Source organism: Physeter macrocephalus, chromosome 20 (genome assembly GCF_002837175.3).
Source record: "Physeter macrocephalus isolate SW-GA chromosome 20, ASM283717v5, whole genome shotgun sequence".
NCBI classification, from domain to species: domain Eukaryota; kingdom Metazoa; phylum Chordata; class Mammalia; order Artiodactyla; family Physeteridae; genus Physeter; species Physeter macrocephalus.
Genome location: NC_041233.1, coordinates 84,798,682 through 84,861,867, shown reverse-complemented (window position 1 = coordinate 84,861,867; position 63,186 = coordinate 84,798,682). Strand labels below are relative to the sequence as shown.

General features: G+C 47.5%; 4 protein-coding genes across 4 annotated transcripts; 1 reads left to right on the top strand and 3 right to left on the bottom strand.

The window, feature by feature from the left end:
• Window positions 1-6,627: 6,627 nt before the first annotated feature.
• SYCE1 (synaptonemal complex central element protein 1) lies at window positions 6,628-15,261 on the top strand. Its single transcript, XM_024121477.2, has 13 exons — window positions 6,628-6,713; window positions 10,109-10,171; window positions 10,809-10,868; window positions 11,209-11,283; window positions 11,934-11,981; window positions 12,231-12,285; window positions 12,992-13,081; window positions 13,327-13,390; window positions 14,194-14,260; window positions 14,337-14,460; window positions 14,525-14,635; window positions 14,787-14,874; window positions 15,119-15,261. Exons 1-13 carry the CDS (start codon window positions 6,644-6,646, stop codon window positions 15,194-15,196), a joined length of 993 nt encoding a protein of 330 aa, XP_023977245.1. The 5' UTR covers window positions 6,628-6,643; the 3' UTR covers window positions 15,197-15,261.
• A 3,206-nt stretch (window positions 15,262-18,467) lies between these two features.
• LOC102993722 (uncharacterized) lies at window positions 18,468-38,333 on the bottom strand. The gene is made up of 10 exons (XM_055081441.1): window positions 38,273-38,333; window positions 37,293-37,563; window positions 34,893-34,951; window positions 33,708-33,780; window positions 32,215-32,277; window positions 31,903-31,996; window positions 21,867-21,993; window positions 21,519-21,611; window positions 20,757-20,793; window positions 18,468-18,486 (listed from the first exon to the last, which is right to left on the bottom strand). Exons 2-10 carry the CDS (start codon window positions 37,523-37,525, stop codon window positions 18,468-18,470), a joined length of 798 nt encoding a protein of 265 aa, XP_054937416.1. The 5' UTR covers window positions 37,526-37,563; window positions 38,273-38,333.
• Window positions 38,334-42,668: 4,335 nt separating this feature from the next.
• Window positions 42,669-53,090, bottom strand: LOC102993260 (cytochrome P450 2E1). The gene is made up of 9 exons (XM_007101170.3): window positions 52,914-53,090; window positions 51,806-51,965; window positions 48,757-48,906; window positions 48,302-48,462; window positions 47,542-47,718; window positions 46,357-46,498; window positions 44,267-44,454; window positions 43,622-43,763; window positions 42,669-42,859 (listed from the first exon to the last, which is right to left on the bottom strand). The coding sequence occupies exons 1-9, from the start codon at window positions 53,088-53,090 to the stop codon at window positions 42,669-42,671; spliced, it is 1,488 nt and encodes a 495-aa protein (XP_007101232.2).
• A 1,344-nt stretch (window positions 53,091-54,434) lies between these two features.
• Window positions 54,435-60,326, bottom strand: LOC129391682 (cytochrome P450 2E1-like). The gene is made up of 5 exons (XM_055081440.1): window positions 60,150-60,326; window positions 59,041-59,200; window positions 55,994-56,143; window positions 55,539-55,699; window positions 54,435-54,467 (listed from the first exon to the last, which is right to left on the bottom strand). The coding sequence occupies exons 1-5, from the start codon at window positions 60,324-60,326 to the stop codon at window positions 54,435-54,437; spliced, it is 681 nt and encodes a 226-aa protein (XP_054937415.1).
• Between the last annotated feature and the right edge of the window lie 2,860 nt (window positions 60,327-63,186).

Genomic DNA, 63,186 nt, shown 5'->3' with positions numbered 1-63,186 from the left:
GAAAACTGGATCACAATGGGAAAAGACATTTCCATACAGTTGGGGAAACGATGAATGTTGAAGTGGGCCAGTGGGTAGGATTATAAGGTGGAACCCTAAAATTTCCTCTTTGGGGCTTTATGTGCTGGTTCCCTGGGAGAGGAGCCCAGTATTGGGTAAAACACAACGGAGTATTTTATGGGAGGTGGTGTGTGTTGTACTGCTACTCACAGTTTTTTTATACACTTGAAATTACTGGGAAGTAAATTACTTTTCAAATGAATCATGTCAAAACTATGCCCCCCAAAAAAGCAGAGAAGACATCAAACTTCATTATAGAGGCCAAGCCTTAACCAGATGCGATTCACCTAAAGTGGTGACGCTCATCGTTCTTGTAGGCGTCCACACGTTATTAAGAGGCACAGTGGGAGGATTATATTAGGAGCCACTATGTCTTGCGTGCCGTGGGTGACCTGGTTGTAGTAGAAACAGTGGGATATCTGAATTCTAGTTTTCCACATCAAACCACCAAAAAACTGTTAGAACTAATAAATGAATTCAGTAAAGCTGAAATCAATACACAGGGTACAAAATACAAAGGGTACAAAATCAATACACAAAAATCAGCTGTCTTTCTATACACTAATAATGTGCCATCAGAAAGAGAAATTAAGAAACAATCCCATTTACAATTGCATCCAAAAAATACCTAGGAATAAATTTAACTGAGAAGGTGAAAGCACACCTGAAAACTGTAAGACACTGATGAAAGAAACTGAACAAACACAAATAAATGGAAAGATATCCAGTGCTCATGTTTGCAAAGAATAGTCTTAAAATGTCCATTCTACCCAAAGCAATGTTCAAATGCAAAGTAAGCCTGGTCAAAACTCCAACGGCATTTTTCACAGAAACAGAACAAACATTCCTAACACTGGTGTGGAAACACAAAGGCCCCTTAATAGCCAAAGGGATTCTGAGAAAGGAAAACAGGCTGGAGGCATCTCGCTCCCTGACTTCACACTACATTATGAAGCTATTACAGTGTAATATGTATTACATATTATATATTACAGTCACCAAAAAAGTGTGTAATTGGCACAAAAACACACTCACACGCCAGAGGAACAGAATAGAGAGCCCAGAAATAAACCTACAGTGTGTGCTCAGTTGATCCACAAGAAAGGAGCCAAGAACATACACCAGGGAAAGGACAGTCCCATCAATAAACGGTGCTGGGAAAACTGGACACCACACACCAGACAGCAACACTGCACTCTGTCTACACCATACACATAAACTGGCTAAAAAGCCAGTTTTCCACATCAAGCCCTTCCTCTCCTGGGTCCTCTAAAGACAGACACCCTCAGCGGTCAGCCACGCACAGGAACCTTCTCCCCACTTTTCCTCACCTTTTCCCTCAGGAGCATCACCTCCCAGCAGGTCCTGAGGAGACCAGGCTTCCGTTACTGTGGCCTCGACGCCTGTCCTCCTGGAGCTGGGGCCGTCAGCATGGCCTCGGCCCCGCGTGTTCCAGAAGCCAAGGCTCCAGTGGGTCCTGAGGAGACCCAGCTCTTCTCAGCTGCTCCGGCAGAGCCAGGTCCGCAGTCAGAGCGGGTGTTCCCGCGGAGGGTCAGGGAGGCGGGCTGGCGTCCCCGCCAGCCAATGCGAATGTGCCGACCAAGCCTCCTTCACAGTTCAGCAGAGGCCTCGCCCCCTGAGAGCGGTTCTGCTGAATCCATTAAACTGCAGAAATTCAAACTGAAATACAGCCAAATATCCCATGACTTCTCCAAAATAGTTAAGGAACAATTAACTGGAAACCATATGAAATGAAATGACTGCAGATACAAACTTTAAAACTTACACCAAATTCATTCAAATTTATTCACAGACATTCAAAATGCAAAACTATCAAAATTATAGAGAAACATAGAAGAAAATCTACATGACCTTGGGTTTGGTCTGTAGATCATGAACTTTGAGATTTGACCCACGACACAAAAACCCAATCCACAACACAAAATAAATAATATTGTGGACTTTATAAAATTAAAGATTTCTACTCTGAAAGACCTTATTCAGAAAGTCAAGACAAGCCACAAACTGGGAGAAAAATATTTGCAAACCTCATATCCAATAAAGGATTTGGACTCAAAATAGACAAAGACCTCTGAAACAACCGTATAAAAACGTGGGTAAGGATCTGAACACACACACAGCCAAAAAAGATATACAAATAGTAAACATCAAACAAAAATATACTCAACATTATATACCATTAGGGAATTACAAATTAAAATCATGAGATATCACACCACACCTATTAGGAATGCTAAACTCCAAAAATATGACAATACCAATTGCTAGAGGGTGAGGAACAACAGGAACTCTCCCTCCTTGCTTTTGGGATGCCTGTACAGCCACTTTGTAAGACAGTTTGGCAGTTTTCCTTTCCAAAGCTAAGCAAGTCTCACCTTGGGATCCAACAATCATGCTTTGAAAATCTATGTCCAAATGCAAACAAGGATGCAATTATGCACAGCAGCACTATTCAAAAATGGCTAAAAACGTGAAGAAATCAGGATATGCTTCAATAGGTGAATGCATAAACAAATTGGGGTACATCTATGTCAAGGCGAGTAGAATATGCCACCCCAAAATATGTCTCTCTGACATAAGGATTATTTCAGTCTGCTTAACAAAAAAAGGAATCTGAATCCCTGTTTGTGAGTTATAGGAACCTCAGGAACTGAGGATGGGGTCCCTGAGGATAGGCACAAGATACAAGATTATAGTCATAACATGACTGCATTCTTCTGTATTTTATTTTATTTTATTTTATTTTTGGCTGCACTGGGTCTTCGTTGCTATGTTCAGGCTTTCTCTAGTTGCGGCGAGCGGGGGCTACTCTTCGTTGCGGTGCACGGGCTTCTCACTGCGGTGGCTTCTCTTGTTGCAGAGCATGGGCTCTAGGCGCGCAGGCTTCAGTAGTTGTGGCTCGTGGGCTCTAGAGCGCAGGCTCAGTAGTTGTGGCGCACGGGCTTAGCTGCTCCGCGACATGTGGGATCTTCCTGGACCAGGGATCGAACCCGCGTCCCCTGCATTGGCAGGCGGATTCTTAACCACTGCGCCACCAGGGAAGCCCGATTGCATTCTTCTTAAACGAGCATGACCTACACTCACACGAGATGGTTTTCTCTTGTATGCACACTGACATAGGCACCTACAGTCTGAACTGCAGACCTTTGGCTTCACCACCTCCACTGACAGCATTAGCTTCACCTGCTGTGAACCACCTCCTATACGATTTCCAGAACCAGAAAGCATCGAAGAGCTCATGCTCACGTATAATCACGTTTCACAGGCCCAGAGACTGTGCACTAGCGTCTGGGCAACTCTTGCTGTCCTCCCTTGATGGCAAGAAGCTCTTCCACTTGCTAAAACAGCAACTGTGCTGTTGGTGGTAAATGCAAGGCTCTGGCTTTGGGCATCAGGTCCTCACAACAGAGACTGGCCCTGATTGCCCGTGTGCCTCAAAAGGCACACAGACTTCATTTGTGACTCTGGGGCTGGGAGCCCAGGAGTCACACCTGGCCCCTGGCCACATTAATCACCCATCCTTGAAGAATAAAATTGCTCATTTTCCAGTCTTTTCTCTCTCCTTTACAAAGAGCAGAGACCGAACGCTGGGTGGTAAGGAAACTCTTGCTCAGTGAAGCAGTAGGAGATTCAAGGGTTATTCCATGCCACACAATCCACAGTTGGCAAGCTTTCTGGAGGACACAGGGCTGAGCCCTAAGCTCACATGGCTCACTGAGACCATGCGGCCGCAGTGAGAAACTGCCCGTTGGGAGGCCCAGCGGCCCCCATATCCTTGCGTCTTAACGAGCATGAGTGTCAAAAGTTTATTACAACTGGAAGGCCAAAGAACTGTAGGGTAACAGTCTGCTGTTTGGATGTTGTGGCCAGGGCCACACTCAGTGTTTGGAGGGTTATTACTTCTCTTGGCAGGTTACGAGGCTGTGAGGGAAGAGACACTTCTCTCAATCACATGGATGTCGGGAATTGAACCACCCAGGGGGCTGTCTATGCTGCCCACGTAGCTATTCAATTGCACAGTAACATGGTCAGCTCAGTGACTGGCAACAGGGCTTGCCAGGGCCCAGGCTGGCCTGAGCTAGAGGACTGCAAATGCCTGCCTGGATGGTTGAAGGGCAAGGGCTGTCCTGGCTAAGACCTGTCTACTGCTGGCCACTTGAATAGGACAAAGAATCCATTCAGTCCCAGGAGGGCCCAACCAGCCTTCAAGTATGCAGCACGTGGGGGCTGGCAGGTCGCTACCCCCAGTCCTATATAAATCCACACATGTCTTCTGAGTGCTCTGTGTGTCAGGGCTGTGCTGGAACCTGGGGCTGCCCAGACAGAGGGGGCAGACAGAGGGTGGGAGGACAGATGGACACCCTGTGGGACTTCTGGGGCCCTCCACAACACTTGACTGAGTAGAGTTAGATTTGAAACAATCAGTGACCAGAGTAGACATTTCATTCTCCTATCAGAGCCCAGTACTGGGGTACAAAAAATCAATGGTTCAGCTTAACTTCCTGACTCATGTGTGACGCTGGGCCACTCCTACCCTTCCTGGAGGCCTCACAAAGATGGAGAGTGAGGAGGGGGAAGAGGACCAGTTATGCTTAAACCTAACTCTAACCCTAATCCTCTGATTCTAACACCCTAACCTATAACCCTAATCCCCTGATATATAACCCTAAACTGAAACAACCCTAGCCCCAGACCCCTAGACTATGGACCCTGACCCCCTAAGCTCTAAATCTTAACCATCCAAACCTGACTCTCTAATCCTGACCCATAACCCTCAACTCTGACCCCGACCCCAGCCCTAAACCCTAGCCTAGCACTGACCCTGATCCCCAACGCTGACACTGACCCTGGATTTTGAGCCAGAGCCCAACCCTAACCCTAGGGGTTAGGGTCCTTAACCCTGACCCTAACCCCTAACCCCAGGCAGTCTGTACAAGACGGGCTCTGGCTTCAAGGGTCATTTGAACCTTTGGTCTGTCCACATCTTGCATATGTCAGTTCATTCCCAAAGAAGTAGCCCCAGTAGCAAGGAGATCATGGTCCATTCTGCCATAGTTTGGGTCAGTAGTCCCTGACTTGAACCATGATCTTGGGCGGGAATGGCCATGGTCTCGAGTCTCTAATTCCTATCCCTGTCCCTGACCTTGATGCTGATCCTAACAATGAACAGTGACTCTGAATCTGGCCTCTGACATTGACTCTTGACCCTTTCCCTGACCCTGGTCCCCAATCAGACTCTTGCTTGGACCCTGAATCCTAATTCTTACTCTGTGACTTTTCATAACCTTATCCATATCATGAGAGCTATGGATTTTTAGACAGTATACTCACATTGATGTGACAGTTCAAGCTTTGAAAACTTCAGAAGGGTGCATGTGGTAGCAGTGACAGCCTTTGTAAAGGCTTAAGGTGGGTTTGAGCCTATTTATCTTGAGGAAGGAGGCTGGTGGCTTGAGCAGAGTGAGTGAGGGGGAGCCCAGCCAGGTTGTCCTTTGACAGCATTACATGAAATAATCTCATACCATGACGAGAATAGGAACTGTTCCGGCACAGGAAGCCCTCCTTACATCTTAGTTCTTGTTTGCGATTACTATTCCCAGACTATAGATGAGGAAAACTGACGGCAGCTCTTAGAGCAAGGTTTTGCGCAGGTAGTGCTCAAAACTGCTCCTCATGCTTCGTTGTTACTGTCGTGATTTGATCCCGGTCAACAGGTGAGGAAGACGAGAGGTGGGATGTCTTGGAACAGGATTTGTGCACAGTGAACACTCAGATGCCCGGACTCAGGCTGGTAACTGTCACCTGCACCGCCTGCAACCAGGTCCACCGGCCTCCCCCAAAACGTGAATTCTGCCCCATCCAGCGCCGGCAGGGAGCCTGGCTGAACCTCCCCTCCAGATGCAGCCCTGAGGTCCACCACGGTCCTTCCAGACCCACAGAGGAACGCGGCAGTTCTGCACCCCTAGCCCGCCCTACAGACCCGACATCGTCCACCCTTCGGCCCCGCCTCCCTTGAGAATGTGTCACGCAAGGCAGGGCCAGCCTCGGGATCACGCTGGGAAGAATCAGGGCCTCGCTGCACCCTTGCGCTCTCCTCCGCGTCCAGCCGAGAAGAGCGGCCAAGATGAGTCAGGTGGGGCCAACTCACGGCCTCGGTCCAGAACGCCCACACGGAGGTTTCGGGTAAACCGGAAACCTCGTCTAAGCGTACAAAGACGGAAATCAAACTCGGCTCCCCACAGCCAGATTCTGGCCCACTCGCCGCAACGCGGGTGACGTCACGTGGGGCGGGCTCTAGGAAGGCCTCTACACTCTCGCAGGTCACCGGCTCCTCAACCGGCCAATCGCAAGCCTGGAAGACCAGAAGCGGCCCTCGCCTGCTCTGCGCTGAATCTACACCGGGGGGTCTCAAGCATGCGCACTGGCGCTTGCCCAACTGTCTACTCCGCGGCCCGCTCTCGAAGGGATCCGGCGCGGGGCGGACTGCGCAGGCGTGCTGAGGGAGCCCCGCCCCCGGCGCGGGTTCCGTCCAATCCAAGCGGAGGCGCCAGACTGAGAGGAAATGGCGGGGCGCTCGGGGCCTTCGAACGCGGAGCAGGCGGGAGCCGTGGGCCGGGCTGAAGAGGGCCGAGGTAGAGCCGAGCGATAGAGGGCTGGGCGGGCAGGGAGCGCACGCGGGCGCCGCTTCGAGTCAGGGCGGACGTGGGGAAAAACGACTTTCGTCCCCTCCGGAAGGGTCTCGGCGGCTCTGCCGGCAGCCGCGAGGACTCACCCACAGGCCCGCGTTCTACATTCACTCACCTCCCGCTAGCCTCGTTTGCCCCATCTGCTCCGCTTAAGTAGCTAAAAGTAGGCAGAGGACATACTTTCGACTTGATATCACACTCAGATAACAGAAAGACTAGTGGGTAAAGGCTTTGCAGTAGCCCATCCGGCACAAATTTTAACATTTGAATTATTTTTCCCCCTTTTTGGTCACCTTCCTAGAGGATGACACAAAACATAGATGCATGGACTGGATAGTCCCTGTAGCCTAGATGGTGGTGCGGAAACGTGGGGAGGGAACAGCTAAACCCCATGCACAGTTCTGTGCTGATGGGCGTTCACGTTTTTTTCCCGCTTTTGACATAAATATTGCTTCAGTGTCATTTAACATACCTTTTGCATATTTAACCAAGCATATCTGATGGATAAATTCCTAGAAGTGGAATTTTGTCTTCAAAACGTTGATGTAGCCAGACTGGCCTCCAAAAGGTTGCATCAGTTTCCACAGTCTGTCAGTTAGTGCCTGTTTCCCTACATCATCACAAACACTGAGCCTTATCAGACTTACTAATCTTTACCAACCTGCTAGATGCAACATGTTATTTTCATCTCTTTAATTATGACTGAAGGTAGTATGTCTTTTCAAATATTATTAGCCCTTTGTGTAGTTTTTGGTTAATTGTTCTCTCCCTTCTTATGCAGAAATGATTATTTACCTTCTCTATATTGTTTGATTGGTTGGTTGCTTTATTTTTTAAAAACTTTATTATGGATAAATTTAAGCATATACAAAAAAATATACAGGCACATGAAAAGATACTCAACATTGCTAATTATTAGAGAAATGCAAATCAAAACTACGATGAGGCATCACCTCACACTGGTCAAAATGGCCACCATCAAAATGTCTACAAATAATAAATGCTGGAGAGGGTGTGGAGACAAGGGGACCCTCCTACACGGTTGGTGGGAATATAAACTGGTGCAGCCACTATGGAGAACAGTATGGAGGTTCCTCAAAAAAAAAACACTAAAAATAGAGTTACCGTATTATCCAGCAATCCCATTCCTGGGCATATATCTGGCAAAGACGAAAGCTCTAATTCGAAGAGATACGTGCACCCCAGTGTCATAGCAGCACTGTTCACAGTAGCCAAGACGTGGAAGCGACTTAAATGTCTATTGACAGATGAATGGATAAAGATGTGGTACATATATACAATGGATTATTACTAAGACATAAAAAGTAATGAAATAATGCCATTTGTAGCAACATGGATGGACCTAGAGATTATCATACTAAGTGAAGTAAATCAGACAGAGAAATATATGATATCACTTATATGTGGAATCTAAAACTGGTACAAATGAACTTATTTACAAAACAGAAATAGACTCACAGACACAGAAGAGAAATTTATGGTTGCCAAAGGGGAAAGGGGTGGGGGAGAGATAAGTTAGGATTGGGATTAACAGATACACACTACTAAATAGAAACAAGGACCTACTCTATAGCACAGGGAACTATATTCAATATCTTGTAATCTATAATGGAAAAGAATCTGAAAAGTATATATATAATATAACCAAATCACTTTGCTGTACACCTGAAACTAAAAACACCATTGTAAATCAACTATACTTCAATTAAAAAACATTTTTTTAAATATTTATTTATTTATTTATTTGGCTGTGCTGGGTCTTAGCTGCAGCACACGGGATCTTCATTGCAGCATGTGGGCTCTTTAGTTGTGGCATATGGGATCACGTTCCCTGACCAGGGATCGAACCCGGGTTTCCTGCATTGGGAGTGCAGAGTCTTAACCACTGGACCACCAAGGAAGTCCTAAAAAAAATTTTTTAAGTCAAGAACAAAGTATAATTACCCCATGAACTCATCTTTCAGTTTTAACAATTATCAGCTTTTGGCCAATCTTGTTTCCTCGTTATCCTCACCCACTCCCTACCACCTACTCCACTGTTTCATTTCGAAGTATCCCAGGCATCATAACATATCATCCATAGATATTGGGTTGGCCAAAAAGTTCATTCGGGTTTTTCCGTAAGATGGTATGGAAAAACCCAAACGAACTTTTTGGCCACCCCAATATTTGCATATATCTCTCTAAAAAATAAGCACTCTTTGCAGAAAAGTAACCACAATAGCATTGTCACATCTGAATAATGGCTACAGTAATTCCTTTGTTTCATCAACTGTCTAGTCAGTTTTCAAATTTCCTTGATTGTGTCATCACTTTTAAAAAGTGCTTTCAACTGAATCGAAATCCAAGTGTGGTCCTTTATTGAGATTGGTTGATATGTTTCTTTAATCTCTTTTTGTCTGTAAGGGTCTTCCTTTCTCCCTTTTCCCCCAAAATGTATTTAAATTAAAGAAACTGGGTTGTTTTTCCTGTGACGTTTCCCAGTGTGGATGTTACTAATTGCATGCCCATGTGCCACTTAAAATGTTCCTCTCTCCCTGTATTTCCTCTGAATTGGTTATTTAGATTGAGAGGCTTAACAAGTATTAGTGTCATTTTTTCACGAGAATCCTGCATTGAATTTTTACATTACATAGCTCATAATATGCAGTTATTTTTACTGTGATGTTAATGCCGTTAATAATAATTGCCTAGATCTACTAATTCATCAAGGCGTTAAAAATAAGTGCCTATATTGATTATAAGCAAGTTAATATGAAATATTTTACTTGGAGGCTGCAGAATAACAATTGTATATAGGAAAGCTATTTGTATTTATATATATTTAAATGAGACATCTTATTAGATTTTCTCACTATTCCTTGTAAGGTTTTTTTGGGTAATAGTCTCTAGAAATTTCTAGTTCATTATGCCACCTACTAGTTACAGTGATTTCTGACTCCTTGTTTCCAGTTTTTAATACCGCTTCCTTTTTTTTCTTTCATTATTACATCCTGAGCTTTGGCCAAGCCTTGAACAGTATCAGCAGTAAGAGTGTACGCCTTTCCTTGCCCTGAGTTTTATTAAGGGGAAATCTGTGGTGTCATTTCACCCTTTAGGAAAATCTGCCCATGAAGGGCCATTCACCCCTCGTGCAGTGTCTCCCTCAGGGCAAAGGAGAAGGCTCGCCGCTCTGGCTGCAGACCTGCCCTCAGCCCACCTCCGTCCCAGCCCAGTGTTAACACACCCTTCCTCAGGCTTCTCACTCCTACATAATTCTTTTTTTAAAAATCTTTATTGGGGCCTACATAATTCTTAAATGTTTGGTTTTCTCTCCACAGGGCAGGCCAAGTCCTCACAGAAAATTGAAGACTTGATGGAAATGGTGAAGAAGTTGCAGAAAGGTCACATGTCTCCTCTGTAACTGAGGCTCAGCCTGAGATTTGGGGTCAGGCAGAAGTGGAATCAATTCCAAGGCCCAAAATTCACCACCTTGGGAAATTAACTCATTTGTTCTCTCTTACTTTTAAAACAATTTTTTGAAGTAAAAATATGAACCCATGATTCAAAATTCAAGTGTAAGGGGATAAAGTACAAACGTTTTCCCAAAACTCAGCTGCAGTCCCCTTGCTGGCCATCCATTTGGTTCCCATGCACTCTGCTGGATCCAGGGTTTCACCTTCCCTCCGCCTCACCTCTGCCCCTCTCGCTTGCTCACCAGGCACCTTCCACCCGTGTTTCCACCTTAGGGCAGGCCTTGGTACTGACTGTCTCCCACCCACACCCAGGGAACAGCAAGGTCTGCCCGCCTCACTTGATTTGGGGCCCTCAAGGGGTCTTGCCATATCTGAAGAAGCACGTCCCACTCCACTTTTTAATCTGTTGCCCCTCCTCTGTTTCTCTTGACTGCACTTAACCACAACCTGACTCAGGTTCTTTATCTGTTCCTGTCTCCCCTCCCCAAAATGTGAGCCCTTGGAGGGCATCCACCTCCCTTCACCTGCCCTGTCATCTTCACTCAACCTCCTTGTTTCCCTGCAGCTGGAAGCCTAGAGCCCAGGATTGAGGTCCTGATTAACCGTATTAATGAGGTTCAGCAAGGTGAGCTCAGGACCTTGGCTTGTCTGCCAGGTGCGGTTACATGATTTGCAGGGCCCAGTGCAAAATGAAAATGTAGGGTCCCTTGTTCAAAATTACTGTGTTTTGAAACAGCAGAGCATTAAACTTAGCATGGGTTGGTCGGGCCCATCTAAATTCAGGTGCTATACTCACATGTTTATTAACCTGTCCTGCTGTCAACTGAGCCCAACAAGAAGGGCTTGGGCTCTGGAAGCCTTATTTCCTGCTCTGTAAAATCTGGGCCCCTCTAGGTTTGCTTAAAGACAAATGTGAAATGTTTGCAAGGACAGACACTTACACAATGTCCTGCGGTTTGGCACAGCAAAAAAGAAAGCCAGTGAGGAGCTAGGAGAGGCCCGGACAGTCTGGGAGACCCTGCAGAAGGAACTGGACTCATGTAAGCTTGTGGGGGATGACCCAGAGGTCCCCACAATGTCATGCATCCTTGAACCCAATATTCCAGTCAGCATCCTTGCCGTGGCCAAGGGCTCCTGCCCCCTCTCCAACCTCAGGTCCTACCAATCTTCCCCCTCCAAATCTGTGGGTGGGAGTGTTCCGGAAACACCCTCCAAGCATCCTCCTACCTTAGGGGCTTTGCTAGGAAGTTCCTCCAGATAGTACAGGTTCCTATTGCCTCACATCATCATTTAGTTCTCAGCTCAAATGTCCCCTTCTCAGAGAGGCCTTCCCCAGTTACCCCACCCAAAGACAGCACTCTGCCCACACCTAGTCACATGCCTCTTACTGCTTGATGTGTTTCTTCACAGCCCTTATCCAACTTCATGCAATGTGTTTATTGCCTCTTCCCTCCATGTAAACGCACTGCCATTCCACAGGGTCCTCACAAACACCCTTTATCAACTTGAGGGCCCTTTGATACTTACAGGGAGTATGGGCCCAAGAGGGGAAGGGGCTTACCTCGAGGGGTCTACATTTGGGGTTGGGGGTAGGGCTGTACCAAACCACGCATGTGAGCATGGGCAAGCCCAGTCCCTGAAGGTTCAGTGTGTGGACTTTGATGCCTGAACATGTTACTGCTTTTTCCAGTGAGTGGAGAGAAAGTACGCCTGAAAGAGATCTTGAGCAAAAAGCAAGGTAATTGCAGCTACTCTATCTCCAGGTTTTTGCCTTTGCCACCCTGCAGAAGCCCACTCTCTCTATAGAAGTAGAAGCCTTTTGAAACCTGAATCACCTTGCATCCCTCCTGTGGCTTCCACCAAACATGCAGTAAATGACAAAGTCCCATCAACTCCAGGAGACCCCACATGATCTGGCACTTTTACCTCTGCCCAAACCTCATGCCTTGATGGGTTCTCACGGGGCCCTCACTTCCTCTCCCTGCAGAGACCCTGAGGATCCTCCGGCTCCACTGCCAGGAGAAGGAAAGTGAGACACAGAGGTAAGAGCTTCCACCTGGCCCCTGCTCAGCTCTGTCCCTTCATTCTGGTAGAGAGAGAAAGCAGAGGAAATCGGTCTTAGACCCACAGCTCTCATCTTCTCCCTAAAACGAGGAGGCCAAGTGACTGTCTTCGCACCTTGACTCCAACAGTAGGCAGTAGTGTTAGGAGTATTCATTCACTGGGATGAGCATTCATTTGCTAGACTGGCAATTAAATTCCTTCGGCTGGTTTTTATTCTATACCCTCATACTTTCTGCAGGCTGTCTTGGCTGTCTACTCATCTGTCCCTTCATTTAGGCGTCAAGCCAACCATCTGTGCACCAGTCTCTCTCCATTCATCCATTATCCCTCCATCCACCCAACTACTTGTGCATCCGTGTCTCTACCTCCTGAATCTTTATTTTGCTCATTTTGTGACCGAGGCCCCAAGCCCCTAGCATACCAACTTTAAAACTGGTTGAGAAATTTACATGAGACTAATGTGTGTGTGCCTGTACTTGTGACCGTGCCCACATTGATCTCCCCAGTCTTCATGGTGACCTTTCCAGAGGGCATGAGCTCATGCCCCCCTCCCACAAAGTTACAGAGAAGGACCTCAATCTAGAAGATTAGAACAGACCTCAAGAGAAGGACGCGGAAGCCCCACCCCAGGCCCCTCCTAGGGAGACATTCAGAAAACATGACGGCTGCCTTGCCTCTTGCCAGGAAGCATACCATGCTGCAGGAGTGCAAGGAGCGAATTTCTGCCCTGAACTCCCAGATTGAGCAGGAAAAGAACAAACAGAGGCAGTTGAGGTAAAGCCCATTGCACAAGGCCTGGGGGGCTGGATGCATTGTAAGTGGGGGGATACTAAGAATGGGGGTTAGAAGAGGAGCTGGCTGAGCTGAAGCTTGGAGGGTCAAGGAGGCGAAGGTGCTCCCAGCAGAGTGAAGAGCATGGGCGAGCTCCCCCATGTCTCTGCATGAAGACCCCAGCCTGAGCCAGGTTGAGGAGGGGTGTCTCAGCCCACGGCCCCTCATCCTGTGTGATTGGTCCCCAGGTTGGATTTTGAGGAGCAACTGGAGGATCTGATGGGCCAGCATAAGGACCTCTGGGAATTCCACGTGAGTCACTCAGAGCCACTCCTTCCACCTTCCATGTCTTCTCTGGCAGCACTGGCCCCAAACTCACGTCATCCTCCAGGCCTCCTGCCTCTCAATTGCCGCACCCAGTTCCTGAGCAAAAGCCCTGGCAGCCGTAGGTCAGAAGCACGCTCAGTCCAGTTCCTCATCACCCTCACTGCCACCCGGTGTTGTCCTCTTCACTGGCCCTGCCCCCCCCTCCCTGATGCCCTCCCAGGGGCCTCAAGTGGTCAGGAGGGACCCTGATGAACCGAGGAGGGGTTATCCATCAGGGAGATCCATGGGTGTGTTTGGGGCCATCACAGACACAGGGCAGACAGTGGGGAACCAAGCAGGCCAGTGTTTGCCACCTGGGGATCCCAAACAAGAAAACAGAACGAAGGCAGGACGGCAGGGCTCAGTGTGGTCACGGAGTGGGAAGGGGAGGAGCTGCAGTGCTGGGCTAGTAACTGACTCTCCAGAGAACAGCCTTGATTTGTGGTGTTTGCAGGATGCCCCGTAGCGAATACCCCAGGGCTGATTTCAAGCCTCGCAGAATTCCTGAACACTAACCCTCATGAGCCTCTCCAGCATAGCACCCCAGGTATCTGGGGTGAAACGGCTCCAGGTAGGTGGACAGAATGGCCGCTGGAAAGGCCCTGAGGCTGGACCATGCCTGGCGTGCACGGAGGGCCAGAGTAGCAGGAAGTAAGGCATGCAGAGTAAAGACCAGATCCAGATCGGCTTCTCTGAGGCACATGGGAGGAAGCCAGGAGATGTGGACAGGCCGCCTTTCTACCCCTCAGAAGCCGGAGCAGCTGGCCCTGGAGATTGGCGCCCTGGACAGCAGCAAGGAGCAGCTGCTCAAGGAAGGTGAGGCCTGGAGAATGGGGATGCCCTGCCCTGCCCTGCCCTGCCCTGCCCTGCCATCTGTCCCTTCCTGCTGCAGAAAAGCTGGTGGAGGCAAAGCTGGAGGATGTGAAGCATCGTCTGTGCTCCCAGTTGGGAGCCAAGGGCTGCCCAGCAATCACTGAGGGGCTCTTCCTGCGCAGCCAGGAAGCAGCAGCTGTGGTGTAAGAGAGGGATGGGGAGGGGCGACGAGGGGGAGGAGCGGCCAGCACTGATGCCCCACCTCAGGCGTCTGTTTGAGGAGGAGAGCAAGAAGGCCCAGGAGTTGCTGGAGGCAGCCGCCCAGCGCCAGGAGCGGCTGCGGCAGAAGTGCCAGCAGCTGCAGCAGAAGAGGCAGAGGTGGGCACGGGCCCTTCCCTGCCCCGGCCCCAAGGGGAAGGTGGCTGAGGGAGTCTCTGCTCCCTCCTAGACTCTGTCACTTGGTCTCTTTACAACCCTACCCTTCTCCCTCCCCACCCTCTTGCCCTACCCCCCCCCACCTTTTGTCCAGGCTGAAGGAGGAGCTGGAAAAGCTTGGAGCGCAGGTCCCTGCTCAAGACCAGAGCAAGCAAGAGGAAGGAGCTGGCCCAGGAGAGGCTGTGAGTCCTGGAATCCGGGTCAGGGAGCAGAGACGGCTTATGAGAGGGGCTCTGGGTGGGAAGGCAAGGAGGGGGTCCGCAGAACGCTCAGAGGAGGGTCTTCAGGGAAGGGCATTCCCAAAGGGACACAGCCAGGGCAGAGGTGCAGAGCTGGCAGCGGTGGGATGAGGAAGGGCAGCACCCAGGGAGGGTGTGGGCACGAGGACGTGAGGAGACTCCCACGTCACACCCTGACCTCCCGCAGGCCAGTCCCACGCCCCCTGGGGCCAGTGAGGAGAAAGACCCAGAGCCGCCCACCAAGCAGAGCCTGATGCCCTCCTAGGCAAGGAGAGCCCACCCTGAACTGGAGCTTATGGGCTTCAGGAAATAAAGGCACTATGTCAACACAACTGCCTCAGCTGAGTCTGTGCTAGGTGAGGGGGTGTCCATCCCAAGACCCCTGGCACCGGGGACTGAGTGAAGCCTTGGCCACACTCTACCTCTTTGGCTTCAGCCAGTCCCACAGCAGGCACTCAGTAGATGCTTCCCTAACCTCACAGTCTCTGGTCTGCTCATCTCTAGGACTTGACATGTTCGGGGTCCCCAGGCAGAGGGATGCGAGACTGAGAGCCTCTCACCGTAGGCCCAGGGGTTCTGCAAACTGGTGTGTCCTGCTAGACTTGGCCAGTGATGGCGAAGTACCTCCCCGCCCCACTGCCCCGTGAATGGACCTGCTGTTGGTCTCCCGTCTCTGGGTTACCATTGCCTGTTGAGTGTTTGCAGGGCAGGTGACTGGTCACTTCAGGTCACACATCTTCAGATTCAGAGCAACCATGAACATGGAACTGTGCCCAAAGAGCCTATGTGTACCTAGACCTGATACAGACGACAAGATCCTAGAGTTCTGAGCCAACGGCTTTATAAAATGAGATTTGGGGGAGACTTAGTAGAATATGAGTATTTTTTGTATGTGGAAGCTATGTGAACTCTGTGGCCATACAGTGGACAGTTATCATACTACATTTTCCAAAGATGCTCGCATTAACATGTCCCATCCTGCACACTCTTCTGCAATGTGCCCTTGCAACATTTCCATCAAAGACGGAGAGTCTATTTTCTCCACTCCTCAGAACTTCCAAGGCCTTGCACCTTCTCTAAATATGAAAAGGCAGAAGTGGCACTGTGCTGGTACCAGGAGTAGCACTGCCAAATGTCCCTTTGGAGGCAAAATCATCCCCATTAGAGAACGATTCGTCTACAGTCTTAAAATTTTTTTTCAATACATTAATATTTCTATCTGAAAATTTTCATTCACATTACCTAAGCTGATAGTTTTCTTTTCATTAGAAATTCTCTGATGTACATAAAGTTGTTTCATTGAAAACTCTGACACACCAAAGATATTTATAAGGCTTTACTTTATTCTCAGTGTTCAATGAGCTGTCTCTGCCTGATAAAGGCATTCCTACATTTCTTGCATTCTTTGTCTCTTCATATGACTTGATTTTTCCATCAACTGACTGGGGATGAAAGATGACACCACAAGGAATTGTGCTGAATTTTCTACACAATTTGTGTGAATTTTCTACACAAGGACAGGTAACTTCTCACAGAAATCTGTCTCAAATTCATAAAATGAACTGGCCACAATGGACTGGTAGTGTTGTAAATAGATTACACATGGGAGGGCCCAACAGTGAATATTTATTTCTCACTCAAGTAAAGCACAAATGGACATTTTTTTGGGTAGAGTTGGGAAAATTTCTGCTCTCCATAATCATAATCAATTTTTTCTGTCTTAAGTCATGGTTTCCATCTCCACCCAGTGGCTCCCAAGGCAAACTGGGGTGGGGATGTGGGGAGTAGATTTGTGCTTCAGAACCACAGGGCATAAAAAGTCAGCAGGAATGCATGGAAGGTTTTTGTTTGTTTTTTTTTCTTCTGGCCTGGCCTGGAATTAATGTTTATTGCTTGTGTTCAAATTCTCCTGGCCACAGCTCAGTTATATGGTCCCACCCACAGTAAAGGAAGGCTGAGAAATGCAGGCTAACTGCGTGCCCCAAAGAAAAAGAAAGTGACTTTGGGTGTACATACAGCCAGTCTCTGCCATACATGATTTCTCCTCTGTGTGAGTCCTCTGATGTTTGCTGAGGTGTGATTTCTGGCAAAAGGTTTTTCCACATTCATTACACTCATAGGGCTTCTCTCCTGTGTGAGTTCTTTGATGTACAGTGAGGGCTGACTTCTGGAAGAAAGTTTTCCTACATTCTTTACATCCATAGGGCTTCTCTCCTGTGTGTGTTCTCTGATGTCTATTGAGGGCTGACTTTTCACAAAAGGTTTTCTGACATTCGTCACATTTATAAGGTTTCTCACCTGTGTGAGTTCTCTGGTGTACAGTGAGTTTTGACTTCTGGTAGAAAGTTTTACCACATTCTTTACATTCATAGGGTTTCTCACCTGTGTGAAGTCTCAGATGTACAGTGAGTTTTGGCTTCACACAGAAGGATTTCCCACATTCATTACACTTATAAGGTTTGTCTCTTGTGTGAGTTCTCTGATGTACAGTGAGCGCTGGCCGGTGGCCAAAGGATTTCCCACATTCTTTACATGCATAAGGTCTCTCTCCTGTGTGAGTTCTCTGATGTGCAGTGAGTACTGACTTCTTATGGAAGGTTTTACCACAATCACTGCATTCATGAGGTGTCTCCCTATTGTGAATCCTTTGATGAACAGTGAGGGATGACTTCTGGCTTAAGGATTTCCCAAATTCACTACATTCATAGGGCTTTCCCCCAGTGTGGATTCTCTGATGAACAGTATGGTCTGATTTATGGCAGAAGGATTTCTCACATTCATCACGTGCACAGGGTTTCTCTCCTGTGTGTATTTTCTGATGTTTCGTGAGATTAGACTTTTTATAGAAAGTTTTACCGCATACATCACATTCAAACGTTTTCTCTCCTAACTGAATTCTCTGAAGCTGAGTGGGATGTAATTTCTGGCAGAAATTATTCCCACTTTGATTACATTTATGCTGTTGCTCCTGGAGATGAGCTCTGTGAAGATTCAACTGTGTTGGTTTCTTACAAAAGGTATTCCCCCATTTGTTACATCTATGGTGATTCTCCCCTATGTGAGTTCTCTCTTGGGCAATGAGAGCTGACTTACCACAGGCCTTCCAATATTTCTTATATTTGTAAGCCATCTCACCCATACGAACCCTCCTATGTGTAAAGAATATTGCTTCCTTGATGAAGTCTCTCCCTTGTCTGTTACATTCAAAAGGTTGCTGCAGAGTTTGATTCTTCTTCTGATGCCTAGGGTACTCAGCATGTCTGAGGGATTTCCCAGTTCTAGTACTATCCTCCAGTTTCTCTCCAGCATGCATCTCATCAGGCTCACTAGGGAGAAACGTGTTCTTACACATATTCAACATTTCTGGCTTCATTTCTGAATAGTTACCATCATTTATCATCAGTTTTGAAATAGGAATTGGGCTCAAATTAAATGTTTTTCTTAAGTCAGTTGTCCCCTTAGTTGATGTTTCGTTGCTGGTGATTACAACTTGCCACAAACGCCTACCGTGATTTTCCTGGCTGGTCTCAATCAGGTCATCCACAATCTGGACATCTAAAAGGAGATAAAAATAATTACAGGTCACACCTTTGAATCACATATAAATATTTCCTATGGAATGGTTTGTAAAGGTAAAGAAGTTTCTTTTCATCCTAGCAGGATATGATTCTTTAAAAAAATCAATAACAGGGGACTTCCCTGGTGGTGCAATGGTTAAGAATAAGCCTGCCGATGCAGGCGATACGGGGTTCAAGCCCTGGTCCTGGAAGATCCCACATGCTGTGCACCCCAACTACTGAGCCTGTGTTCTAGAGCCTGTGAGCCACAGGGTTCAAGCCCTGGTCCTGGAAGATCCCATGTGCCCCAGAGCAACTAAGATCCCACATGCTGTGCACCCCAACTACTGAGCCTGTGTTCTAGAGCCTGTGAGCCACAACTACCGAGCCTGCGTGCCACAGCTACGAAGCCCACATGCCTAAAGCCCGTGCTCTACAACAAAGAGAAGCCACCACAATGAGAAGCCCACACACCACAACGATGAGTAGCCCCTGCTCGCCACAACTAGAGAAAGCCCGCGCTCAGCAACAAAGACCCAACGCAGCCAAAAATAAATAAATAAATATTTTTAAAAATCAATAATGGGTACTGATTTTATAAGTATGTGATTTTTCTCCCTAATGAATTAATGTAAGAAACTTCATTGATAGGTTTTCTAATGTCAAATCATTGGGTTTTTTGTTTTTGTTTGGTGTTGCTTAAGTTTTTTTCTTTTCTTTTAAATTCTTTTCAATGAGGAAGTATTAGGTCAAAATATTTACTTACTGTCTAAATGTAGATTTCAGCTGACAGCTTTTCATCTACCATTGGTTTTCCATTCGTTATCTCTACCTTTCTTCTTATAATTGTGGGTAACTTGTGCTAGCCCTTTTCTGATCGCTCAGCTTTGAAGTTGGCATGATTTTCCTGGATAAGCTACTTACAGGATATGGGAGAGGGCCACTTGTCTGTCACCTAAACAAGAATACTGCTTAGAGACTAGAACTTTACACCTATGTTTGTTTAATTTTTACTTCTCCCTGGGGAACAGCTATAGGTACCTGTGGGTTTTTCAAAGGCTTAATCTTTTTTTCCATGCTAGACAAGGGAGCTTTCTGCAAATTCCTAACTTAACACTATACCGTTGGCTTCTCAGAACCCTAACAAGTTCACGAAACTCTAATTCATCACTTTGTGCAACTCCTCCCTGCTGGTCTGAAGGATTTGCGTTCTGCAACCCAGCCTGTGCCCACCATCTTCGAAAAGCTTTTTCTGGGTGCTTGTGAGACCAACAGCCTAGGCATTTTCACCTCACTTCATGGTGCGAGTGACTCTACTTGATAATTCACTGCTTCTGAAGATATTAACTTTACTGTACTTTACAGTTTCATCTGTCCCTTAGTTGTATTGAAACTGGAGTCCCATGTATACTTCTAATTCTTTTTTTTTTTTTTTTGAAACAATGATCTTCACAAGAGAAAGCTAAAAATGTTAATTTCAAACTCCACTCCCAAAGTAGAAATTCTTGGTTTCACTGGCCTTGGACCCACAGTCTCTAGTTTATCCTCCCATGTCACAGGCCACCTCTTTCCATGGTGAACAGTTTTCTGGGTCCTTCTCAGCCTCATGGTTTCTGGTGTAGTGATTCATGAGACCTGTACCTAGACCACTTCTCTCATGGTCTTCATAGGTCTGTAGGTCACCTCCTCTACTCCTACCAGTCTTGAGTTAATGATTTCCTAATTTGCATCTCCAGCAGTGATGTCCATCTTCTACTCCAGATTTTACATGCATGCATATGTTCCACGTCAAAATGGAATACATTCATCTCAAACGTAAGCTCTACTAACATAAACACTTAATCTCCCCTAAATGTGCCTTCTTAACACCCTTCTGGAAACACTATACTCAAATTTTCCTCTCTCTCATCCTTGTTTAACACTTTTGTGGCTCTGATTTCACTACTAAGCATGTATATTTGTTTCATTTTTCTCTTTCAACAAAATATAAGCTCTATATAAAAAGGACATTTTGGGACTTCCCTGGTGGCACAGTGGTTAAGAATCTGCCTGCCAATGCAGGGGACATGGGTTCAATCCCTGGTCCAGGAAGATCCCACATGCCGCAGAGCAACTAAGCCCACGTGCCACAGTTACTGAGCCCGTACTCTAGAGCCTGTGAGCCACAACTACTGAAGCCTGCGTGCCTAGAGCCTGTGCTCCGCAACAAGAGAAGCCATAGCAATGAGAAGCCCGTGCACCACAACGAAAAGTAGCCCCTGCTCACAACTAGAGAAAGCCCGCGTGCAGCAACAAAGACCCAATGCTGCCAGAAATAAAAATAAATTAATTAATTTTAAAAAGGACATTTCTTTGATTACTGCTGTTATCCACACATTTACAAAATTTACCAGTGTGTAAAACTTTCCAATTAACATGTTGAAAGAATAAATGAATGTATGACTAAATGCCCAGAAGAAAACAGTCTCTGAGAATGAACAAAAAGGAGGCCTACTGGGACTTCCCTGGTGGTCCAGTGGTTAAGAATCCTTCTTGCAATGCAGGGGATGCCGGTTCAATCCCTGGTCGGGGAACTAAGATCCCACATGCTGTGGGGCAACTAAGCCTGTGCGCCTCACCTAGAGAGAAGCCCGTGCACCACAACAAATCGAAGATCCCACGTGGTGCAACTAAGATCCGACGCAACGAAAAAATAAATAAATAAATAAATATTGTTTTAAAAACCAAAAAAGGCGGCCTACTGAGAATCTAGGAACAGTGACTAACCAAGAAAAAATTCCAAGAGGAGGCAGGTGGACACCGGTTTTTGGTAAGTCTAAGAAAATATTCAGCAATTAACAAAAAGGGGGAGGTTTACATGTGAGAGCCATATTTGGAGACTGAATAATGCATGAGTCTGATACATGCAGACTAAAGTCTGTCCCAAGGTATGAACTTGGAGAAAATCACTGGTGAAAAATAGCTCAGCATGGCCAACATCTGCTGGGCTCTCCTCTTCCCAGCCTCCCTGCTCAGTATGCACTGACTGACCTGGGGAACCCTGGTCTGGGGTTTCTTTTACAGTCCACGGTGCTGCTCCTTGCTCCAACTTGATGATCACCTCAGGTTTGGTAATGCAATGCCCTGTTGATGAGAAACAATGTAGGACTTTTGCCAAACTGTTTAAGTTTCATGGGCTCTTGAAGAATGCCAACAGCACAGCTTCAAGAGTCGTGCAATGAAGGGCCAATCTGAACCTCTGACTGGAGGGGAGAACACACGTTCTTCCTGGCCCGGAATCTTAAACCTAAGTAGCATTTCATTTCACAAACAACTGTACATTTACCAATGAAGAAAAAAGTGCTTGCACTTGGCAGTTACTAGGGGAGTTTTGCTCACCCAGTGACACCAGGCTACTGTAGTTCTCCAGCATGACATCCCTGTATAGGGTCCTCTGAGCAGCATCCAGGTCCTGCCACTCCTCCCAGGTGAAGTTCACAGCCACATCCTCAAATGACACCAACCCCTGTAATGGTACATTTTTCTTCAATTCAAGGCATCAGCTTGGGTCAAAAGAACAGGAAGTCTAGGAATTAATTCTTATGTGTGTGTTTTATCTTACACAGGATATACCATACCATGCTTTGTACTCTACATTGTGGGATAAGGAGAAATCATAGTAGAAGTACCCTACGTCTGTGTTAATTTAGTAGTTCTTCAAAGTGCTATCATAGTTTCCCTTATAAATCTGGAATGGTCCTCATTGCCAAAGATACAAGGAACATATGAGCTAGTATGGAGACATAAGTACAAATACTTACCTGGAATAATGTGTTAGATGAACCAGGTTACCCACATGTTTAAGGTAGCCGGGGGTATCAAGGGAGAAAAAGAATAGTTGTACTTTGTACTGTCAGTTGCACTTCACTGAAGAGCTAAACATGTCAGCTGCTCAGTGTGAACCACATGTTCTCATGAATATGAGGCAAGAGCAGAAGTCAAGCTGAGAGGGCATAAAGAACAGATGTCACTTTAATAGAAGTACAAGCAGCACCACATCCAGGTGGGTGCTCCGGGGCTGAGATAAGAGATAAAGACAGTAAAGGTATTCAAGGAACTGATTATAAAGTTACCCTGCATTTAAATATATGACCTAACTCCATCAATAAAAAACCTTACGTTCTCACCATTTTTTTAAAAAAGTATGTACACATGCATCCTAGAATTTTCTTCTTATTACCTAAGGAATGGCTTATGTCTACCCGAGAGTGAACATGACCCACTTCCTAAACAACAGGGAGTGAATAATGAGGGGCTGATAATGAGAGGTAAGCTACATAACCAGATGTGCCCTTTACCAGTCATCGTCCAGCAGGAGAATGGAGAAGGGCTTAAGGGAGAATCAGAGGAGAAAAAAACAGAGGGAGAAATGACCAACTATACTAGGTAACAGAGGTAACAGAGGAAGATGAATACAGAACAGGGGACTAATTCCAAAACAGAAAAAAAGAAAAAGAAAAAGAATTTGGTACTCATTTGCTCTGAGAAGGTGAAGGGAAAGCTTTACTACCAGGCTGTCTGCATGACAAGCTGGTAGGCACTAGCGCTATAAACTGATATTGGAATAAGGACAAAGAATAGGATTTGCAGAACAGACACAGATCTTGGACATAGCATGTTTGAAGTCTGAAATTTCTGTGGTCAAATATGTGAAGATGTGCAACTGGCAAATGGATATATGCTCTTGAGCTCAGGAGAGAGATACAAGATGAAGAAAAGGATTTAGGAAACAGCAATATTTTTAGTGGTAGCTGAAGCCATCAGAGTGAATAAAATTGCTCAGAGAGAACCTAAGAGATTGAAAGGAGAAAATGAACAACTATAGTGTTGTAAGAAACACTGATATTTACTGACAGAAAGAAAAACAGACCGTGACAATGGAGAAGAAATTTTTAATTATTCTAGGAATAGAGAAAGCCTCAATATTAAGAAATCTATTAATACAATTCATCACATTTGTAGTTCGGTGGAGAAAATTCTAGATCATCCACACACATGCTAAGTAGACATCTATAAAAATACCCTCTCATTTGTAATAAAAAAACTTAAAAGAGGATTCACAGGATTTTTCCTTAACATGATGTGTATGTCTTAGCCACAAGTGAAAGCCAGCATCACACTTATGGGGAAACATGCAGAGCAAGGATGCTTTATCACCATAGTTATTAACACTGTACTAGTAGTGTCAGTCAACAAAATTAAAGAGAGAAAAACAGCACTGAAAATGATGATGTTTCCATATAATTCATACTTGGAAAACTGAAGAGAATCACATGACATCCAAATACATCCAAGTACTCCACATAGGAAGATTTAATAAACTAGTAGCTTATATAACTAACATAAGGCTTTTATATAAACCTTCATATACATGAGGATACTCACACAACCACAATAACAAGAAGACAAAACACCTAGCAATCATTTAACAAAATAATGTACAAAATTTATGAGGGGGGGGGAACCCTGAAGGATACAAAAAAGAACTAAACAAATGAAAAGACATACCATGTTCACGGATGGGAATGAGTAGTACACATCATGGCAAGCTGATTTAAAAGTTCATGTGGAAAATTAAGAATAAACATGTGGTAGGTTATATTTCTGTCCAGCTAAATTCAGTGCCATAGACTGGGTGGCTTAAACAACAGAAAACTCTTTTCTTACAATTCTAGAGGCAGGGAAGTCTAAGATCAAGGTGCCAGCCAATTCATTTCCTAGTAAGGGCTCCATTCCTAACTTGCAGATGGCTGCGTTTCTGCTGAGTCCATATATGGCAGGGAGGGAGAGAGAAGGAAGGAAAAGATCTCTCTCTTCCTTTTCTTATAGGGCCACCAATTTTATTGGAGTAACGGCCCCACCCTACGACCTCGTTCAAACTTGATTAAATGCATTGGGAGTTAAGGCTACAGCATATATATTTGGGGGGAATATAATTCAGTTCATAGCACTCCTTGCAGTGCCTTTCTCTGTAAAAGGATGTATATATCCCCTTGCACTGGAACTCACATAAACAGATTTGTGAGGATGGTGTTATACTGGACCATGGTGTTACTTAAGATAACTGGTAGTTATATACTTACTGTTACTTAAGCCACATGAGTCATACTTCTTAAATCAAATAATGTTTACCTCATGGACTTAAAATCTTAGAAAAAGAGGCAGGAAATCAAAATGTTAATAGTAAATCTCAACTACTAGTCACCGCTTCTGATAAAGCAATATAGGAAAATGATGAGCTAAGGGGAGGGAAAAAAAACAGATTGCAAGGAAGGATGAAAGAAAATAAGCAGAAGCTAGAAATTTGGGGTCTTGTAGAGTAGGAAAACTCTCAAAACATTTCTTTAGCTTTTACTGTGTTAAGGCAGAAAAAGTTGCCTCTTTCAGTTCTTACAGAAAAAAATACAATGAGAAATACTTTAGGAATCAAAAGTAATTATACTGAACTGTATGGCAAGTAACAAATGAAGAATATAACTATGATAGTCACTGTTAAAACTTAAGAATGGCTTGAGCTGGCCCACAATAAATCCCTTCTGTTGCACAAAATGGCACAGACTAAGGATGAAATACTTAAAAAAAAACAAAAACTTACAGTCTAAAAAATATATAGATATACGAATACCAAAAAAAAAAAAAAAAGATAGAAAGGTATGTCTCAAAAAGCTCAAAACTGGCTGAAATCAAAGATATAAATCCAACTACATTTTTTTAGGGTTGTACTGTCAAAAACCAACCAAACTGAACTAAAAAGTACTGACAGTTTAAGATTTAAAGAGGCTGCTTGAGACTATCGACAAGAAGCATATCAAAAAAAGCAGCCTAGCCACTGAGGAAGGCATATTTATTTTTTATTTTATTCGTTTTTAATTTTATACCTAATCTTACATTATTCCATTTTTACTGAAGTATAATTGACAAAAAAATTATATATATTTAAAGTGTATAACCTGCTGATTTGATAAATGTATGCATTATGACCTGATTACTACAATCAAGTTACTTAACACACCCATCACCTCACAGTTACCCTCTGTGTGTGTATGTGTGAGAACACTTAAGATCAATTCTCATGGCAAATTGCAACTAAACAATAAAGCATTATAAACTATGGTCTTATAGTCACCATACTGTACATTAGTTCCTCATAATTTATTCATCTTATAATTAGAAGTTTGTACCCTTTCACCAACCTTTACCATTTCCCCCATCCCGACAACCACCATTCTACTGTTTTCATGAACTCAACTTTTTTTATTTTTCCTTCCACAGTTAAGTGATACCATAAAGTAGCCTTTGACTGTTTGGCTTATTTCACTTGGCATAATGCCCTCAGGTTCATCTATGTTGTTGCAAATGGCAGAATATCTTTCTTTTTAATGGATAAATAACATTCCCCTAGATATATATACCACATTTGCTTTATCCATTCATCTGATGACTGACACTTAGGTTATTTCTGTATCTTGGCTGTTGTAACACTGCAAGGAACATGGGTGTTAAGATATTTCTTTGAGATACTGATTTCATCTCCGTCAGAAATATTCCCAAAAGCAGATTTCCTGGATCACACAGTAGCTCTATTTTTAAGGTTTCTTATTGTTTCTTTCTTCCTATCTATCTATCTAGCACCTATTTGGCTGTGCTGGGTCTTAGCTGCAGCACGCAGGATCTTCGTTGCCGTGTGCGGGATCTTCACTGTGGCACGCGGGATCTTTAGTTGTGGCATGTGGGATCCAGTTCCCTGACCAGGGATTGAACCTGGGCCCCCTGCATTGAGAGCACAGAGTATGAGCCACTGGACTACTAGGGAAGTCCCTATTTTTAAGTTTTGAGAAAATCTCATACTGTCTTCTAAAATGGCTGTGTAAATTCCCACCCTAGCGTAAAAGGTTTCCTTTTAACTACATCCTCACCAACACTTGTGATCTCTTGTCTTTTTGATACTAGCATTAAACAGGGGTGAGGTGATAGCTCATTGTGGTTTTGATTTGCATTTTCCCAATGATTAGTGACATTGAGCACCTTTTCATGTACATGTTGGCTATCTGTATGTTTCCTTTGGAAAAATGTTTATTCAGGTCCTTTGCCCATTTTTGACTTGGTTATTTATTTTTTCCTATGAGTTGTAATAAATTCCTTATATTTTGGATATTAACCTCTTATCACATATGACTTGCAAATTTTTCTCATCCCACGGGTTCCCTTCTCATTTGGTCGAGTATTTGCTGTACAAAAGCTTTTTAGTATGATGTAGTCCTACTTGTTTATTTTTGCTTTTCTTTCTTGTGCATCTGGTGCCATATCCAAAAAAATATTGCCAAGTCTAATGTAGAAGCTTTTTTCTGTTAGGAGTTTTATGGTTTCAGGTTTTACATATAAGCCCTGAAGTGTCTTGACTGATACAAATATCTTTGTTTAACTTGATAGCTTTGGGTCACACAGATATCCTATGCTAAAAATGTGATTAATGGTGGGAGGCCTTGTTATCAGCACATTTTATGAGCTCAATCTATGGAGGGACTAGAGATTAAGGTCAGCCACACAGATGGTCAACCATGTCTACATGACAGAGCCCCAATACAAGCTGGATATCAAGGCTCAAGTAAGCTTCCCTACTTCTCAACATTCCATGCACACCGTCAAATCTTGCTGCTGGGAGAAAAAGGCACTGTCCACATGGCTCCACTGGCAGGTTTTTGGAACCTTGCACATGAAGACTCCTGGACCCTGCTTTATGTGCCTGATCCCTTAACTGATTTTAATCTGCATTTAATCTGCATTTTATTCTGCATCACTGTACAAAACCATAAACATGAGTATAACAGCTTTTTTTTTTTAATTTATTTACTCATTTATTTAATTTTTGGCTGCACTGGGTCTTCGCTGCTGCACGGGGGTTTTCTCTAGTTGCTGAGAGCGGGGGCTACTCTTTGTTGCAGTGCACGGGCTTCTCATTGCAGTGGCTTCTCTTGTTGTGGAGCACAGGCTTCAGTAGTTGTGGCTCGTGGGCTTAGTTGCTCGGCGGCATGTGGGATCTTCCCGGGCCAGGGCTCGAACCCGTGTTCCCTGCATTGGCAGGTGGACTCTTACCCACTGCACCACCAGGGAAGCCCACAACGGCTTTTCTGAGTTCTGCTGAGTCCTGCTAGTGAATTACTGAATCTGAGGGTGATCATGGGGACTCCCAAAGTTGCACCTGGTAAAGGGCATGAGGGCACTCTGGGGACCACCAAAGTTTGTACAAGCAAGAAACATCAGGTAACTAACTATAACAAGGACCACTATAATCAAATTGCCTAAAATCCGAAGAAAAATGGTATCAGATAGAAATCTGGGTATATATAAAGGAATAAAGAGCACTCGAAATGGTAAATATATTAATAAATATATAATATATACTGTAATATGTAATATTTGTTGTAACATAATTACATTGTAATTATATTGTAATAATTATACTGTAATTATACTGTAATGTTGTGATATGATATATATGTAATATGTAATATAATATGATATGATATAATATAATATTATATTGGTTTTATGTTCAAACTCCTTTAAAGGTAATTGACCATATGAAGCAAAATAAGAATGCATGTGGGGGACTTCCCTAGTGGCGCAGTACTTAAAAATCTGCCTGCCAGTCAGGGGACATGGGTTCGATTCCTGGTCCAGGAAGATCCCACATGCCATGGAACAGCTAAGCCCATGCACCACAACTACTGAGCCTGTGCTCTAGAGCCCGCAAGCCACAACTACTAAGGCCGTGGGCCACAACTACTGAAGCCCGCATGCCCTAGGGCCTGCGTGCTGCAACTACTGAGCCCGTGTGCTGCAACTACTGAAGCCCGCGCGCCTAGAGCCCAGGCTCTGCAACAAGAGAAGCCACTGTAATGAGAAGCCAGTGCACCACAACGAAGAGCAGAACCCGCTCACTGCAACTAGAGAAAGCCGGTGTGCAGCAACGAAGACCCAACGCAGTCAAAGCAAAAGAATACATGTGGGAGTAAAAGGTGTGCCAACGATATCACAGAAGCTGGGAGGAGAACACTTTTGAAGTATACTGTTTTAAGGTTCTTATATAAATTGTATCTTATTTTAAAAGAGACTATGATAAATTAAAGATGAATAGCACAAACCTTACAGTAACTGCTTAAAAAAGGTGTAATAAGCCAAACAATGAGCTCATAGGTCACACAAAAATAGGTAGTAGCCACATCTGACCTGTATGCCATAATTTACTGACCCTCATCTTGGATGAATTATTCCCATGGAAGAAAGAACTGAGTTGGGATAGTAATAAGATTGGGAGACTTAAGAGAGCTGAACAATATAGTCCAGTGGAGAGAAAATGACCCTATGATAAAGACAGGCCAGATAAACTAGTGAAGATAGATTTAAAAATATAAACATCATACATGTAGCATGGCTTGTATGTTAATGGCAAAGTAGCTTGACCAGACTAACAATGTGCAGGAAACTATTATAAAAGCTGGACAAAATTTATAACACAATCACCTAAAGGCACTGAAGAACAACTAAAAGTAGGCAGAAACTAGATTTGAATAATCCATTAAAGGACAAACTACTTTGCAAGTTTATGGCATTTTACCAGAGGGCAATCTTCAATCTGCAAATAGATCAAGAAACTGAAAGCTGAAGCTTTACTGGCTTAGGTGTCAGAGGGCAAAGTTCAGGGCTGCCAACAAAACTGGAAAACTCAGTGGGGGGCGGGGGGGTAGCCCTGGGAGAGAAGCAGCAAAAGAATATAATGTACCAAATTTCCACACAAAACCAACCACAGTTGTTGGCTGACTGCTAAACCACACATATGTGGAAGACCTCAGAGGGCCCAACAAGAAAGCAGCCTCTCAAAGCTGAAGGAAATGAATGAAGAGTCAGCTGCTGGTCACTATAAGAAATGAAGTTTAGAATTTGAATCCAGCCAAGTGAACTGCCTTGTAGAACAAAATCACTCTTCAGAGAAATATAACAGGATCCAAAAACTCTTGCAACATATGATTTACAATGTTTAGTACATAATTCAGAATCTCAACACATGTAAAGTAAGAGGAAAATGTGATTCATACTCAAGAAGAAAAACAAAAAACGACAAAAAACAATCACTAGAAACTAATCCCAAGGTATCCCAGATGCTGCACGTAGTAGAAACATTGTTAACCCATCCATAAATACATTAAAGTACTTAAAGGAAGATAAAAAATAAGGTATTGGCGGGGCGGCGGGGGGGGGCAATATCAGTACAGAAAAACAAACTAGAAAAACAATTAAATGGAAATTGCAGAGCGACATACTACAGTAACAAAAATGAAAAACTTTCTGATGAGCTGAACATAGGATTGGAAACAGCAAAAGAAAGCCAATGAACTTAAAGATAGATCAGTAAAAAAAAAAAAAAAAAAAAAAAAAGATAGATCAGTAGATATTTTTTTATCTTTTTAAGACAGAAAGAAATGAAGAAAAATGAAAAGAGGCTAAGAAACAATTTAGAAAACAGTCTAACATATATGTAATTGTAGCACCAGACAGAAAGGAGAGAGGAAGAATGGAACATAATATGTATTTTTAGAAACAGTGGCTAAAACCTTCCCAAATTTTGTGAAAGACACGAATTTACAGATTGAAGCAGCTCAATGACCCATGATCAGCTTAGATTCAAAGAAAACTACTCTAGGGACTTCCCTGGTGGCGCAGTGGTTAAGAATCTGCCTGCCAACGGAGGGGACACGGGTTCGAGCCCTGGTCCAGGAAGATCCCACATGCCACAGAGCAACTAAGCCCGTGCGCACAACTACTGAGTCCGTGTGCCACAACTACGGAAGCCCACACGCCTAGAGCCCATGCTCCGCAACAAGAGAAGCCACTGCAATGAGAAGCCCACGCACAACAAAGAGCAGCCCCCGCTCGCCGCAACTAGAGAAAGCCCACACACAGCAACAAAGACCCTACGCCGCCAAAAATAAATAAATAAATAAATTTATAAAAAAAGAAAAGAAAACTACTCTAGGCACACCAGTCACACTGCCAGTATCCAAAGGTAAAGAGAAGATCTCAAAAGCAGCCAAAGGAAAAGATCACATTCAGGTACATCTGCACATAAATGATAGATGACTTCTCATCAGAAACCGTGGGAAACGTCTTTAATATGCTGAATGGAAACATCCTTCAAGCTGTAATTCTATCCAGTGAAACTATGCTAAAAATAGAGATGAAATAAAGACATTTTCAGATAAAGAAAAACTAAGCTAATTCATCAACAGAAGATAGCACTAAAAATGATAACGGACATTCTCCAGGATGAAAGAAAAAGATACCAGATGTTAACCTGAATCCATAGGAAAGAATCAGGATCACCGGAAATGGTAAATGTGTGGGTAAATATAAAGGATTATATATATATATTTCTCCTCTTAATTCCTTTAAAACAGATATGATTGTTTAAAGAAAAATTATAATAACATACAGGAGACCCATAATGTATGTAGACTCAATATGTAAATACACATGTATAAGAACAAAAGTACAAATGATAGGGGTTGTAAATGGAATAATACTACTCAAAGGTCTCTACATTTTATGTGAAGTAATGCACTGCTCCTCTAGAATATTCTGATAAAGACTCATATTGTAAGCCTTAGAGTAACCAATAAAAAAGCAGTGGAATGAAGTACAGTGTATTAATTTGATAGGGCTGCCATAACAAAGTACCAAAATGGTAGAGCCACTCTAGAAGACAGTTTGGTACTGTCTTCAAAATTAAACACACACTTTTAACACATGATCCAGCAACTGCGCTTCTGGTATTTATCCAAAGGAACTGAAAACATATGTCTACATAAAACCAGTACACGGATGTTTGTAATAGCTTTATTCATCAATTGCCAAACTTGGAAGCAACCAAAATGTCCTTTCGTAGATGAGTGGATAAACTGTGGTACATCCAGGAAATGTAATATTATTCAGTGCTAAAAATAAGTGAGCTATCAAGCCATGAAAAGACACAGAGGAAACTTAAAAGCATGTTAACAAGTGAAAGAAGCCAATCTAAAAAACCTACATAACATGATTCTAACTATAGGACATTCTATAATAGGCAAAACTATGCAGACAGTAAAAATACCAGTGGTTGCCAAGGGCTATGGATTACAGAAGGATGAACAGAAGGGGCACAGAGGATTCTTAGGGCAATAAAACCACGCTGCGTGACTATAATGGTGAATACATGTCATTACACATCTGTCCAAACCCATAAAAAGTACAGCACCAAGAGTGAATTATAATGTAAACCAAGGACTTTGGGTAATAATGATATGTTTGTGTAGGTTCATGAACTGTAACAAATGAATACCTGATACTGATAACAGGGAGGCAGCGTCTGGGGGCAGAGAGTATACTGGAAATCACTGTATCTTCTGCTCAATTTTGCTGGGAACCTAAAACTGCTATAAAAAATAAAGGTCTATTTTTAAAATGTGCGAAGAGGATATACAAATGGCCCATACACACATAAAAACATGCTCAACATCGCTAGTCATTAGAGAAAAGCAAATCAAAAGCACAATGAGATATCATCTTATGCCCATTAGGATGGCTATTATTTAAAAAACAAAACAAAACAGGAAAGAACAAGTGTTGGCAAGAATATGAAGAAACTGGAAACCTTGTGCACTGCTGGTGGGAATGTAAAATAGTGCAGCCGCCATGGAAGACAACATGGTGATTCCTGAAAAAATTAAATACAGAATTACAATGTGATCCTACAACTTTACTTCTGGGTGTATAAGAAACAAAGTAAAAGCGGGAACTAGAAAAGATATGTGTACACACATGGTCATAACAGCATTATCCTTTAGAGCCTAAAGGTCGAAGTAACCCATGAAACCATTGATGGATTAATGGATAAATAAAACGTGGACATATATATAATGGTAATATTATTGATACTTTATAAGGAAGTGAATTTTGACATGCTACAATATGGATAAACCTTGAAGACACTACACTAGGTGAAATAAGTCAGTCACTTAAGAACAGATACTGCATGATTCCACTTATATGAGGTTCTTAGAGTCATCAACTTCATAGAGACAGAGATCAGAGTGATTGCTGCCAGGGGCTGGGGGAGGGGAGAATAGGGAGTTAGGGTTTAATGAGTAAAGTTTTTTTGGTTTTTTTTGTTTTTGGCTGCGTTGGGTCTTCAGTGCTGCGTGCGGGCTTTCTCTAGTTGCGGTGAGTGGTGGCTACTCTCTGCTGCAGTACACGGGCTTCTCACTGCAGTGGCTTATCTTGTTGCAGAGCACGGGAGAAGGCGCTCAGGCTTCAGTAGTTGCGGCATGCGGGCTTCAGTAGTTATGGCGCATGGGCTTAATTGCTCCGTGGCATGTGGGATCTTCCTGGACCAGGGATTGAACCTGTGTCTCCTGCATTGGCAAGCAGATTCTTAACCACTGCGCCACCAGGGAAGTCCCGAGTAAAGTTTTATTTGGGGAGGATGAATCTGGATATTGTTAGTGGTGATGATTACACAACAGTGTGAATAAACTAAATGTACTACGAGTACTGAATTGTACTCTTAAAAATGGTGAAATTGCCAATATTAGCTTATGTACATTTTATCACAATAAAAAAATTAACCAACAATTAGGAGAGTTCTGCTCCATAGTCATAGTTATGAATAATGCACACATTCACTTCTGCCTATTCATTTTTAAGTGAGTAATTGAGATAGCAGAAGAATTAAATAGTCTTTAACAGGGTTTGCAAAAAGGTCGTTTTTGAACTGGCAATACACAATTATATCATAATAAAAGCGATAGAATCACTGACAAATTTATACAAATGAAAGTTAAAAATTACAAAAATCTGTAACCCTTGTTTTTAGACTTTGTGTAACTTTGTCTTGACCCTTGTTCAAAATACGTCTGAATAACTCCTGAATTCTTTCTCCCACTGGACTCCTAAGGCTGTCACCACACATGTTGGCCAGTAGCACAGCTTGAGGGGAATCTAACCACATCACAGCAAACACATCCTTCAGGTTTTGCCAAGGACGACAATTCCAACGTAAAAAAGAAAGTTACTGCATTTGTTAGTGAGCAACAATGCAGACATCAGATGAAATTACAGGAACAAACAGAAGAGGCAGGACGTTACCTTAGATGAGATTCAAGCTGAGAGGGAGGGAGGGGTCCAGGAGAAATCCCATTCTGGTGGTTTGAGTCACTGGCTGGATGAAAGTAGTATCATATGTAAGGGAAGAAAGAAGAATGTGGTTTTCATTTGGATTTGCTGAGCGTGAGGTACCTTCTGGATAGCTACAAGAAAGCATTCCACAAGGAGCTGAACCTATGGTCTAAAGGTAGGGAAGAGGTCCAAGCTGGAGAGAAACAGGACTGTCAAATCACAGAGGGCCAAACAGGTCAAGGAGAACTGCAGAGTGTGAAGAATGGGGCCCAGGTTTGAACACTTGGATGAGCAACATTCAGGAGCCGAAGAAAAAGACGGAAGAATCCGGAAATATATCATCAGAGAGGCCACAACAGAAGCTAATGGACAAGAATTTCCAGGAGATCATGGACAGTAGCTTCAATATGGCAGAAGGTTCAAGTAAGGCAAAGACTACAACATATTCATTGAACCTAACTATCATTTAGGCTATTGGTGAGCTTGAGAAGAAATGAATTAAGACCATGCTGAGTAGGTTAAGCTGCAAAAGAGCAGTGGAAACATTTGCCAGAAAATATAACCTTGAACAGTCTTCTATACAACCTGCATACATAGACTAGCTGAGAGAAATGAGTTATTTAAAGGACCTGCAGTCAATTCAATCCTCCCGACATTCCACGTTTTATCCATGCATCAAGTAGGGCCTTCCCAAAGCTGTCTGGGACCACACTCTTTTAGCAACTCCAGAAAAACCTTATTAAGCAAGTTCTGCTTCAGCACTAGGTAAGTGTCACCACTGCAGCATGCATGAAGTGTTTACTTCCAGACTGGCAGTGAAACACTGTCCACTCCATCATCTATGTGACCAATTAAGACACTGTTCAGACTTCTGTGCAGGCAAGTTCTCATGTCTCAAGGGAATGTAGCATGCTTTCTTCTAAGGGTTCATTCTGATCAGAGAACAGTTGTATCTGTGTTTTTGCCATTGCACTCACCTTGGACGACTCTAAGGTCATATTACCTGCCTATATCCACATGCCACCTTTATCTTGTTTATGTATATTGCCCTGAAGCTGAATCTTACTTATTTTTGCTTTTCCATTTTACTTTAAGGACCCTCATAAAGCTCATATAGTAAAATATAAAACAAGTTGAGGAAAAAAAACAACTCACCAGAGATGTAATCATTTCCTGCTGTTCTTAGAAACACACAGAGGACTCTGGAAATACAGCTGGGAGAGAAGGTGAATGGAGGGGCATCAATTTAAATTTTTTAAAATGCTTATTTAAATAATGGTTGTTACTTTATTTCAACAATGGCTGCTTCTCCGTATTTATTTCCCTGTGAAGTTCCCTACAACTGATGTGGACTCTGCCATTTGACTTGCTTTGGTTAAAAGGACATAGGATACAGCAGAAACTAACACAACATTGTAAAGCAATTATACTCCGAAAAAGATACTAAAAAAAAAAATAAGGACATATGATACAAACACAGATGAGAAGCACTTTTCCACTACAGCTTGCCTTCTGGGGCTAGCCTGTTAGGGACACGTGGTTTAGCCAACAGCTAGCACAAACCACCAAAAAAGTAAACGAAGTCATCTTAAATCAAATAGCCTCAGCCAGGGCACCAGATGACTACAGCTTCATTTGTGAACCAGACAACACTAACATAGGAACTGACCAACTAAACCTAGCCCCAAAATGCTGAACCACAGACCTAGAGATTGTCATACTGAGTGCAGGAAGTCAGACAAAGACAAACATCATATGATATTGCTTATTTGTAGAATCTTTAAAAATGGTACAAATGAATCTATTTACAATACAGAAATAGAGTCACAGATGTAGAAAACAGACTTATGGTTACCAAGGGGAAAAGGAGGGGGGGAGGAATAAATTGGGAGATTGGGATTGACATATACACACTACTATATATAAAAGAGATAACTAATAAGAACCTACTGAAAGCACAGGGAACTCTACTCAATACTCTGTAATGACCTATACAGGCATAGAATCTAAAAAAGAGTGGATATATGTATAACTGATTCACTTTGCTGTACAGCAGAAACTAACACAACATTGTAAATCAACTATGCGTCAATAAAATTTTAAAAAGTAAAAACAAAACAAACATTTTTAAAAACCCAAAATGCTAAACTTTGAGCGCTTTTTTTTTTTTTTTGGCCGCATTGGGTCTTTGTTGCTGTGCACAGGCTTTCTCTAGTTGCAGTGAGCGGGAGCTACGCTTCGTTGCAGTGTGCGGGCTTCTCATCGCGGTGGCTTCTCTTTGTTGTGGAGCACGGGCTCTAGGCGCACGGGCTTCAGTAGTTGTGACACGTGGGCTCAGTAGTTGTGGCTCACAGGCTCAGTAGTTGTGGCGCATGGGCTTAGCTGCTCCACGGCATGTGGGATCTTCCTGGACCAGGGCTCGAATCCGTGTCCCCTGCACTGGCAGGCGGATTCTCAACCACTGTGCCACCAGGGAAGCCCCCAATGTTTTTTTACTATTTTTTATTTTTTAAGTCAGTAAATTTGGGTTGGTTCATTACTGAGCAAATGCTAAATGATATGTCTAAGTCCCCAAACTCAATGTTTTTAACAAAATTACCTGGGGAAAAATGTCTTACATCACATGCTGAAATACAATCAATAGAACTTCACAACCACATGTAGAACTTCTGAAAGGAAAACAAATGTCACCTGGATGGACCTCAGTAAGGTTGTTGCAACTAAGAGACCGCGTGAATTTTAAAAAGCAATTGTGTGCAGACCAGAAAACTATGTTTTAACTTTCTTACACCATAACATGAGTCTGTTAATTTTATGGGGGCATATACTGTGTTTCATTTACATTTTTTAAAAATCAGTTTGGAGCCAATTAGAGTGAAGTGTGATTCACTCTAATTGTCCTATTTTAAACATTGGAAAATAGGCTTCTGTTATTGTGCTGTGGAATTTATGATTATCAAGAACAGATTTCTGATGGTAAGTGGGAAACACTTGTATTATTAGTCCCTGGAGCTCACTTAGTCCACAGAAAGAATTAGGGAAAATAAGATAGGCATGTTTAAGTCAAGGTCTTCTAAAAATTATTTGTTCTTAAGTTGACTGCATTTCTCAAAAATGGTGTCAAAAGTAAACGTGTTTGACTTAATGGTGGCAGAGTGGATAATATTATCCAAAAGTCAGGATGCCTGATGTATACAAAAAAGTCTGTGAGCCTGGCACATCACTCATGTCCTCAAATCCTTTTTCCTCTCCTCCAGCCACACCCCACTCACTCCCCAACCTTTCTCATGAGGCAGACATACCCTGACAAACGCTTCCGGAACTAACAGAAAGAACTGCTAGGAAGAGCATCAGCATACACCTCCAGATACCAAACCTGACGGTGTAACAGGCTTGAGAGAGTCAGATAACAGAGACAGTGGGAGTAGAACGAAGGAATGGGAATATTTAGGGAGCACCACAGGCAGATCCTTTCAGCTGTGACAGGTTATCCCTCCGTCCCAGGCAACAAACACCCTCGGGACCTCCAATAAGTAACATTTCTTTTGCCCTCACCCCTCTCGGCCTAGCTCAGGTCTCCTCCTGAAAGTCGATCCGGACCTTCCATTATCACCCAGTCTTTGACAACTCCGGGAGGAAGCAGGGTCGCCCATATCTCGTTCACTGTGGTAAGAAGCATCAATAACTGCTTGGCCATGCAAAGCCAGAATCTCCTCCTCTCTGTGACTCTTCTGCCTCTGATCTGAAGCGCTTATAAGCGGGTTCAGGTTCCAGGGGCGGTCCTTCATTCATAGGGCGCCTCCCCTTCATGCTTCATAATAACTACCTTGTTCCAAAGAAAAGGGGTCAGTCATTCAGAGCCCAACGATCCCCCATGGCACTCACGGTCCCTAGAAACTAGGTCTTGTGTAAACCGTAAACGAAACCTGGTGCTCAGCAGGCTACACAGCGCAGGAGGGGACCTGACACTTCACCTGCTGAAAAGACTCCGAGAGACCCCACTAACTACCACATAGTAAGACTCCTCATGCACTCCACACTGATTTCTCCGGGGATCGGGGGCAACTCGCTAGTCCTTAAGGCGCTCGCGTCACAGGTGAGCAAACCGAATGTCACAGAGGTTAATGACATCGCCCGGGAGGCTTGCTTCGGCGGCACAGCTGGACAGTGCACGCAGCCCGCAGCCCACCCACGCTCGCTCGCGTGGTCTGCAGACCCGCCCCGGCCTCACAGTCACCTTGGACTCCACCCCCAGGTCGCGAAGCCTCCGGAGGCGGGCGCCCGGCTGTCCGCAATGCACCGTCTTCTGACCAAGCAACACTCGAAGCACGGCCCGAGCCGGCCCTTTCCAGCCCTGGACCAGCGGGTCCTAAGGCCACAGTCGCCTCCCGGCCCCTGCCCAGGCCGCGGCTCGCACCTGCGCCTCAGGCCGCGCCGCTCACACCAGCCGACCTTTACGCTGCCACCGAGTGGAGCAGCATCCCCGCCCCGCCCTGCGTCCCCGCGCCGCGGCCGCCTTCTTCCCTTGCACCCACCTTCAGGGACCCAGAATCCCAGCCAGCGAGCGGGAACAGCCGCCGTAGCGCGGTGGGGCCCGGAAGTTCCGGACGGAAGAGGGTGAGGTGGGCGGAGCCGCACACGCGCAGGAGAAACCGGGACGACTCCCTCCCAGGGGCTCCCGCGGGAACGCGTCCTTGCGTGGCGAGAGTGCGTGTCCCACACGCGTCTCCGTCCCGTAGGCGCCGTCGGGGGACGTTTTGTGTATCTAGGGATAATGGGTCTTGCTGCCCTGAGCCCCGGATGTGATGGATGAGACTGTGTCTCGACCCACGTGCAACCACGTGGAATTCTGGTTTGTTATTAAGTCCTAGTTTAAGAAGCTGAAAGAGATGTTGTGAGACGAATGGGGATATTCTTATGGGGGCCGAGAATCCGATGATACTATAAGTTAGCTTTAATGTTTTTGTTTCCTATAATGGCATTGCGGTTATGGAACCCTCGTCCTTTTTTTTTTTTTTTTTTAACAGTTGCATACTACAGCATGAATCGTGAAATATCACAACGTCTGTCCTTATTAAAGTACTTTAACCAATATTGCGACTGTTGTGACTTTGTTAAATTAACAGTTTAAATACCTCGTCCTTTCTTTTTTTTTTTTTTTTTAACAGTTGCATACTACAGCATGAATCGTGAAATATCACAACGTCTGTCCTTATTAAAGTACTTTAACCAATATTGCGACTGTTGTGACTTTGTTAAATTAACAGTTTAAATGTATATCCTGTGTGCGCGATGGTGAACCACTGTCAACAAAGACCACAAGGAAACGTGAAATAGAAAATTTTATTACACATAGGTCTATGCGTGCCTGTATGTGCCACAAGAGGATTTCAAGGCAGGCGGTGTGGATGGGAAAGGGACAGGGCATGCTGCTTGGGAGGGCTCTGGGATATTGCAATGGTCGCAGTGTGACAGAGTGATAAGAGTCCTGTAACTCTTTGTTCTGGCAACGCTAGCCCTTTGAGTTTATCTTGTTCTCTCTCCTTGGAGCGCCAGATTTCCCCCTCTCTTTATTTATAGGGCCAATCCTTTTGCCCTGTTGGACACCCTGCTCATGTCTACCTATCTGCCTAGCTCCTTCTCAGGCGTTCGGGAACCCTTTTTGTTAGGAGAAGAGGCAGAGGCGTCGTAGGGGCCCTGGGTTCCTGATGCCTGCTCTCTGTCAGAGTATTCCTAGAGAGGGGGTGGGGGCTCCATGGAATGTGATGGAGGCTTGTTCAAGTGTTGTCTGGGTGTTGACTGGCCGGTATTCTTGTCACCTTACCATCTGGAGGTTCATTTGTTGTATTCTAGAAGAGACAAACTTAACAAGGAAGTTAAAAATGCATGGCCCGAAGATCAGTAGAAGTAGGAAGGCTGCTATAGGACCTAGAAAAGGAGTTAGCCAAGAGAACCAGGACCAGATATTAGTCTTGAAATCCCACCAGTCGAATCCCTCTGAGGCTCCCTTCATATAAAACCCTTTAGCTCTTTCGATAATATTCCGAAGTTTAGTTTGAATTTTGCCCAATTGGTTGACAAAAAAAAAACAGCAATCCTCCTTTAACATTGCACAGGTCCCACCTTGTTTAGCCGTTGGTAAGTATAAAGCTCTCCTATTCTGTAAAACCACTCCTGCTAGAGAATTTATTTGTTCTTGTAGAGTGTTAATTTGAGCTGCTGGGTAGGCAGTCTGTTGTGTAAGTTCAAGAAAGAGCTGTCGGGCAGTGAAAATAAAGTTTAACAGTCCAGATGAGCGTGTGTCTCTCCCAATGATAATCTCTAGGACTGATATAACAGTGGGGGCTGCCCGCTTTTGTTTACGTGACTGAGTATAAGGGGAGTGGGACGCTGTCATTTATCAGGGGAAGATTAGGAATAACGCATGCGAGGGTGCAGGTCCCTGTCCAGTTGGCTGGAAGGCATAAATAGGCATTGGATCCGCAAAGGAAATAGGTGCGATTTGTAGGGGCTAGGCAGATGTCTAAAGTGATGTTGAAGTAGGGTTTTCCTAAATGGGTGCGGGAATGTTCTATGCCCTCACAGGTAGTAGCTAAAGTCATTCCAGCTAAAGGAGAGAGGCAAGCAACCTTTGAGGGATGAGAGGAAAAGTTATAAGCCCAGATGAAAGAAGGAATAGCAAGGTTCCACCCTATGTCATAATCCTCAGGTGTCTTGAGTTTTTGCAGTCTTGTTGCTTAATATTTGAGGGTTGGAACCAAAGATTGTGGTTCTGTTAGGGACAACTTGGGGATGGGGTGGGTCTTTAGCTAGAGTAGTCTTCGTGGTGGCCATTAAGGCCATATTTACTGGTGTAAATGATAAAGTAGCTTTAAGTTTTGTTTGAAGGTCCCAGCCTAACAGAGGTGTAGGACAGGCCAAGAGGACTAGGAAAGAGTGTGTGAATGAAGTATTTCAAGAGACAGGGTAAGGGAGGTGTAAAATGGCCATAAGAGGGTTGTCCGTCTATCCCTGTTAGGAGGATCGAGGAACGGCGAGTGGGGCCAGAGAAGGAGGTCAGAGCTGAATAAGTAGCCCCAGTGTCAATCAGACACTGATAGTAGCCCCTGCCGCATCCAGGGTTACCCAGGGCTCCTCCGGTCTTATGGGGAACACAGGGTCCCGGAGGTTGAGCCCCAGGCACCTTCAGTCATCCGCATCCAGGAGCCCCAGATCCAGAGCACAATCCGCTTCTTGCTTTTGATGGTCACTTACCACTGACAGGGGAAACTGGCCTTGACTTTGGCCCAGGGGGCCGGGACCCGAAATGCCCTGGATGTTGGGTGGTCATGGTGTTGGCCTACCCGCTTGAGGACGGGAGGGACAACTCCTTTTCCAGTGGCCCTTTTGGGGACAGTAAGGGCAGGGGTATGGGGTGGCAGGGTGCAGCATTTCCTGACAGTGTGCCCCTGCTGACTGCACTGGCAGCAGGTCAGCGGTGGTCTCTGAGAAGGAGAGGGGATTCCTGTAGGTCCCTGTCGTGGAGGACTGAGCATCGGCAACGGCCATGTGTTGAGCGTGTCGCTTAAATTTTTCCTCCTCTCTTAGTTCTCGCCTGTTCCTGGAAACTTCCTCCCGGTCGCTGAAGATCTTAAAGGCCGTGCCAAGTAGGACAGAGAGTGGAGTTTGTGGGCCCTGTTCTAGTTTTTGTAATTTTTGTCTGATGTCAGGGGATGCTTGGCTTATGAAATGAACTGCAAGTATGGCCTGACTTTCAATGATCCAAAGAGGATCATTCTCAGGCTTTAAGGTCTTGTCATTTACTCTGTTAGGTTTTGGATTTGCTTGGGACCTAACACCCCTTCCTTCTTTCTAATCTGTGAATATGTTACCTAACATGGTAGATGGGACTTTGACTATGTGATAGCGTAAGGATCCTGAGAAGGGGAGGGATTCCAGGGTTACCTGGGTGAGCTCGATGTTATCACAGGACCTTATAAGTGAGAAGCAGGAGGGTCAGTGAGAGCTGGAAGATGCTGCACTGCCGGCTGTGAAAACGTACTCACTTTACTAAGGAACATGGGGCTTATATGCTGCACAGTGTTCCACAGCTCTGCATCTTACCCGTTCAGCCCTCACACTCTATGCTGTGGAGAGGGGCTGCTGACATGCCCATTTTACTGACGGGGAAGTCAAAGCAGGAAGTCTGGGCATACAGTGGGTGTCCTGGTGTGTGCCCTCTGGGTGGGAACAGGGTTCTCGTCCCAAATTATTCTTCTGTTTCACAACATTGAGGTTTAGTTCACGGAGCTGATTAATGATTTCCTCGTTTCTGCCACATTCTGCACTAGGGTCCCCATATCCTTATAAGTTCCCCTTCCAGGCACAAAGACTTAAGAGATAATAAGAGATCTCTGTGCTGACTTTTCAGACATATTTTAATCTTAAAATATAGCACAGGATAATGCTATTAGTGAGCCCAAAGGAATAACTTCACATCCTAGGGAAAGATGTCAGGGGATACATCTAGGATATGGCTAACTAATCCTCCAAAGGTATATTATTTTTATTTTTTCCGAACAGCAAAATAGTGTCTGTACCCCTTTCTGTTAATCCTTTACAGGAGATGCTGACTCTGGTGACTGGGCAGCTCTACTTTTGCAGAAGAGTTTAGTTTAACCTACACTGATGTGTTCTTACTTATCATGGTTTCTAGGAACTCCAACCCAAACTAAGTCATAGTTTGCTTTAATTACTTTAATTAGTTTGACACAATCTTTTATGGACTTTGTTTCACATTCTATCTGAAGAATGTGCTTGGCCTGGAAAGCAGCCTCTCTGGCCCAGTTGGTTCCCTGTGGAGCCCTGGCTAGCCTTGCTGAGGTGGCGCAGGGGAGCAGGAGGCCTCCAGGCCAGCATCAGGGGCCCCGCGGTCTTCAGAGAACGTGTGCCTCACACTTGTGAGCGGGGAATGACACAGAGTTTGTAATGGGGGGGGACCTTGGCAAACCCAATTGCGATGGGGCTGAGGTCGATATCCTTGGGGTCTACCAGCGACTTCAAGTTAAAGTGCTGCAGGATGGAGGCCAGAAACAGGAACAGTTCCATGCGAGCCAGGCCTTCTCCAACACACACCCGCTTTCCTGGAGGTGACAACAACACTAAGACACCTCCCCGGGCGAGACAGCAGGGGCAGAGCTGGGTGGGAGGAGGCTGTGCGTCAACGGCCACCCTAAGCAGAATTGACCCCCGTCTGCCTGTTGAAAGGGAGCCCAGAGTGGATTTCGGTGTAAGAGTATCAGCGACAGGTGTGCTTAGGGACCAGCCTTCACACAGCCTCAACCACCAGGACTCAGCCGCATAAAGCTATGTTAGGCTGGGAGAATGGGCTCTGCTCCGTGCTCAGCCTGATGTCCTACAGGAAAGAAGAGTGGCCCCAGGTGGAAGCCAAAGCCCTCGTGTTGGTGTTACAGTTATCGAGTTGGTTACAGATCTTCCATCATACCTACACCAAGGGCAGGCCCTGGAAAGGCAGCCAAGGGCTGGAAAGGTTAGATGGTCCTATGATGAGTCCAGGTAACCAAACGTTAAAATTTGCTTAGTAACCCTTGTTTAAAATTATGGAGAGTCAGGTAATATAGTTTTGACAGATTTTCACTAAGTTCTATTAAATGAAGAGTTTTAGCACTGAATGAAGTGAAGTATCTAAGGAAAAAAGAACTCATCTCAACTCATTCCCAGGACTTCTGGTGAAAAGATGTCATTTAACCTCTCTGAACAGGGAAGAACACATTTGGGTCATGTTGGGGACAGACATCAGGGGCACGATGCTGATCACACGTGGAACAGAGAGCAGGAATTAGGGACAACCCCCAGGGAAGGTGCTACACGTGACCTCTTCTTACCTGCGGAAAATGGCTTGAAATGGTCACTGTACTTGAACTTTCCGTTTTCATTCAGAAAGTGCTCTGGCTTAAACTTCTCTGGTTCAGGGAATTCTTGGCTGTCATACAAGAGGGAGTCCAGTGTCGGAATTATGACTGTGCCCTGGAAGGAACAGAGGCTGCCTTGGTCGGTCAAGTTAACACAACACAGGCTTTGACCTGGGAGCCAGCAGTTGAATTTTACGTTAGACAAGATGGTATGTTCCCAACCGGGGAAGTTGTTCGCCTGAGGGCAGACAGAGAGCAGGCGGGGGTCACGACCAAATGGCAATGAGAGCTCTCATCTTTTCAGGGAAGTAGCTCCTCTGACCTACTCATCCAGGGCTGGATGTTACTGCTGTTGTCTGTTTCTGCTGCTGGAACACACCTCAACCCCAGGCACCGTCTGAGGAGCCCCTTTCCCAGATCACCTCCATTTCTGTGGTCACCAGGTCCCCACAAGGCCTGCTGGGGGAGCATCACTCTGCAGGGTAGGGATGCTGGCCCAGCCCCCAGCGTTCAGCCGCATCTGCCAAGAGGAGGTGTCCTTGGTCCCCGTCCTGTCCCCTGGCAGGCGGCTGATCTGCAGGGTGGTGCTCAGGGGTGCACTGCAGGCTTACATCTGACCTTGGGGATGACGTATCCTCTGAACACTGTGTCCCGGGTTGCTTTGTGGGACAGGTTGGAGGGAATGATGTCGATGAATCGCTGAATCTCATGCACCACGGCATCCAGGTAGGGCATATCCAGCCTGTCCTTGATGGCAGGGATTCGGCTTGGCCCAATCACCCTGTCAATTTCTTCATGAAGTTTCTCTGCCAAGATATGCATGGAATAAATGCATGACTCCAGGCTGGCTCAACATTCATGCTCCCATCCATATCCCAGTAGATGCTTATGGAGCTTTGGATTATTGGATAATTCATCCGCACGCGTCAGTAAGAACTAGGCTCAGTGAGGTTAGGAACCATCTACAGCATTTATGTAGTTATTTATTTATGGCCTCCATTACCTTAACTGATCATGGCTAGTCCCGTTCTGGTCTTCATGCCAGGAGTAGAGAATAAGAAAGGGTCTTGGGGATCTCTAGTTGGAGGGAAACTCTGTGTTAATAGTTAGCCCAGGCTGGTTTGTTGCAGGCTTGTTAGGAGTATGGAGGCGAATGGAGAATGGAAACTGACATGCACGGTGTGCTCCTGAGCAGCCTTTGGCAGTTGCTTGGCCTCTCTGGGTTTGAGGTTGCCTGTGGGCCTTGTAATCTGTTCAGTGAACTGCAAAGCTCCTGCAGTATGGTAACCGAGTAACAATTTTAAACACGTGTAACAAGATGGATGGCATGCTGATATTTACTAGATGGTAAATATAAGATCCCTCATGCACAGGGATCTCACACAGCAGTCCAGGGATACTGTGGAGTTTGGGGCGGGTGGAAGGCAGGGAGGCGAGGAGGGGCCTGGGCTGGCTCTGCAACCTGCTTTCTTTCCAAGAGCTCTGAGCCAGTACTGAAAAATGTCAACACATGTTAAATTTGGCAATGGATGTGTGGGTGTCAGTCATATTTACTTTCTGTCTTTTTCTCTGTATTGGAAATTCCTCATAATCCATAATTAAAACAGGCTTGGAGTCTGCGGCTCCCCTAGTACAGAGTGGTCAGAAGCTCCCCCAGAACTGCCACAGACCCGTGGAGCCTTCACTCCCTGGACTTTCGGCTCCTTCGCCTCACCTTTCTGTCAGGTAGAAAAGCAAAGGCTTTGGAGTCGGACCAGGTCTGATCCTGGACAGGTCACATATACACATTCCTAGGGGAAATAACTTCATGCCCTTTCCATCAGCCCTCAAGAATACAGTGTATTAAAGGCTAATCCCCATACCTGGCACACAGCAGGAGCCAAATTATCATCATTAGCAGCAGCCAGCATGGCTCAGGTGGTGAGGAGCTCCTTGCAGTGGGAACCCCCCCACCCCAGCTCTGTGCCCAGCCCAGTGAAGGGCGGGGGCTCCAGGCCTGAGCACTGCCGGGGAGGGCACCCTGGCCCCAGGCGATGGCTCCTTTACCTCCTCTTTCCTTGGAGGTTGGCGCTGATTGGCCTGTTGACATATGGTGTTGCCCGCATCGCCTCCACTGGCCCGTGTGGGTGATTCTAGTGCCTGGTGCTCTGTGCATGCGGCCCCCAGAGCCATGCCTGATCCACCCTGGGTCCCACCTGGTCCAGTGCTGGGGAGGAGCCCTGGGAGGGAAGGCCCGGTCCAGGGCAGCAGGCAGACTCGCAGTGCTTTTCCTGGGGTTCCTCCTCTGATCCCCACTCTTCTAGTTGGGTGAGACATGCGAGGAGGCCTTGCCCCTGCCCCCTCCTCCCTCTCAGCTCTGCCTGGAAGGCTGGGTCTGACTCAGGGGCGACGTGCACATTTTTTCTCTGTCATACATAGATCATGGCCTGGAGTGGATGCGGACAGCATGGCGTTTCTCCACTGGGCTTTCTTCCTGCAATCTGGGGTTTGTCAGTGGGTGTGGGAGGGCTGAGTGCCGGGGCCTGTCATGTACAAGAACACTTCCCCTAAAGCATCCGTCCGGCGATCCCAGTGTCACTGCTGCAAGGGTTAACAAGCAGTGCCAGTCCCCGTTTTGCCGATGGGAAGCTGAAGCCTAAATGCTCCGGGCTGACCGTGCAGGTGCGACGGCCACATGGTCCGGTGTCCTTGCCTGTTACTTGTCCTACCTTCGACCTCTGGGTATTTCATGAGAATCAGGAGCCCGTATCTCAGGGTGGTGTTGGTGGTCTCTGTTCCTGCAAAGAGCAGGTCAGCCACGGTCACAGCAATGTTGTCCAAGGTGTACACAGGGTCTGTACTGTGTTTTTCCTGCAATGTGAGAGATAGGGCCTCAATACAGGGAGGTCTTCAGGTGGATGAGAAGGAGACCCTGTGTCCCTCAGCGGAAGAGCACCTGGTAGCCCTGCCAGCTCCACAGGGGGCCCATCCTGCACAGACACCATCGTCTCCATTGCAAGGCTAGGGAACAGAGGCTCCCAGAAAACCGACCACGGGCAGGACTGTGCCCTCACCTGGCTGTGGGGTCCGTGCGCCTTCTATGGCACCGAGGGCCCTCCTGGGGCTGGGGCTCTCCCTGGCTCTGTGCCATGACCTCCAGCAGCTCAGGGCTGAGCTGTGGGGCTTCTGCAGGGCTGCCCTCGGCCTCATTCTGCCCCACGGCCGCTGCCTTAGGTCCCAGGAGGCAGGGAAGTCACAGGAGAGCTGGGCATAGGGTGGGAGGAGGCCCAACTGATGGAGGAGACTCTCAGACACCCAGGGCAGCCTTCCAGGAAACCAGGTGTGGAGCTCATGTGTGGCTCTAGAGCCACATGTGATGCCAAGGAAAGAAAAGAAGCTTGACTGACCTGGGTGGGCGACCCAGAGGGGTGCCAGAGAGGTGGTGCGGGGAAGGCCCGGGCCCCCTTGAGTTCATGCACGATGTGGGGGTTACGTGCTGGCGAGGAACACTGAGGGGCTCTCCCCAGGTGAGATGTGCTCATTAGTCAGCTGATCAGAAGTGGTCAAGAGGCTGGGCTGGAGGGAGCCAACGAGAGGGTCCCACGCACCCAGTCCCACAGCCCCCTGATGGCTTCCCCAAGAAAGGCCATGCTGTTGGCGGGCACAGTGGACAGTACAGTGGAGCGTACGGCGGCCAGGCAGGCTGGCTGCGTGTCGACATGTGGTGGTCACGCTCAAGCCAGTGGATTTGTATAAAACTAAGAGCATCAGATGTACACAATGTGGGCAGTGTGGGCCCCGCAGTGCAGGTCATAATATAAATCCGAAAAATGCACCCTGCCCCCGCAAACCCATCTCATAATGGCCGAATGCTCGGCTCCGCCTGGTCTGGAAGCTGCGAGCTGTGAGGGTACCTTCTCCATTTCCATCAGCATGGTGTCAGTGAAGTCTCGGGGGCAGCTGGGCTCCAGTGACTTCTGGTGGTCCTTCACTCCTTCTAGAGCATAGTCTTTTATTTCAGACACATTTTTCATTAGTTTTCTATGGCTTCCAGGCAGGTAACGTATGTAGCCTGAGAAATTATTATAAAGCTAGAGAGAGAGTGAGGGAGGGAGAGAATTTTCTTACTATATATATATATATATATATATATATATATTTTTTTTTTTTTTTTTCTGGATGCAATAGGAAATTATTATAAAGCTAGAGAGAGAGTGAGGGAGGGAGAGAATTTTCTTACTATATATATATATATTTTTTTTTTTTTTTTTTTTCCTGGATGCAATAGCATCTGGTGTACTAGGCTGACAACCTTCTCCAAACCTGAATTTGTGGCTGTCACTATTGTCTTATTTAGAATATTTTGGCTGAAAGTATCTTTCTGGGCACCACTCTACGAGGTCGTGCGAGTTCTGTGCTGGGAATGTGAGCACATAGGCAGAGGTACCGTGTGGCTGGTGAGGACTGATTTTAAAGAGTGAAACGGTAAGTGTCCTGAGGTTAGCAAGACGGGACGGCGGGCCCCATGGAAGTGTCCGGAAGGAGCGTTCAGGCTCTCTAGTCTTGTGTGCCTGTGTGTCCACACACACAAGTGCCCCTCCTTATCGTTTCCCTGCTGTAAACCCTCGACTGAAGCCGGGTGCAGACCAGGCAAGAGGGAGGAAAGTGCTTCACCTGGATCCAGGGGGTACTGAGCAGGTAGAAGTTCTCATTGAACAGGTTCAGCATGCTCAGAGCCGTCTTGTCATCGTAGTCAACGCGTCTGTGGAAGAGGATGTCGGAGATGACGTTGTAGGGCGCGAAGCCGATGACAAAGGTGGGGTCGAAGGGCTGCCCTGGAAAACAGGGGAGCCATCAGGGCGCTTCGCTCGTGGGTGTGGCAGGAGGGCCATGTCCAGCGCTTGTGAAGAGCCACCCTGGGACCGTGAGGACTCTCGGGAGGCGGCGAGTGTGCGAACCACTCGGGGTTTCTTCACTTGTCAGTTATTCGGGACACACCAGCTCCACCCTCGATGACCACGCCCGCTCCCTGGGTTAGCGAGGAAGCGGCTTGTGACGCGGCGCGTGTGCGCTGGCAGGGGGTGCCTGGCTCGTCAGGGCCCACGCGGCCCAGGCCGCGCTGTACGCACCACGGGTCTTCCGGAGCGCCGCCAGCAGGAGCTGGGCCTCCCCCTGGATCCGCTGCTCGTTGCGCCCTTTCCCCATCCCGAGGTCACGGAGGGCGGTCAGGGAGAACCGCCGGGTGTCCTGCCAGGTCGGCCCATTGTTGAAGATAATCCCTAAGGAAGACGGAGCAGCAGCTGTCACTGCAGACCCCCCTCTCGGGAGAGAGAGGAGCAGGGCTGGTGGGCACCTACGCTCCGCTCTGCGCGCGAGGGACTCGGGCCGCGCTGAGGAGCGCGGCGACACACGCTTGGGTTTGCAGAGAAGCCGCTGGGGTCGGCTGGCTTCCTCCGTTGTCCCTGTAAGCTCTGCAACCACCAGCCTCCTTGCTTTCCCCACTCGGCCTTGTGTCCTCCCCACAGGAGGGAAACCACACCTGACCACTGAGAAAAACCTCCGCCTCTTTCCTGTTTACTGACTAATTTCCTCGAAGCCATTCTGTTTCCAAGGATTTTTTACCCTCACACCATAGACACCTCAGCTCGCACTCTGTGGCTTCACAGCAAGTCCTTACTGAACTCTGAGGTCACAGGGCCCCCGGACCACGGAGACCTCCGGATCCGGGAAGATCTTGATCTGGTTCCCTCCTGCCTGTGGAGGCCTGAGGAAAGCCATGGCCCCGGACATTCCAGAAGGAAGTCTGGCCGGACCTGAGAGGTGTAGCCAAGGAGGGCTTCATTCTACCCCGAAGGGACACCTGGACGGCCTGCAGGGGAAGCACAAGGCGGGGGTGGGGGGAGAGGGATGTGACCCAAGGAGGCTGCCATGGAGTCAAGCCCGGGGATGGACACCGCATGCCCACTGATGGGTGTGTGGGCACCGAGGAGACCCATTTACAGGTGCCGTTCTCCAGGTTAGAAGCACAGGTGACACTGAGCTCAGGGTCCTGTGTTCAGGTGTCCTGGTGCCGATTCCTGTGGGACATTGCATAACGGGCCAAGTGGATGCTGGGTACGTGGCCCGGCAGCCCAAGAGGGAACCTCGGGGAGGGATGCTCCAAACTCGCGGTGTCCGTGCCATCAGCCCGGCCAGGCCTCGGGCAGCTCCAGCCTTCCAAGTTACTGACCCAGGACACGGGGCGGGGACAAGCAAGGGTGTCAGGGACCAGGGAGTGTGTGCTGAGGAGGCCAGAGGACAGAGCAGAGGCTGTGCCCCTAGCCCTGAGGACCAGAGAAGCCAGAGGGAAGGCAGGAGGAGAGACGCTGGGGGGCCACCCTGAACGGCACGTGAGGAGGAGGAGAGGTGGCTGAGGAGGGAGGGGCCGAGAAGCAGGTAATTTTAAAACGTTCTGGCAAGAACCGTGTAGAAAGAAAAGATGGAAGATACAGAAAAATGTGAGAAGAGACAGAGAGAGACAGAGACAGAAAGACACAGACAGAGCTGGAGAGCGAAAGAGACTGAGTCAGAGAGACACAGAGACGGAGAGAGGAAGAGACAGAACCCAGAGGCGCGCCATCGTTTGGGATCCAAACAGGCTGAAATGGGGCAACAAATCTGCTCTCCCAGAGCTTCGTGAAGATTGACTGAAAGGATGGGTGCAGCGCCCTCGGCACCTTAACGCGCAGCCGCTGCTCCACACTACGGTAATGGCCAACGTTCACATCATTGTTCCTGCGGGCCAAATGCAGCCCTGGTCCAGGGCCTGGCTGAGGTTCAGGGTCAGCCCTGGGCCGCGTGGGACATATAAAAACAGCACTTTGGAGCCCTCAGGCAGGAGGCGGGCAAGCCCCTTGTGTCCCACCTGCAGGATGTGGATGCTGGCCCCTGCCTGACTGCTCTCCGGGGCCCATGACTTGGACCAGGGCTGGCAGATAAAGGGTCCCCAGAGCCAGGATGGAGCTCCTCGATCCCAGAACGCCTGCTCTCCTGGGGCTCTCCTCCAGTAAGTCTCCTCTTGTGTTAATGACAAAGATTAGGGTGGTTAATTTTGCTTCGAGCCTCCCCCAATAACAAACCCACCCACAATATCTAAGAGGGACAATCAAATGCCATTGGTTGTGGCAGGATATAACCTCGGAAATGTAGACTGGAAAAATAAGGCAAGAAGCCCGTATACAACTGTAAGCACGTCAATTTGAAAATTCTACATAAAATGAATAAAAGTTTTCTAGAGGCTCATCACCAAAGTTGACTCAGGAAGAGCTAGAGGCTTCCAAGTTTTGCTGGGTTGGTGGGACACCGTTTCCTTCTCGTCTGCTTTGGATCTCAAACACCAGTGAGCAAATGATAAAGGACAAGCAGGTGAGGTTGGAGGACAGAAGGTGGGGCAGGGAGCTTTCAGAGTTGAGAGGTGGGGGAGGGGCGCCCCCGGGGCGCCCCCGCCCAGGCTCCAGGACCTCCTTGGAGACGCGGAAGATGGAGTCTGAAGTCAGGAGTCTGGAAAACACTCAGATAAATACCAGTTAGACCCCACCCCACCCCTGCCCCGCCCAGGCCTCCTCCGCCTGCAGGAGGGGAACTCGGGGCTCTGGAGACACCGGAGGGGGGAGGGGCAGAGGAAAGAGGTGAGGCTGGGGAGACGGGGTCACCGGGAAGTCTCAACACCCCCTTCCTGGTCTAAGAACAGCCCCAGGTAGGACATCGGGAGACCCCGTCGATGGAGAAGCGGGTGCCCATCGTAGGTGAGGGGCCCTCGGTGGATGGAGCCCCAACACCCACGAGTAGTTGAAGCTGTGAGTGCAAAGAGCTCCCAGGGGGACTGAGGGCCCAGGCAGGCGGGAAGGTCTGCGGGGGGTGGGAGGCCCGGCCCGGCCGTCAGAAGCAGCTCCCTCTCTCCTATTTCTCTATGAACACATCTGTCCTGCTGGTCGGAGGGTGGGTGCTCCAGCTCTTGTCTACTCTGGGTCCATCAAAAGGCGCAGAGCAATGACCGAGTGAGTGAATGCCCCAACCTTCACCTGAGTTGTCTGCGGATCGCTTCACCTTTCTGTCTTTAGCATGTTGTTACCGTTATTTCGGTACCTCCCCCCAACAACTTCCCCCGCCCCACACGCACCGCCCCCCAGTAGGACGCACCTTTGTCCTGGTGCACCTGGAACGCGGGGGTTTCTCCTCTGCCAGAAAACTCATTCCTGTAGTCGAGCAGGGCCTCCTTCACGGCCTCGTAGCCGTGCAGGACCACGAAGCGCCGTGAGCCCAGGTACAGGGTGAACACCGGGCCGAAACGCTCTGCCAGCTGCGGAGACCACCAGGCCGGGGAGTGAGCCACCGCGGACTTGGGGAAGATGCCTCGCTTTAAGGTGCCCCCCAAGGTCGCTGTTGTTGACCAGGAGAACCCAGAGGGATCTGGGGAAGACCTCCCCAGAGGCTGCTTCTGCCGGGAGCGCATCCAGCGAACGGCGCACCTGGGTGTGCGTAGCTGCCCTCCCTCCGGGGAGCAAGTAACTGGGAGGGCCGATTCCTCTTGTTCCCCCTGAGGCCCCTTTGCCCATATCCGCCCCCCCGACCCCCCCCCTCCCCCGGTCTGCTGTCCCCAGTCAAGGTCCCGGACCCCAGGACGCTGCTGGAGGCCCCGGAGCCATACTGTTCGGAGGTCCACGAGCAGGTCTTCCTCTCTGCCGGAAGCTCGTCGACGCCTTTCAGAGCGGCTCTGTGCCCTGTGGCGTTCTTTTACTAACTCAATTAATAGACTCATTAACACATTTCGTTTTTAGATTTGTTAGCTCATTCACTGTTCACAACATTCGTAGTGGGATGTGGTGGTGCGGGGGGTGAAGCACTTCGCTTTTCCCCCTGTTCTTTGGCGTCTACGGAGAGCTGCAGGTTGACACGCAGCTAGTGTGCGTCTGGTCTCAATGCGTGTCCCTCCTTGCATCCCAGTGGCAAACAGCAGCAGCGCGGGTCACGCTGCCCTGGCCAAGCCACCCAACGACAGCACGGCAGTTAACGCTTTGCTCGAGCAAGGGCCTTTGGGGCCAGCCATGGCCAAGGCCCACTGAGCTCCATACCCAAGCTGTAACACTAGCTAAATATTTTGAATATCACTCTTGGGTGCTACTGGTAATTCAGCTAATTCATAACAAGCTGGTACTGAATTACAATTTGTCTGAGAGTGAATTGAATGCACACATATTACAACTAATTCCTGAATGCTCCTCCCTCAAATCAACAATATTTCTCTTACCCTGGTGAAGGATTTGGGAATATTCTTAATTTCCAACTGGAAAATGTTCCCAACGATGGGTAGTGGAAAAGGGCCAGGGGGCAGCTGCCAGTTGCTGTAGATGTGTCTCCAGATGGAGAGGAGCAGCAGGGTGGCCGTCCACACCAGCAGGGCGACCGTGATGCCCAGGGCAGCCATGGTGCCTCCCGGGGATCTGCCGGCTCGTGCGGACACTCCTGGGGAGAGGCAGAGCTTTTATAACGCATCCTCGCGAAGGAGGGTGACCAGCCAACCAATACCACCTTCCTTTTCCTCTGGCCCTAGATATTAGTTTATTATTAGCTGCTGTTGGCCTTCATTTCAAAGGCTGATCCCTTCAGTGTTTGCCGCTCCATCCAGGCACCCACCTGGCCACGCCTGGGCTCTGCCAACACTGGCGACTGACACCTGCACCAATGTCAGTAAACTCGGCATCCAGGGGAGCTCCACCAACCCACATGTCAGAACATGGGGTGATGGCCTGTCCTCCCTTTGACACTGGTTGGACAAGAAGGAATACGGTCCTGTTTACATGGGTTTGTTTGGGGTAGGATTTACGTAAGGCAACATCAATTATGTGCTGACAGTCTCCGTGGCAGAGTGCCTGATCTGGTGCAGGTCTCACCCCTGAGCAGGAGGTTTGTCTGAGCAGCCCCAGTGGCAATGAATCACCAGCAGCCAAATTCATAGGCCAGAGAAAGAAAATTCAGCATCTGACATTTATTCCACTTTGTCAAATCAACTGGCAAATTCAGTAGAAGAAAAAAAAAGAAAGAAAAAGAAAAGAGTTGACCAATTTTGAAAAACTTAACTACATTTTTAATGTAGAAAATTAGGGGATGATCACTGTTTAGAATCATTTCTTCAAATTAAAAAAAAATACGTTAGGATTTTTATTGTGTTTGTTTAAATCAATGAACTATTTTGGTAGACTTTATGTTTTAAAATGTCTTATCTTTGTGCACAAAAATCACCTTCTGTATGTTTATTTATGTAAAACCGAGGCTGCATTCCACATACTGAATTCTAACCCACTTTCCCTCCCAGTTTACTAGCAACGTGAGTTTTCTGCGTCTAGACCTGCAGCCACATCACCGGTGTTGGACTTGTTAACTTATTGTGCCGTGTAGGGGCGTTGGCCTTGGCGGGAGTCTCGGGCCTGTTTTGTGCCCGTGAGCTGCTGGGCTGCAGGCCCTGCCAACTTGCATGGGCTCTGGTCTTTCCTCCCAGGGGCTGGTGTGGGGCTGCAGGGCGCATTCCCCAGGATGGAGACTGAGCCACCTTGACCCGCCTCTGCCCTCTTCTTCCACCCTGCCAAGCCTGCCAGACAGACATCCGGGTCCACGCGGCATTTTTCTTCTTGGTTTGTCCCTCTTGCTGGTGCTGAGGGTTGGGCAGGGTCAGCCTTCCCTGGGGCTCCAATTCAAGCCCTGACTGGTGGGCGTGAGGACAGCAGACGTTTGAGGCAGAGAAGGCCCTCTGGCCCCCGTTGGCGGAGAATAACTACATCTGGCAGCTTATCTGAGCGTGTGCATCCTGCAAAGGGGCCCAAGGGCAGGCGCAGGTGAACCTAGACCTCACAGGGGTGCAGCCTGGGTAGTCTGGGGCCAGGCCCTACTATTCTAGGCCCTCTGTGGAAATGCCGTTGGAGCGCCAAACAACGACAAATTCTAAATGCAGGTACAGATGTCTTTTGAAAGTAAGGACATTGTTGAGTACTTCTTTTCAGAAGCAAGACCTTTTAATTTGTCTTGGATCTTATTCAGTTGACTGCACCTTCTCGGACAATGTTGTCTAATTGGAATGACAGAGGTGGCCTTGCCTTGTGCCTGGCGGGAATGGGTACTTCTCCATCAAGTCTATTGTTGTTTGGTTGTAGCAAAGAGACAATCACATTGGGATGAGTTTCTTCTTTCTCTAGTTAACAAGGAGTATTTAGCAGGGATGAGTGCTGAGGTAATGAAATATCTTTTTAATTGAGACAATCCTAGGACTTTTCTCCTTCAACCTGCTGGTATGATGCTGGATGAAAACGTTGTTTCGTATAAAAGCAGTCTTATAGTTCCGCTTCACAGCCAAGATTTTCATGGAACGATACTCTTTTTACATGCTCGTGGGTTCAACTTGTTAATAGTGTTTTTAGTAGTTGTGCATCTATAGCCATAGACAAAATTGGGCTTCAGTTTATGTTTTATGATATCTGCTATAAGAATTGTGCTAACTCTAGAAACAATTAAAATTCTCTCCATCTTTTTCTATTGTCTGGGATACTTTCAATTGTTAGGGAATTATCTGGACTTTGAAATTTTGATAGAATTTACTAGTAAAACAGTATGGAAAGGCCTTGTTGAAGTTAAACAATTGTTTATAAAGATTACAAATATCATCTCAATTAGGACAGTAACACATGCTCCTTGTAACAAACCAAACAATGGAGAACTGGATGAAGCAAGATGTGAGAGTCCAGACTCTCAGGAGCGTTCAGGCTCTCTAGTCTTGTGTGCCTGTGTGTCCACACACACAAGTGCCCCTCCTTATCGTTTCCCTGCTGTAAACCCTCGACTGAAGCCGGGTGCAGACCAGGCAAGAGGGAGGAAAGTGCTTCACCTGGATCCAGGGGGTACTGAGCAGGTAGAAGTTCTCATTGAACAGGTTCAGCATGCTCAGAGCCGTCTTGTCATCGTAGTCAACGCGTCTGTGGAAGAGGATGTCGGAGATGACGTTGTAGGGCGCGAAGCCGATGACAAAGGTGGGGTCGAAGGGCTGCCCTGGAAAACAGGGGAGCCATCAGGGCGCTTCGCTCGTGGGTGTGGCAGGAGGGCCATGTCCAGCGCTTGTGAAGAGCCACCCTGGGACCGTGAGGACTCTCGGGAGGCGGCGAGTGTGCGAACCACTCGGGGTTTCTTCACTTGTCAGTTATTCGGGACACACCAGCTCCACCCTCGATGACCACGCCCGCTCCCTGGGTTAGCGAGGAAGCGGCTTGTGACGCGGCGCGTGTGCGCTGGCAGGGGGTGCCTGGCTCGTCAGGGCCCACGCGGCCCAGGCCGCGCTGTACGCACCACGGGTCTTCCGGAGCGCCGCCAGCAGGAGCTGGGCCTCCCCCTGGATCCGCTGCTCGTTGCGCCCTTTCCCCATCCCGAGGTCACGGAGGGCGGTCAGGGAGAACCGCCGGGTGTCCTGCCAGGTCGGCCCATTGTTGAAGATAATCCCTAAGGAAGACGGAGCAGCAGCTGTCACTGCAGACCCCCCTCTCGGGAGAGAGAGGAGCAGGGCTGGTGGGCACCTGCGCTCCGCTCTGCGCGCGAGGGACTCGGGCCGCGCTGAGGAGCGCGGCGACACACGCTTGGGTTTGCAGAGAAGCCGCTGGGGTCGGCTGGCTTCCTCCGTTGTCCCTGTAAGCTCTGCAACCACCAGCCTCCTTGCTTTCCCCACTCGGCCTTGTGTCCTCCCCACAGGAGGGAAACCACACCTGACCACTGAGAAAAACCTCCGCCTCTTTCCTGTTTACTGACTAATTTCCTCGAAGCCATTCTGTTTCCAAGGATTTTTTACCCTCACACCATAGACACCTCAGCTCGCACTCTGTGGCTTCACAGCAAGTCCTTACTGAACTCTGAGGTCACAGGGCCCCCGGACCACGGAGACCTCCGGATCCGGGAAGATCTTGATCTGGTTCCCTCCTGCCTGTGGAGGCCTGAGGAAAGCCATGGCCCCGGACATTCCAGAAGGAAGTCTGGCCGGACCTGAGAGGTGTAGCCAAGGAGGGCTTCATTCTACCCCGAAGGGACACCTGGACGGCCTGCAGGGGAAGCACAAGGCGGGGGTGGGGGGAGAGGGATGTGACCCAAGGAGGCTGCCATGGAGTCAAGCCCGGGGATGGACACCGCATGCCCACTGATGGGTGTGTGGGCACCGAGGAGACCCATTTACAGGTGCCGTTCTCCAGGTTAGAAGCACAGGTGACACTGAGCTCAGGGTCCTGTGTTCAGGTGTCCTGGTGCCGATTCCTGTGGGACATTGCATAACGGGCCAAGTGGATGCTGGGTACGTGGCCCGGCAGCCCAAGAGGGAACCTCGGGGAGGGATGCTCCAAACTCGCGGTGTCCGTGCCATCAGCCCGGCCAGGCCTCGGGCAGCTCCAGCCTTCCAAGTTACTGACCCAGGACACGGGGCGGGGACAAGCAAGGGTGTCAGGGACCAGGGAGTGTGTGCTGAGGAGGCCAGAGGACAGAGCAGAGGCTGTGCCCCTAGCCCTGAGGACCAGAGAAGCCAGAGGGAAGGCAGGAGGAGAGACGCTGGGGGGCCACCCTGAACGGCACGTGAGGAGGAGGAGAGGTGGCTGAGGAGGGAGGGGCCGAGAAGCAGGTAATTTTAAAACGTTCTGGCAAGAACCGTGTAGAAAGAAAAGATGGAAGATACAGAAAAATGTGAGAAGAGACAGAGAGAGACAGAGACAGAAAGACACAGACAGAGCTGGAGAGCGAAAGAGACTGAGTCAGAGAGACACAGAGACGGAGAGAGGAAGAGACAGAACCCAGAGGCGCGCCATCGTTTGGGATCCAAACAGGCTGAAATGGGGCAACAAATCTGCTCTCCCAGAGCTTCGTGAAGATTGACTGAAAGGATGGGTGCAGCGCCCTCGGCACCTTAACGCGCAGCCGCTGCTCCACACTACGGTAATGGCCAACGTTCACATCATTGTTCCTGCGGGCCAAATGCAGCCCTGGTCCAGGGCCTGGCTGAGGTTCAGGGTCAGCCCTGGGCCGCGTGGGACATATAAAAACAGCACTTTGGAGCCCTCAGGCAGGAGGCGGGCAAGCCCCTTGTGTCCCACCTGCAGGATGTGGATGCTGGCCCCTGCCTGACTGCTCTCCGGGGCCCATGACTTGGACCAGGGCTGGCAGATAAAGGGTCCCCAGAGCCAGGATGGAGCTCCTCGATCCCAGAACGCCTGCTCTCCTGGGGCTCTCCTCCAGTAAGTCTCCTCTTGTGTTAATGACAAAGATTAGGGTGGTTAATTTTGCTTCGAGCCTCCCCCAATAACAAACCCACCCACAATATCTAAGAGGGACAATCAAATGCCATTGGTTGTGGCAGGATATAACCTCGGAAGTGTAGACTGGAAAAATAAGGCAAGAAGCCCGTATACAACTGTAAGCACATCAATTTGAAAATTCTACATAAAATGAATAAAAGTTTTCTAGAGGCTCATCACCAAAGTTGACTCAGGAAGAGCTAGAGGCTTCCAAGTTTTGCTGGGTTGGTGGGACACCGTTTCCTTCTCGTCTGCTTTGGATCTCAAACACCAGTGAGCAAATGATAAAGGACAAGCAGGTGAGGTTGGAGGACAGAAGGTGGGGCAGGGAGCTTTCAGAGTTGAGAGGTGGGAGAGGGGCGCCCCCGGGGCGCCCCCGCCCAGGCTCCAGGACCTCCTTGGAGACGCGGAAGATGGAGTCTGAAGTCAGGAGTCTGGAAAACACTCAGATAAATACCAGTTAAACCCCACCACCCCTGCCCCGCCCAGGCCTCCTCCGCCTGCAGGAGGGGAACTCGGGGCTCTGGAGACACCGGAGGGGGGAGGGGCAGAGGAAAGAGGTGAGGCTGGGGAGACGGGGTCACCGGGAAGTCTCAACACCCCCTTCCTGGTCTAAGAACAGCCCCAGGTAGGACATCGGGAGGCCCCCTCGATGGAGAAGCGGGTGCCCATCGTAGGTGAGGGGCCCTCGGTGGATGGAGCCCCAACACCCACGAGTAGTTGAAGCTGTGAGTGCAAAGAGCTCCCAGGGGGACTGAGGGCCCAGGCAGGCGGGAAGGTCTGCGGGGGGTGGGAGGCCCGGCCCGGCCGTCAGAAGCAGCTCCCTCTCTCCTATTTCTCTATGAACACATCTGTCCTGCTGGTCGGAGGGTGGGTGCTCCAGCTCTTGTCTACTCTGGGTCCATCAAAAGGCGCAGAGCAATGACCGAGTGAGTGAATGCCCCAACCTTCACCTGAGTTGTCTGCGGATCGCTTCACCTTTCTGTCTTTAGCATGTTGTTACCGTTATTTCGGTACCTCCCCCCAACAACTTCCCCCGCCCCACACGCACCGCCCCCCAGTAGGACGCACCTTTGTCCTGGTGCACCTGGAACGCGGGGGTTTCTCCTCTGCCAGAAAACTCATTCCTGTAGTCGAGCAGGGCCTCCTTCACGGCCTCGTAGCCGTGCAGGACCACGAAGCGCCGTGAGCCCAGGTACAGGGTGAACACCGGGCCGAAACGCTCTGCCAGCTGCGGAGACCACCAGGCCGGGGAGTGAGCCACCGCGGACTTGGGGAAGATGCCTCGCTTTAAGGTGCCCCCCAAGGTCGCTGTTGTTGACCAGGAGAACCCAGAGGGATCTGGGGAAGACCTCCCCAGAGGCTGCTTCTGCCGGGAGCGCATCCAGCGAACGGCGCACCTGGGTGTGCGTAGCTGCCCTCCCTCCGGGGAGCAAGTAACTGGGAGGGCCGATTCCTCTTGTTCCCCCTGAGGCCCCTTTGCCCATATCCGCCCCCCCCCGACCCCCCCCTCCCCCGGTCTGCTGTCCCCAGTCAAGGTCCCGAACCCCAGGACGCTGCTGGAGGCCCCGGAGCCATACTGTTCGGAGGTCCACGAGCAGGTCTTCCTCTCTGCCGGAAGCTCGTCGACGCCTTTCAGAGCGGCTCTGTGCCCTGTGGCGTTCTTTTACTAACTCAATTAATAGACTCATTAACACATTTCGTTTTTAGATTTGTTAGCTCATTCACTGTTCACAACATTCGTAGTGGGATGTGGTGGTGCGGGGGGTGAAGCACTTCGCTTTTCCCCCTGTTCTTTGGCGTCTACGGAGAGCTGCAGGTTGACACGCAGCTAGTGTGCGTCTGGTCTCAATGCGTGTCCCTCCTTGCATCCCAGTGGCAAACAGCAGCAGCGCGGGTCACGCTGCCCTGGCCAAGCCACCCAACGACAGCACGGCAGTTAACGCTTTGCTCGAGCAAGGGCCTTTGGGGCCAGCCATGGCCAAGGCCCACTGAGCTCCATACCCAAGCTGTAACACTAGCTAAATATTTTGAATATCACTCTTGGGTGCTACTGGTAATTCAGCTAATTCATAACAAGCTGGTACTGAATTACAATTTGTCTGAGAGTGAATTGAATGCACACATATTACAACTAATTCCTGAATGCTCCTCCCTCAAATCAACAATATTTCTCTTACCCTGGTGAAGGATTTGGGAATATTCTTAATTTCCAACTGGAAAATGTTCCCAACGATGGGTAGTGGAAAAGGGCCAGGGGGCAGCTGCCAGTTGCTGTAGATGTGTCTCCAGATGGAGAGGAGCAGCAGGGTGGCCGTCCACACCAGCAGGGCGACCGTGATGCCCAGGGCAGCCATGGTGCCTCCCGGGGATCTGCCGGCTCGTGCGGACACTCCTGGGGAGAGGCAGAGCTTTTATAACGCATCCTCGCGAAGGAGGGTGACCAGCCAACCAATACCACCTTCCTTTTCCTCTGGCCCTAGATATTAGTTTATTATTAGCTGCTGTTGGCCTTCATTTCAAAGGCTGATCCCTTCAGTGTTTGCCGCTCCATCCAGGCACCCACCTGGCCACGCCTGGGCTCTGCCAACACTGGCGACTGACACCTGCACCAATGTCAGTAAACTCGGCATCCAGGGGAGCTCCACCAACCCACATGTCAGAACATGGGGTGATGGCCTGTCCTCCCTTTGACACTGGTTGGACAAGAAGGAATACGGTCCTGTTTACATGGGTTTGTTTGGGGTAGGATTTACGTAAGGCAACATCAATTATGTGCTGACAGTCTCCGTGGCAGAGTGCCTGATCTGGTGCAGGTCTCACCCCTGAGCAGGAGGTTTGTCTGAGCAGCCCCAGTGGCAATGAATCACCAGCAGCCAAATTCATAGGCCAGAGAAAGAAAATTCAGCATCTGACATTTATTCCACTTTGTCAAATCAACTGGCAAATTCAGTAGAAGAAAAAAAAAGAAAGAAAAAGAAAAGAGTTGACCAATTTTGAAAAACTTAACTACATTTTTAATGTAGAAAATTAGGGGATGATCACTGTTTAGAATCATTTCTTCAAATTAAAAAAAAATACGTTAGGATTTTTATTGTGTTTGTTTAAATCAATGAACTATTTTGGTAGACTTTATGTTTTAAAATGTCTTATCTTTGTGCACAAAAATCACCTTCTGTATGTTTATTTATGTAAAACCGAGGCTGCATTCCACATACTGAATTCTAACCCACTTTCCCTCCCAGTTTACTTAGCAACGTGATTTTTCTGCGTCTAGACCTGCAGCCACATCACTGGTGTTGGACTTGTTAACTTATTGTGCCGTGTAGGGGCGTTGGCCTTGGCGGGAGTCTCGGGCCTGTTTTGTGCCCGTGAGCTGCTGGGCTGCAGGCCCTGCCAACTTGCATGGGCTCTGGTCTTTCCTCCCAGGGGCTGGTGTGGGGCTGCAGAGCGCATTCCCCAGGATGGAGACTGAGCCACCTTGACCCGCCTCTGCCCTCTTCTTCCACCCTGCCAAGCCTGCCAGACAGACATCCGGGTCCACGCGGCATTTTTCTTCTTGGTTTGTCCCTCTTGCTGGTGCTGAGGGTTGGGCAGGGTCAGCCTTCCCTGGGGCTCCAATTCAAGCCCTGACTGGTGGGCGTGAGGACAGCAGACGTTTGAGGCAGAGAAGGCCCTCTGGCCCCCGTTGGCGGAGAATAACTATATCTGGCAGCTTATCTGAGCGTGTGCATCCTGCAAAGGGGCCCAAGGGCAGGCGCAGGTGAACCTAGACCTCACAGGGGTGCAGCCTGGGTGGTCTGGGGCCAGGCCCTACTATTCTAGGCCCTCTGTGGAAATGCCGTTGGAGCGCCAAACAACGACAAATTCTAAATGCAGGTACAGATGTCTTTTGAAAGTAAGGACATTGTTGAGTACTTCTTTTCAGAAGCAAGACCTTTTAATTTGTCTTGGATCTTATTCAGTTGACTGCACCTTCTCGGACAATGTTGTCTAATTGGAATGACAGAGGTGGCCTTGCCTTGTGCCTGGCGGGAATGGGTACTTCTCCATCAAGTCTATTGTTGTTTGGTTGTAGCAAAGAGACAATCACATTGGGATGAGTTTCTTCTTTCTCTAGTTAACAAGGAGTATTTAGCAGGGATGAGTGCTGAGGTAATGAAATATCTTTTTAATTGAGACAATCCTAGGACTTTTCTCCTTCAACCTGCTGGTATGATGCTGGATGAAAACGTTGTTTCGTATAAAAGCAGTCTTATAGTTCCGCTTCACAGCCAAGATTTTCATGGAACGATACTCTTTTTACATGCTCGTGGGTTCAACTTGTTAATAGTGTTTTTAGTAGTTGTGCATCTATAGCCATAGACAAAATTGGGCTTCAGTTTATGTTTTATGATATCTGCTATAAGAATTGTGCTAACTCTAGAAACAATTAAAATTCTCTCCATCTTTTTCTATTGTCTGGGATACTTTCAATTGTTAGGGAATTATCTGGACTTTGAAATTTTGATAGAATTTACTAGTAAAACAGTATGGAAAGGCCTTGTTGAAGTTAAACAATTGTTTATAAAGATTACAAATATCATCTCAATTAGGAAAGTAAGACATGCTCCTTGTAACAAATCAAACAATGCAGAACTGGATGAAGCAAGATGTGAGAGTACAGACTCTCCCTACAGCGGCAGTTCCCCTATTTTCAGTCCCGTTAAGAAAGAAAAACTGCTGCCAACTCTTTTTTATTATTTCTCATCTTTCTTTTATACCTACTAAAAGATTTCTTTTGCACTTACTTTGATTCTGTGTATCAGACTTGTGCCTACATTTAAAAGGCAAATGTAAACAAGTATCTTGGTTAAAGTGTACTTAAAATAACTTCCTGTGCCCAGGCATGGCCTGGGGGGAGCCACACCTTCAACACTGGCAGAATCAGTGGCAGCAACTTGAAATAAAGTCCTGGAAGAATAGCAGATATCTTTTTAAAATCTGCCCCGCGATGCTTTTAATGGCATAGAAGGAATATTGTGTAGGGAAACCATGGACTTTGACAACTCAGAGGAAACATGTTTCAGAGAAGTTGCATCCAAATGGTTTATTCTGGGTACAAGTCCCCGTTGGGTATAGAATTTGCAAGTATTTTCTCCCATCCTGTGGGTTGTCTTTTTACTTCCTTGCTGATGTCCTCTGTAGCACAAAAGGTTTAAACCTTGATGAAGTCAA

Excerpts from the sequence above, each read along its gene's own strand:
- SYCE1 (XM_024121477.2), top strand. The coding sequence starts at position 6,644 with ATGGCGGGGCGCTCGGGGCCTTCGAACGCGGAGCAGGCGGGAGCCGTG. Across the intron at positions 13,391-14,193 it reads AGGACCTCTGGGAATTCCAC|AAGCCGGAGCAGCTGGCCCT; the intron begins GTGAGTCACTCA and ends TCTACCCCTCAG. Across the intron at positions 14,875-15,118 it reads GAGCTGGCCCAGGAGAGGCT|GCCAGTCCCACGCCCCCTGG; the intron begins GTGAGTCCTGGA and ends GACCTCCCGCAG.
- LOC102993722 (XM_055081441.1), bottom strand. The coding sequence starts at position 37,525 with ATGAAGGACCGCCCCTGGAACCTGAACCCGCTTATAAGCGCTTCAGAT. Across the intron at positions 34,952-37,292 it reads CCTGAGCTAGGCCGAGAGGG|CTGTATTTCCAGAGTCCTCT; the intron begins GTGAGGGCAAAA and ends CTTCTCTCCCAG. Across the intron at positions 33,781-34,892 it reads AGGAAATGATTACATCTCTG|CCAGTGACTCAAACCACCAG; the intron begins GTGAGTTGTTTT and ends ACTTTCATCCAG.
- LOC102993260 (XM_007101170.3), bottom strand. The coding sequence starts at position 53,090 with ATGGCTGCCCTGGGCATCACGGTCGCCCTGCTGGTGTGGACGGCCACC. Across the intron at positions 48,463-48,756 it reads GGCGCTCCGGAAGACCCGTG|GGCAGCCCTTCGACCCCACC; the intron begins GTGCGTACAGCG and ends CCTGTTTTCCAG. Across the intron at positions 43,764-44,266 it reads GAGGATACGTCATCCCCAAG|GGCACAGTCATAATTCCGAC; the intron begins GTCAGATGTAAG and ends TGTTCCTTCCAG.
- LOC129391682 (XM_055081440.1), bottom strand. The coding sequence starts at position 60,326 with ATGGCTGCCCTGGGCATCACGGTCGCCCTGCTGGTGTGGACGGCCACC. Across the intron at positions 59,201-60,149 it reads TTCCCAAATCCTTCACCAGG|CTGGCAGAGCGTTTCGGCCC; the intron begins GTAAGAGAAATA and ends TGGTCTCCGCAG. Across the intron at positions 54,468-55,538 it reads TCAGTACCCCCTGGATCCAG|GATGCACACGCTCAGATAAG; the intron begins GTGAAGCACTTT and ends GCCCCTTTGCAG.